Genomic DNA, 72,089 nt, shown 5'->3' with positions numbered 1-72,089 from the left:
GACAAATCAATGTCCAAGGGACCGGTAGGACTGAGGAAAGTGAAATTTTTGGCACATGCTAGCACAACCATCTCAACAACATGTAATGTCAAGACAGATGGTACAACATCTGGAAACAGACAAGAAATATCAGACTGAAATTGATACTGAATTAAAGATTTTAGAATGATAAATAACACAAAGAATTGTTAACCCAGTTAGATGCAACATCACCTACTACAGGGGCTACCAAACCATAAATGAAATCCACTATTAGAAATATCAATTCAAAACTGAACAGTTTCAGTTTACAACTTCTCACTTAGTCACTACACAGTGCCACTTCTATCTAGAAATCAACATCTAGATATGAGAAATCACCGTGTTACTTCTTAAATCACCCCAGTGATATCTAACAATCTCAATTCAAGTGACTGTATCAAGAACAACCTAATTTAGAATATTACACTTCAAATACAAAACTCAAACTCTTTTGCTTAAAAGCTTCAAGAGTGAGAATAATAACTTAAGAAACAGTCAAGTAATAATTAGTCTATCACATCGTATCAAAAGATACACGGGTGACTTACAAACTGCACGGAAGGGGAAAAGAGAGAGAGAAAGAGAGAGAGAGAAGAGGGCACAGAGAGAGAAAATTATGGATAGTAATGAAAAATAGGGTATGTTATGGAGGGAAAGAGGAAAAATGAAATTGGACCAATGAGAGACCAACAATTTGGGGCTTGGTTATTAAAAAACAAAAAAATTAGTATGTTATTTTGTTAGTTACGGAATTACCTTTTTTATGTATAAATAGTTTTTTAGCAAAGGTCAGATTGGTCAATCTCTTATTAAAAGTTTGTATAGTAGAAGTAGTGTAACACCCTTCTAAATACCCCGAAAAACATAGTACAAAATCAGAGTTAAACATGAATTCAAGGGCGTCACAATTTAAAACAATTATACATTCCAGGCGTAATCATGCTCTACTGAGAAAACAACATGTAATCAATTCAAACTCATGTTTTATCACAGCGGAAAATCAAAAATATTTGGATACTCCATGAAACATCATTCATAAGGATCTAAGCCTTTTATTCCAACAAAAGAGAATTATCCAAACCAAATAATAAAGAAATAAAAGAGTATGATAACTCTAAAAACATGTGTTCCCAGTGTTACAAGTATTCAGAGCATGACACCAACACCTAATTATTAGACTAAAAACGATAACTCCTTAAAAGCCATCCTCACCAAACATCTAAGCCACTTATCTTCCATCTGAAAAATAAGAGTAAGGGTGAGACTACATCATAAATTAAATAGCATTATAAATCGTCAAATATAGAATTCATAAGCAATTATCCACCATACTTAGCATATTCAGATTTATCAATTCATACCAATCACAATCATTAATCAACACACAATATTATAACATTGGAACACTTCCATTCATGTTATAATGATTCATACACCTAATGCAATGCAATTATATGCATGTGGTACCAATCATGGGTTTCACCCATCTCACCGATCCACCATCATCAAGGATACGACTACTTCCACTCACTAATTCCACACAATGGGAATTAGCGACCACTGATCCATCTACGTCGGGATTCAGCCACCATATGATTCATAAATGCATGCACAATCTATCACATGCTAATCACCACTTTAAATCATATGAACATCATCAACATAATTTAATTCACCACACAGTGCAAACAACAATAGCACCTCTCACAATCGTGTACTAAGTACAACAAATCAACCCAACAGCAACAAGGCATTTACATCATCATTCATCAAAACACATGATAACAACATTTACCATGAATAACATCCATCTGCATCATCATTCATCAAAACACATGATAACCATATTTACCACGAACAACATCCATTTGCATAACAAGCAGAAACAATCACATTATAACAACACACATCATTGCATATATTCAATTATGCAAACAAAAAATCGTTGCACCTCATCAATTATGCAATACAAGAATAAACCACATTTGGAGAAAACGATACTTTTCAAAATAAAATCAAGTTATTGTTGTTTTAATTATTTCATATGGTAGAGTATTCAATTTAAGGAACAACGTCCAAAATGACGTCTAAAACGGACTTACGGTTTGAAAGTTAGGAGCTTTTAAAGTTAAGTGAAATTTGAGAAAATCTGTGGAACCCGGTTCCTCCCCATCTGGGAACCGGTTCCTGCTGAACAAAATCACCTCGTTTCGGGTTTTTACTATGGGAACCCGGTTCCTCCCACATGGGAACCGGTTCCTGACGCTGCTGTAGCAGAAAACTCCAATTTTATGACTTTTCTTCATTCCTACTTTCACTATCAACACCAAATACGAACCCACACATTATAGTGACAAATTTTCATCAGTTTTAATGATTCTAACACAACAACAATGCAATATAACTATCATCCATCAATTATAACAAACCAATTGCATCATATTCATCAAATTGGGCATGTCAATGTCAGAATCTCATAAACCTTAACATCCTAAATAGAGGTTTAAACTCTTAATCTATTCTACCATCATTAAAACTATAATACTAGTTAATATAAAGAATAGTCACCCTTTACCTTAATTCACGGTTGGATTCTATTTCTCTTATCGTTCTCTCTACGTATTTCTCCATGTTCTTCGTGCCCTATCTCTCTCCCTTTGCCTCTTCACAAATCTTTGATCGTACAGAATGATTCCCTCTTTCCTCCTTTCTCTTTTTATCCCTAGGACCCCTAATATGGTCTTCCCATATTGCCCTCATTTACTCTTCACAAATGACCACTCTTACCCTTAATATCTCTAACACTGATATTATTTTATTTTACTAATTAAAATAATTCCACTTATTATTCTAATTATTCTAAAATACGCCAAAATTCATCGATACACAACGCAAACCACCACGACATCACATGAATCGCCAAGACATCACATAAGTCATCATAATCTCAAACATCACAGATCATCACAAACCATAATAAGGACTCAACATATTATCACATTTTCAATACTTCACAATGACTCATAGATTCACGCTAAAATAATTAAATAAATAATTAGTCTAGAATTTGGGGTGTTACAAGTAGTATGTTATTTTGTTAGTTACGGAATGAACAAAACTTAGGTACAATTCTTTAGTTGTGGTTCTTACTATTTTCTAATAAAAATATGACAAATATACTTAAATATGATTTAATGAGTGAAAATAGTAGAAATTTGCATCAGTGTAACAGGAAATTATACACTTGTCATATTTTTATTGGAAAATAGTAAGAACCACACCTATAGAATTGTACCTAAGTTTTGTCCTTAAGAAATTGCCTTTTTTTTTTACATATTGGTCAGGGCTAGGGGTGGCAAAACGGGCCGTGGCCCGCCGGCCCGGCCCGCGCACCCGCCAAAAAATGGCTGGTTGGGTTGGGATTTTAGACCCGCCGCTCGCCAAAGCCCGCCCCTCCAAAACCCGCCGTCCACCATAGCCCGCCCCGCCAAAGCCTTTTTTAGTTAATTATAGTAATTACAATTCTTGATGGTTTATTTTATATATTTATTTGTAAATATGTAATTTTTTTTAAGTAAAAATTGTTAAAAAGTTGCTTTTATAAAAAATTGTTTTAAAAAATAAGTGAAAAGTTTAATTAAAAGGTAAAATAAACATATTAATCTAAAAAAATATAAATAAAAATAGACGGGCAAGCCCGCCGCGGGGCGGACATGATTTTTATGTCCATTTCACTTGGCGGACATACCCGTCCCGCTCGTTTTTTAGCGGGTTTAAGGAAAGGCGGACAGCGGGCGGGGCGGCCCTAGTCAGGACATGTTTGTCAGATTGGTGAATCGCTTAGTAATTATTTGTATAGTAGGTAGTAGATTGTTTTATTAAAAAAACAGATAAAAACCCTACCCGGCATTGCCAAGTATCTGTCCATTTCTTTCACGTAGGGAGGCCAACGCCTACGGTTACAAACTTACTGATAACAGTAAAAGACCGAAAACCATTCCATCAGCATTTTCACACTGAATACAGAATATGGACGCGGACGGCGGCGAGGAAGATTCTCGCCACGGAGGTTCGGCAGCAACTCATCAAACCACCGATGAACTCATCGCCAGGTGCATAGCTCCCGTCAAGACCGAATTCCTCCGTCCTCCTCCCGACCGAACTTCCTCCCAAAACGACGATGTTTCAATCCCCAAAGACAAAGCCCCCGTTCTCGCCAAAGAGAAGAAATCCAAACGCCAACTCAAACGCGAACGTCGTCAGGTACTCCTTCCACCACTCGCATTTCCATTATATATAGCATGCAAAAAATCAACTGAAAATTCGACATGACGTTTACTTTCTACTCTGTAGGATCAAAAATCAACGAAAAATCTCTGTCCTGAAATTTCCAAGTCTGGTGATGTTAATTCGTGTCGTTATCAAGATAAGTGTCGTTTTAGCCATGATATAGAAGCTTTTAAGGAACAGGTAGATAGTGTTATCACTGTACTGAATTGTTTTATTAAACCCTAATTTTAATGTATGTAATTAAGAATAGTTTTTGGTTTGAATGAGTGCAGAAACCGGCTGATTTGGAGGGTGAATGTCCTTTTTTGAAATCTGAAGGGTCTTGTCCTTATGGGCTATCGTGTAGATTTTTAGGTACTCATGAAGAAGGTAAGCCTTTAGCTTCAAATGGATTGGAGAGACGGTCTGAAGTTAATGGTTTTAGCAAAGATGTTCAAAAGCTTTTGTGGAAAAATAAGATGACTTTCCCCAAGGCTGATGCAGTACTCAAAAGCCTTGGTCTCTTGGTATGTTCTTTATTTATTTGTTTGTTGTTGTTGTTGATGATAGTGGTGTTATGTTTGTTATTTTCCTTATAAAATGTCGTAAATGATTGTCATTATAGTGATTTTGTTACATAGGTGGTAGTTCATATAAAGACGCCGGTATGCATGTAATTATAGTTGCACTACACTATTGATGACATGTCTGGTGTCCAACGCGTGTCTGTGTCTGACAACAACACATGTGTTTGCTTTAAACTACTCTCATTTTCTTAAGTTGTTTCATAACTTGTAAATCTTCTTCAACATGCTCACAGTTTTTCTTCCTAATTAATTATTACTGTACTGAAATAATAGGTTTAAAATGCCTTTGTCAGTATTCCTTTGTGATTATTGCTCAAAAATTATATGTTGTTTTTTCCCCTTTAATACGGCCTTAATGTAATTGTAACTTTCTTTTAGCACTCAGTTTTGATCTTCTCCTTCCATTTTAATCAATCTTCAATCATTTTTCAGTCTAAGTCAAAAGGGAATGCCTTGGAAAACAAAGATGGTGGTGACAAATGTGTTCAGTCTGATGACATTGGTTCTTGTGTGGTTACATCTGAGTTGGAAAACAAAGATGGTGTCGACAAATGCCATCAGTCTGATGATGATGATTCTTTTGGGGTGATCGTTGACTCGGATTCTAAGTTAGAAGGCTCTGTAGAGGTTCTAAAAGATGCCGATGTCATCAATAGAGAAATTGAATCTGATGTACATTGTCCTCTGAAGAGAAGAAAAACTGCAGAAGATTGTGGTGTTGAGGAGACAAAAACTGAAGGTCATAAAATCATCTTTTACTTGATTGTATAGTTTTACTTGTTTAGTATTCTATTGCATTCAATTTAGTGGTACTTACTTAGCTTCATCTTGCTGAAACAGGTGTGAATGTTGCTGGTCAAAATATTGACGGAAGCTGCATAAGATCTGAACCAGAGGCAGGAACTGAAGCTATAACCCCAGAAACTGATATAAGCTTGAAATCTCACTCGCGTGAGAAGAAGCTTATTGATTTCAGGGATAAGTTGTATCTTGCCCCCTTGACCACTGTTGGAAATCTCCCTTTCCGGAGAGTTTGCAAAGTATTAGGAGCTGATGTAACATGTGGTGAAATGGCAATGTGCACAAATCTTTTGCAGGTACCTAAATGGATTTTCTGCTAGTTTCTCTCTTTAATCCCGTGTATAGTGGTGATCTAATCAACTTTGTTATATTGTGATATGAATTCCGGGCAGTTCCCATATAGTCTGGTGTCTATCTTTTTCCCGTGAAATTAATTTATGTAGAGAGTTATATTCTATCCCTCATAGTTAGGCAATGTTACATTATATTGCTGCTTTTGAATGTTGAAACCTGAATTTACTACTACTAATAAATTAGTAATAACCTTTTGTAAAACTCAGTTGTGAACTGATGATTTATCAAGAATGGAACATGATAATATTCCTTCTCCCATGCTCTATCCTCTTTGTTTTGTTCTGCGCAGCTCTAGCCCTGTCTTTTCTTTTGTATATTCTCTCAACATTTGAACCATTATTTCGATATTTCAAATGCCATTATTTTTCTTTTGTTATAGGGTCAAGCTTCAGAATGGGCATTGCTGAGACGCCATTCATCTGAAGATTTATTTGGTGTACAAATCTGTGGCGCATATCCAGATTCTGTGGCGCGAACAGTTGAACTAATAGAAAAGGAATGTTCAGTAGATTTCATTGATATAAATATGGGCTGCCCTATTGACATTGTTGTGAACAAGGGTGCTGGATCAGCTCTTCTTACAAAACCAATGCGCATGAAAAATGTTGTAGAAGTCGCTTCAGGCACAGTTGATATACCAATAACTATCAAGGTATCTTCCATGCTAAACACTAATTAAACACAGCAAAATTTCTGTCAAATTCCATTTAGCATCTTGATAGCTTCCTCTGTTCTGCTGCGGCTCTGAATTTTTCGTTGCACCAGGTTCGGACAGCTTATTTTGAAGGGAAGAACCGTATTGACTCAGTGATAGCTGACTTTAGCTCTTGGGGAACTAGTGCAGTGACAATACACGGTAGGTCACGGCAACAACGCTATAGCAAGCTTCCTGACTGGGATTACGTATATCAATGTACCAAGAAAGCTCCTAAAAATTTGCAAGTAGTGGGGAATGGAGATGTTTTTTCATTTGAAGACTGGAACAAGCACAAAACTGAATGCCCCGAGCTTGCTACATGCATGATTGCCCGTGGTGCACTGATTAAAGTTAGTATCATCACCTTGCCTCAATCTCATTTTATGGAGTTTGTTATTGAGTATTATTGTATCTCATGTATGTTGACTTCATCGGGAACAATATCGTTTAAACTCATGACTGTCGTGTGCAGCCTTGGATATTTACAGAGATCAAGGAACAGCGACATTGGGACATCAGTTCCGGCGAGCGGTTAAATATTTTCAAAGATTTTGTGCATTTTGGACTTCAACATTGGGGTTCCGATACCAAAGGTACGTTTTATTATTGCTGATGAAGTAGCTTTATTATATTCATATTTTAACCGTTCCTCTTATCCATCTAAGTAGGGTCGTTACATGTTCTTTTTATGTATTTTGTCCATGTTAGATATTCGACGACGGCCTAACACCACTCTCTCCATTTATTCGAGCTTGTTCCTTCCTCAAAGTAAACACAACACTTATTAGTTGTACTTGTCTTATCTTATGCCATGAATGAACGATCCTTATATAAAGGGGTCAGATTTGGTTCTTGTCTTTTTTTCTTCTTGCAAAGGATACAACTCATTGATGAGTGTATTAAGGGAGGGGCTTTTGCACTAGGAACATATAAATAATTTTGGGGAGTTTCTTGTAAGAGAGTTGAGTTTGCTCCTAAGAAAGTATACCTTTAATCCTTTACATCATTACACATAGTCTACAAACGATTTGATAGAAAAACAACATGAAATGAGCCCTTTCTTTTTTGTTATCTTACAATTGTGTACAATTCCTAATTATATGTTGTATTTCAGGAGTGGAGACAACCAGGCGGTTCTTGTTGGAATGGCTTAGCTACACCTGTAGGTACATACCTGTTGGTCTTATGGAAGTTGTTCCACAACGAATAAATTGGCGTCCACCATCTTACTACGGGCGTGATGACCTCGAGACACTGATGGCCTCAGACTCCGCAGCTGACTGGGTATGCAATTCCCTTTTGTTTCAAGTTTTCTTGAGTATATATTTAAACAGTTTTTTGATATGCAGCATTTCTATTCCAATTAATATTATCTGACTATTAATTTTCTCTAGAATGGAAGATATAAAACGATAGATTATCCTCAAGTTTTTTGTCCTTATCCTTATTCATTATAATTATTTTACTTTTCATTAAAATAAATGAAGATTCTACATTTTCTTCTCTGTGCAAAACTCTCCATTCAAAGACAATAAAAATAAAATATAGTTTTGTTCAACAGGATGTAGCTGGTAGGTAATGTGAAAGATGGAGATGAGACTATTATCACTTCATAATTATCTATATACGATTTCATTATAATCTAATACTATAATATTAACACTTCATAATCATCTATACATTTTCATTATAATCTAATACGATTTCGTTTCATTATAATCTAATACTATAATATTAACACTTCATAATCATCTATACATTTTCTTTATAATCTAATACGATTTCGTTATACACAGGTACGATTATCTGAGATGTTACTTGGCAAAGTTCCAGATGGCTTTACTTTTGCACCAAAGCATAAATCAAATGCTTACGACAGAGCAGAAAATGGCTAATTCTGGAGTTTGTCTTGCCTGCTGCTGCCCGGTTAGTTTGAACAAGCTGAGGAGACATTTGTAACCGTCTTGTCGCATTGTTCCCTTATTTGGAGGAGTTTTTCATACTTGAGCTTGATTTTCAACTCTCCCCTCCTCTACTAGGAATTAAAACATATTTTTAATAAACCTTGACATTTGAAATGTAACCAATAGTAATTTAGAGTCATGCCAACTTTTGCATGTTTGGGTCAATTTGAAATTTGTAATTGCTGAATTTATGTCGGAGTTCTTTCAATGGTTGATTGGGGAGGACTTGGGAAGTGACTCATGTCACATTTTATGTGCAAAACGTGGTTCAGATAAACACCCAACAAGTATCATAAATGTGATGAGATTTTGGTATTGCGTATTTTGAATCCCTTTCTTAATTTGACCCAGCATACTAATTTCATATGCCATTTAAAGAAAGTTGTCAAAGACGGTTCCATGTGTTTATACTGGAAGACTAAAGACAACGACTGCACATGAATTAAATAATGGCCTGTGTCTGTATTAGAAACTGCACTATTGTTTGCAATGACAAAACATTCAGTTAGGAATGCTCAACTTTTTTTTTTTTTTTTTATGTAAAACAGGGCGTCAAGTGATAATATGAGTATTAAAGTTTTTACATAAACAAATACATGTAAATAAATCAACAAAAAATGACTTATTCTTCAAACCGCGCATTTGAACCTGTAACATTTTATTTGGTCATAAAGCTACCATCACAATTGCCACTTTGTTCAATTATTAAAAAAAGAAGTTAACACATTTAGTAGAAAAGAACCAACTAAAATTAAGCCAGATATTTACAACTGTCTACATTTGAGGTCTCAAATAAAATCACAAGAAGTTGAATAATATTCGAAAGATTATAGTCTGTGTGCTGTATATTTAAGAAGAAATAACAACAAAAGGGCAAAACCTGAAATATATAGTTCTATATTGAAAAATAAACAAAAACAATGCAAAACCTATAGTTCCTAATAAAAAAACTATAAAATAAACCTCCTTAGTTTTTAATCATATATAAGATCAACCTAAATTAAAAATAAGAAAAATTTCAAAATATAACAATAGATAGTATTAAGAATTTCCAAATTAGCTAAAAGTAAAATAGTGTAGTCAGATGATACTCTCTTTAGACATTTATCTGTCCACTAATTGTACCTTGTATAATAATGTGGTGTATATATACTATACTCCAGAATCGCAAGTAGAACAATTGTACTCAAACTCCAACAATCTTCACCTCTTTCTGATTTGGGTTACCTTGAACAGATCCATTTAATCCACCATCCACAACCTTCTTGACTTTGAGTTCATTAGGCTCAACAGGATAATTCCCAGTAAAACAAGCATAACAGAAATTAGAAGAATCATCACCCAACAGCTTCTTCAAACTATCCATAGGCAAAAAAGCAAGTGAATCACAACCAATAAACTCCTTAATCTCATCCACACTCATCCTATTAGATATCAACTCATCAGGGCTAGGTGTATCCACACCATAATAACAAGACCCAATAATTGGTGGACATGCAATTCTCATATGAACTTCTTTAGCACCAGCTTCCTTTAACAGCCTCACAATTTTAGATGATGTTGTCCCCCTCACAATAGAATCATCCACAACCACAACCCTTTTACCTTCAAGAACAGCACGAACCGGCGAAAGCTTCAACTTCACACCAAAATCTCTAATCTTCTGCGACGGCTCAATGAAAGTTCTACCAACATAGTGTGACCTAATCAAACCCTGCTGAAAAGGAACACCAGCTTTCGCAGCATAGCCAAGCGCAGCAACAACACCAGAATCAGGAACAGCTATAACAACATCACAATCAACAGGATTCTCAGTAGCCAATATCTCACCAAACAATCTTCTCGATTCATAAACAGATTTCCCAAAAACAACCGAATTCGGCAATGAGAAATAAATATGCTCAAAAATACATTGTTTCGGCTCTGGATGAAAAACCAGAGAATAAGATTGAACACCAGTTTCATCCACAACCACAATTTCACCAGGATAAACCTCTCTTTCATAACTAGCTTCAATCAAATCAAGCGCACACGTTTCCGAAGCGAAAACAACAGAACCATTACTTCTTCTTCCCATGACCAAAGGCCGAAAACCGTAAGGATCTCTCACAGCAACAAGCTTATCCTCAGTAACAAACACAAGCGAATAAGCACCTTTCACCTTCTCACAAGCATCAATGACTCTAGTTATAAAACTCTTCTGATTCGAAGTCGCGATAAGATGAAGAATAACCTCAGTATCAGAACTCGTATTAAAAATCGAACCAGATTCTTCAAGCTTGTTTCTCAAGGAACGGTAGTTAACAAAATTACCGTTATGAGCAACACCAACGGAACCAAAACGGTAACCTGCAACAAAAGGTTGAACGTTTTTCAGCATAGATTGGCCTGCTGTAGAGTAACGAACATGACCGATGGCTAAAGTTCCCGGTAATTGCCGGAGTTTCGTATCGTTAAAAACTTCGGAGACTAGTCCAACGCCGGTGACGGTTATAAGGACGTTATTATTAACGGAGACAATTCCAGCACCTTCTTGACCACGATGTTGAAGAGCGTGGAGAGCTAGGTAGCATAAGCGAGAAGCTTCGGCGTCGCCGTAGATACCGACGACGCCGCATTCTTCGCGAGGCTTTTCGTTATCGTTGGCGGTTAGGTTATGGAAAGGGAATGTGTCTGTGGTGATAGGGTTGGTGTTGGTGGATGAGGAGGGTGGTTTGAGGTTGCGGGAATGGGAGAGTGTGGTTTTGAGGTTTGGTTTTGAGAAGAGAAGTTTGTTGTGGAAAAAAGAAGGGTTGAGAGAGGAAGAAGAAGAAGAAGAAAAAGAAGAGAAAGAGAGTTTGGGGTTGGAGAGAGCAGAGTTTGAAGCCATGCCGCGTAATAATAATAAAAACAGGGTAAAGGGAAAGAGGAGGCAATCAGTATATAACTACTAACTGAGCGGGGACTTAGGTTTTGTTAGAGCATCTTCAATGGTTGTGACTAATTTGACAACGAATCTTTTACTTTGTTTGTTTCAAATATTAAAAAAATAAATTATAATATCGTGAAATATATTTTAAAAATTATAATATTAAGATTCCTTTTTAAAAAAATAAGCATGATTCTATTTATTTTTTCCAAATTAATGTACGATGATGATTATCACTTATAAATACAAAATTTACGAAAATTTATGAAATCAGTTCTTTTAATTGTAAAATTTGCGGCATCCTACTATCCCATCAAAAATAAAAACTTATCAATTTTAATAATTTTATTTTTCAACTAAAAAATAACATACATGTTAAATAATCCTCTCCAATCTCTATTATTTAATAAATTGATTTTTTAAATTAAATTATTTTTTTAATAAATTTATGGAATAACTAATATAATAAAAATAAACATAAAGTACAAAAAATACTTATTTAAAAAAAGAATTAATTGTTTAGGGTTAATCACAATTATATATAGATAGTGTAAAATATCTTTACACTATCTATATATAGATAGTGTAAAATATATATAATTAAAATTTATGCATATGATTAAAATTTATGGAGTATATGATTAAAATTAACAAGGCCAATCACAATTATATATAGATAGTGTAAGAGTGCATGAGTAACATAAGATTGTTTACTACTTTTTTTAGAGAATACAAAATTGGAGTTTCAAAACAAGGATTTTGAGGGTTTTAAAAGTCATTGAAGACATTCATCCAAATTCATGTTATTTGTACTTGGTGGAATTGTTTAAGATTAATTGAATTTTTTCCTCGGGCCTTCTCTATAATAAAAAAAAAACATAGATCTAAATTTCAATATTAAATCACTATCAACAATAAAGTTAAATTCCATACAAACTAGAAAGCAATTAAAATTTAAGAATATGCAAATTTTATACAATTTAAAAAGAGAGTAGAGATAAAGATAATGTACACCAATATTTATAGTGATACTAAGCACCATCCTCAATTACACCTAGTTCAGTCTCCAATGAAAAGTCACCGAAAATTATTAAGTCTTCCACTAATAAAGAATTCACAAATGTTATTTGAAACAATGGATACTCACAAACAAACTGAAAATTTAAAGCAAACTATTAAGCATCACATATTAGAGGGTACACGCTTAAAATTTTAACCTATCCCATAAAAAATACAGATAAAACAGACATGTCGGTCGGCCGAACCAGTTTTGTCATTTCTATTTGAGACATTAATATTCATTTTTATTGTTTGATATTTTATTTTGCTTAAATTAGGGTTACTATTTCAATTAGTATAAATAATACTACATCTTCTACTTATTTAATGAGAGCGCCCGTTGTTCTCATTGACGAATCGATGAATTGAGGGCCTTGTGTTAGTGGTGTAAAAACAATTTTTTTGAGCGCCCGTTGTACATCTTCTATTTTATTTTCCGTTTTTCTTTGATTTTTTTTTTTAGCACTAGTCCATAAAGGAAGAAACATCAATATTGGGAATCTCGCTTTATGGTTTGATGTCTGACTTTGACTCCCAATTCTCAAAATTGAAAGGCGCTGTCCCTTTTGATTGGATTGAATTCTCTTTGGATTAAGTTTTTGCATCTAATAATCTAACCCATTCATTTCAAAATGGATTTCACCAATTTTATATTCTTTTCTTAATTTGTGTACACGTACACCTTCTTAGTACTCCACTGAAAAAAATCATATTCCATTTCCATCAACTAAGACTACAACACTTACTACTATTATTCTTATGCAAAAATCTTATATATTCTTCTCAACTCTTCAAAGTTAATGCATGTGGTATAATTTACGTGTGTACTAATAAAAAAAAGTCGTTGTCATTCATATGTGTGTGAGTTAATATATGGTTATATACTTGAAAGAGAAATTATTTATATGGATAAAGAGAGACTAACTTAGTATTATTAATTAATATATAAGAATGAGGTTCAAATGATAGTGGCCAAGAGAAATGGGTAGCAAATATAGGGACGATATCATAGGATAGACATTGATGACTCGATTGTTTTGTTTTCTTAGAAAAGCATATTGTAGGATAGACTTTGAAGACAATTTGACTAAGAAAGGACAAGGCATAAGCATACCACACTCTCCAACCCAGTCCCACCATTCATTGACTACTTTCCCTTTTTTCCTTTAATATAATATAATGGCCGTCAATAAATAACAATAGCAAATTAAAATAATAAACAATTAAAAACTCCAAAACTTTAAATATTTAAGAGTGACACTAATTCTGGTCATTTAAAAAAACGTAGAATTCAAAATTTTAAAAAAAAATCGATTTAATTTCTTATAAATTCACGAAACAAACTAGAAGTTATAAAATCAAGGGAATGTTCACCTATTCTTTTCTCTATGTTTCTCTGAATTCCAAACTACAAGCATATGTCGGCATTTCAACAACTCCTTTTTTTTCACTTTCTCTATTAGGGTATGGCATGAAAGTTGTTACTCCTTACACATCTGAAACTTTATTTGTCCATCTCATTCTAAAGCTTATGGTGTTCTTCTTCTCTAATTTACTTGATTTTTAGTATCAATTAATCGTAAAGGTTTCTATTGTGCTATTGTAAGATTATTGAAGAAACTGAAGGAATAAAAGTACCATTATCGCATTTGGAGTTGATTTCGAACATTTCTAATGCAAACCTTACATTAGAGGTTCATTTATTTTTTTTCTTTTAAATACCAAAGTGTTATTGCTCCTTGATGTTTTGCAATGATTTGGAACTCTTGAATATAAATTATTTTCCATTTGATAAATATTTAGGAAGTGCAAAATAATAATTTTTCTGATAAAAATGTGAACAACGAAACTGAAGATTAAAAGATGAATTATTAGGAGTTGATTTCAATGCTTATGTTATTGGTAATAGCGTCGAGGATATTTAGAAAATTGACTTGAAAAAATATGTGCATTAAAGATGTAATAAATATCATTTTCTAAATGTGTAGGTGACATTTATGTTCTATAATCGGTATATTAATTTACATGGTTTTGCAACAAGAAAAAGCAAGATATTGATGAATAAAATTGGGTGAAGAAACACAACAAACATTTTTGTGTTATAGACAAGGCTACAATGAAGACAAAGTTGGAAGTCATAAACCCAAGGCTCAGACGAGATATGGTTGTGAAGTAAATTGTCGAGTTCATATTGAGATAACTATTATAAGGTGGTACATTAGGTATTTGAATTATTTTTACAATCATACTTTGATGAATGAAAAGTATTTGAGAATGTTACCAGCTCACAGAAAGATAACGGATTATGACAAATTTCATATGGACACAATATGCAAATGAAATATTGTTTTTGAGACATAGTATCGATGATAATGCAAGATTGCAACATATATTTTAGTTTGATGAATGTGTCGTAAAGACTATAAAGTATAGACGATGTATTTGCATATGATGCAACATATAGAAAGAACATGTATTGTGTCCACTAATGTGTTTTTTGGAGTAAACCACCACAGTCAAAGTATTGTGTTTGCAAGTGCCATAGTTTGAAATGAAAAAGAAGAAACTTATCAATGGCTATTAGAAATGTTAGTTGAAGTAATTGGAGGTAAAATTTTGAAGTCAACTATAACTAGTGGAGATAAGACTATGAGAAATGCAATTAAAAAAGTTCTTTCAAATTCTTACCATGTGTTATATGCATTACACCTATTCCGCAATATGGCTACTAATATTTAGAGCTGTCAAAATAGACTACCCGACACTAAACGGGCCGACCCTGGATTTTTGAGGGCTGGGTCAAAAAGGCGTTGTGTAATGTGGATTCAAGAATTACTACTCGTGTAACACCCTTCTAAACCCCGCGGCAATTAAATAAATATTTCAGAGTACATGTAACAAGGGTGCCACAATTTAATTTAAAAACAAACATCATACGTCATTGTCATGCATTCACCAAGGAACAATTAATCAAACATCATAAAATAATCTCATGTCAACACAACGGAAATTCATCATTCGGATGAGTATAACATCTTTGATACTACATCCCACAATAAAACCAAAATCACAGGAATAGAGTTGTTAAAACATAATCTCTAGGCTAGCGTGCCCCAATGTTACAATTATCAGAGCATGACACCTGACGCTATACTAAACGCACAAGACTTATGAGCTAATCCTCACCAAATCGAAAGCCGCTATCCTCAATATGAAAATGACAACATGTAAGGGTGAGTCTCATCACAATTAACAAATATTATTGCATCGTAAATAATAACACATCATATATATTATTCACCCAATTGCATCATATTCGGACAATTCAACAACACACAACCAACACATCATCAATTCATAACACTGAAACACATTCAATCATGTTATGAAACTCATGCATATGAATGAACTAACACTATGCATGTGGTACCAAACATCATCAATGGGAATAACCCACCGACCGATTGTTGAAAGTATTTTGGGTAAATATTTTCTAATATCGTATCCACAGAGACTGAGTTAATATTGCTGCAGTTCTATAGTCGAATTATAATGAGTAGTGAAAAGTATTGGTTTTGATTGTTTAATCTCAAAGTGCAAATAACATAATAAGAATTAAATGGCTAAAAGCTTAAAGAACGAATAACAATGATGATGAATATGTTGAGTTCTAAGGTTCATCAACCTATTCCTATGCAATAATCAATTAATCCACAGGTGAACATCATCTAAGTTATTATCTTCATTCATCCTCAAAACTGATATTATGTCTAATGATCAATTTAGAAACACCTCCATCGATATGATATTCGATCTCTCAAAATAACTATAAAGATAAAGAGAATTAACCACGATGATTTATGAAAACTTCTTCAAAATCTCATCTATTAGTATTAATCAACAAGTCAATATAAGAACCTAGGGCACAAGTATAAACCCTATCTCTCGATTGATAGTTTAACAATGATATAAAATAAAAGCAAGGTTCTTTATTGATAATAAAACTTAAACAATTGTTCACAGGAATTAATCAAAGTAATTGCATCTTCATTATCTTAAATCTTGAACCCTAAACTGATTTGGTGTTAGAGTGCTAACCATGCAGGTACTCCCCTCAGATTCACCCTATCAAAGACAACAACATCGATTAATGACACCTCAATAACACCGATACCTCTGATTCAAGAAACACTGTGATCACAGCGTCTTATTCACTTTGTCATTTTAGCGTAGTGCATCAGAAGCACGGATCACGTAGTTAAAAAAGGGCGCTTTGATCCCTGTCCCCACTCAAAAAAATTTCTCTGGGAATGTTCAAAGTGTTACGATAACATAGGTATCTATCCGCCTCTTCTTATACTTAAAGGAAATCACTTCACCAGGACCAAACCCTTCTTCATATCTGAATACGTCAATGAAGAACGAAGCAAGTGGAAGAACGACAAAGGAGCAAGCTAATAATAAAAATGACTTATAAATTCACGAAACAAACTAGAAGTTATGAAATCAAGGGTATGTCCGCCTATTCTTTTCTCTATGTTTCTCTAAAATCCAAACTTCAAGCAAATGTCGACATCTCAACAATTTTTTTTCACTTTCTCCATTAGGCTTTGGCATGAAAATTGTTACTCCGCACACATCTGAAACTTTATTTGTCCATCTCATTCTAAAGCTTATAGTGTTCTTCTTCTCTATTTTACTTGATTTTTAGTATCAATTAATGGTAAAGGTTTCTATTGTGCTATTGTAAGATTATAGAAGAAACTGAAGGAATAAAAGTATCATTATCGCATTTGGAGCTGATTTTGAACATTTCTAATGCAAACTTTACATTAGAGGTTCATTTATTTTTTTCTTTTAAATACCAAAGTGTTATTGCTCGTTGATATTTTGCAACGATTTGGAACTCTTGAATTTAAATTATTTTCTATTTGATAAATATTTAGGAAGTGTAAAATAATAATTTTTCTGATAAACATGTGAACAACGAAATTGAAGATTAAGAGATGAATTATTAGGAGTTGATTTCAATGCTTATGTTATTGGTAATAGCGTCGAGGATATTTGGAAAGTCGACTTGAAAAAATATGTGCATTAAAGATGTAATAAATATCATTTTCTAAATGTATAGGTGACATTTATGTTCTATAATCGGTATATTAATTTACATGGTTTTGCAACAAGAAAAAGCAAGATATTGATGAATAAAATTGGGTGAAGCAACACAAAAAACATTTTTGTGTTATTAGGGATGGCAATTTGGCCCATCCCCAGTGGGTACGCACAAAAATATCCATAATGGGTAGGGTAAAAACCCCATAAATGGATACGGGCACGGGCTCGGGTAATTACCCACTTAAATAAGCGGGTATGGGCAACTTAGTACCCAGCCCGCCCCATATCCGCACAACATATATATTTATATATTTTGATTTATATTATTGTATTAAAATAAATGTCTATCAATTTTCGAAAATACATCGATGTTAAACCATTACATATGTAACATAAATGTTTGTTTATTTCATAATTTAACAATAAGTTTTTTGAAAATATTTAAATGATACTAAAAAGATAAAATTAAATGATATTTTATAGTTGATATATTTTTTTATTAGAAATGCGGGTAACGGGTACGGGTATGAGTACATACATACCCAGAGGGCACGAGTACGGGTGCTAAAGTTGTTACCCAAACGTGTATGGGCTCGGGTACGGGGATTTTTTCTAATTGCGGGTATGGGGATGGGTACTATAGTACCCTACCCATACCCTGCGCATTTCCATCCCTATGTGTTATAGACAAGGCTACAATGAAGACAAAGTTGGAAGTCGTAAACCCAAGGCTCAGACGAGATATGATTGTGAAGCAAATTGTCGAGTTCATATTGAGATAACTATTGTAAGGTGGTACATTAAGTATTTGAATTATTTTTACAATCATACTTTGATGGATGAAAAGTATTTGAGAATGTTACCAGCTCACAGAAAGACGACTGATTATGACAAATTTCATATGGACACAATACACGAATGAAATATTGTTTTGGAGACATAGTATCGACGATAATGCAAGATTGCAACATATATTTTAGTATGATGACTATGTCGTAAAGACTATAAAGTATATGACGATGTATTTGCATATGATGCAACATATAGAAAGAACATGTATTGTGTCCACTAATGTGTTTTTTGGAGTAAACCACCACAATCAAAGTATTGTGTTTGCAAGTGCCATAGTTTGAAATAAAAAAGAAGAAACTTATGAGTGGCTATTAGAAATGTTAGTTGAAGTAATTGGAGGTACAAATTTGAAGTCAACTATAACTAATGGAGATAAGTCTATGAGAAATGTAATTAAAAAAGTTCTTCCAAATTTTTACCATGTGTTATGTGCATTACGCCTATTCCGTAATATGGCTACTAATATTTGGAGCTGTCAAAATAGACTACCCGACACTAAACGGGCCGACCCTGGGTTTTTTAGGGCTGGGCCAAAAAGGCCCCGTGTAATGTGGACTCAAGAATTACTACTCGAGCTCGACTCTAGATAGGCTTCGGGCTACACAGCTCTAAACAGACTTTTTTATTTGAAAAAATTAAAATAAAAACTCCATAATATTATTATAACTAAAATTAAAAAATATATTATTTTAAACATAGTACATTTTAAAGTATTATATTATCTCTTAAAGATACTATAATGTGTTTCTAAATACAATATATATTTAAATAGTATAAAATAATACATGAAAATTTAACATAAGAGAAAACTAATATAATACGATGAAAGAAGGTTGATTATATTAATGTATAATATTTAAAAGAGAAAAATTAAATATAAGATAGATAAAATTTAGTGAGGTGAGAAAAATCAATGTGGTATCTTGGAGTAAGACAATATAAATATTAATATATATTTTTAAAAAGTTATAATTATGTGGGCCTAATGGATTACCCACGGCCATATGGGCTAGCCCTAATGGGTATCAGGTTTTTCAGGGCTGGGTTAAAAAAGCCCTGAAAAATATAGGCTCTAATTTTAAGACCCGAGCCCAATGATTTTTTGAATCTGATGAACCGACCCATATGGGCTAGCCCATTTTGACAGCTCTACTAGTATTAGGAACACTCAATTTATTTATAAGTTCCAATAGTGTATATTTAGAGATTATGATATTTATGAGTTTGATCAGAAGTGGGTAAACTTGACAGTGAAATTTGATTTTCAAGAAAGCATGAGAATTTTAAACATATATGTAAAACGCAATATGTGGGTCGGAACCCACATAATAAGAAAATTCTTTGCGGGATTTAATATGACCTCTCGATGTGAATTGGAAATATCTCTGGAGAAGTTAAGGTAGATTTTTCATCAGCACACAACGAACTTGTTTTCAAATACAATTACAAGATATGAAGAAACCCATTACAAATATCTACACAAGGGAGATTATCTTTTTTTATGACCTACGCTTCAAAGGACGTGCATTTGCATGGTCATACCTTATGCACAAATTACACATATATTATCGATAATCGTAGACAAGTTTCAGAATGGAAAGTCTCATTCTTTCCTTCAAGTTTGAAATTCAATTGTTCGTGTAAGAGGATAGAATCAATAGGTGTTCCTTGTGAGCATATTACACTGTTGAAATGTTTCCTTTTGAAATATGTGGTTGCTTAGAGTTAAAATTTCTATGACTGGGTTTCCTGAGTATGTCATGGGTCCAAAATGTTGGGGCAATTTGGGGGATCAACACGAGGAGTATCTTTTAACTTTGGGAAAATCTCTTAGGAGCAACACACCTTTGTGAGAGGCACACCACATACTCACCCAAAACTTTAAGGTGAAATATGTGTGGGTTCTCCCACTTATAAATGCTCAAGTCTCCACATTCATAACCAATGTGGAACTTCCCCACACTACTCGCACTTGTAATTCATTTTCAACACTCCCTCTCAAGTGTGTAATCCAGTCCCTTCACTCGAAACTCAAGGCTCATGATACCATTTATTGGAGAAACAGTCAGGGGGTCAACGAGGGAGCATTTTACACTTGAGGACTTTTCTTTTGAGCAACACACCTTTATGAGAGACACACCACATACTCACCCTAAACCTTAAGGTGATAGGTGTGTGATTTCTCCCACTTATAAATGCTCAAGTCTCCAAATTTCTAACCAATGTAGGACTTCCCCACACTACTCACACTTGTAATTCTTTTTCAACACAAAAGAGTATAATATTCTACTAGTTTTCTAATGAGGATGTCTTTTTAGTGGAAAAATTTAAGGAAATTAAATTTCAGTGACTTAAATTCTCTATCCTCGCCCAATCCAAAAACGCCCGTACCAATACGTTGAGGACTCGGAATATCTGCAACTATGAGACATTCACTCGATCCTCGCCCTCAAACGGTTGCATACCATTAGAGATAATCAAGCGGTCCGTTGTGTAAGGTGTCAACTCACACGAGACAGTTTTAATCGTTCACACTATATAAAGCACAACATACTCTATTTTAAATATTCTCTCATTCACACATTCAAACTATTTTCTCGCTCATTCTCGAACTTGCATGTTAGAGTGACTCCATTGCATCAAAACTCTATTTCATTCAATCTCCATCTTTTTTTAGAAACTCATTGTGTTTTACCTTCAAATAATGTGTTGCATTACCAAATCAATAAAATCATAAAGATCCTACAAAGACTACGATGTTTTTGAACATTGGCCTCATCTGCAGCTTTCGGTGCCAACCACAACTCTATTTGTACCTTATAAATTTTAGAATTAAATTGAAGAGAAGGAAAGAAAAGAAGGTAATAGTTGTAAATTTAAAAATTAAAAGTGTATTTGGATAAACTATTTTAATGAGAGAATGTAATATTTTAAAAGAATTCAAAATGATTTAAACTAGGGTGGAAAACGGATATGCCCTTCCCGTTTAGGTTCGCCCCGCAAGAAAACAGGGCGGAGCGAGGAGGTCATAGTTGAGGGTGCGGGTCTAAAACTTTGGCTCATCCCGCAAAAAAGTGAGGGCGGGGCGGGCTAAACCCGCGGGCACTACACTTTTTAAGTCTAAAAATATAAAATTTATGTTAATTCTCATGCCTGCAAAAGCCCACATAAAAAATGGGGCGGGACAGTCAAAGTGCGGGCAAAACGGACATGCCCAACGGGCTGTGCCCGTTTTGCCACCCCTAATTTAAACATAATTTATTGTCTGGGTAAATAAATATAAAAAACTATTAAAATGATGAAAATTTATGAAATAATTTATCCAAGTTAAATTTTACGATTTTTAAATGATTCCTAAAATAAAATAAATAAAATTCAAGTTCCTCTCATATTTCATAGAATTTGAATGTCAAATTGGTAAATATTACTATTTCAAAATTTACAAGTTAGTATCTATATTTTCCAAAATTTTAAAATTGACCTCACAATTTTCAAATAAATTACAAATTAGTCTTTAATAATTTTCAAATTTTATAAATTGGTTTCTTTAAATTTTAAAACTTGCAAATTAGTCCCTATTTTAAAATTTGACTCTAAAACTTATAATTTACAAAAATAATCCCAAAAATTTAACAATGATTTATCTTAATATTCTATCAAAAAATAATTTAAAATTTTATATTTTTTAAAAATTTCAAATTACCTCATCCAAACACACAAAAAAAATATATCTGTAAAACTGAAATGTAATTGTCATGGTAGATTATCCAAACACACTAAAAAAATATATAAGTTTGGAATGTAATGCCATGGTAGATTAACTCAACTGGTAAGGAGTTGACTCGCATATCAAAAATTCGTGAAAGGAGAATCTTAGTGAGTGATCTGTATGACTTCTATAAATATTATCAGAGCTTTGAAGTTTACCCTAATCTGATCAGCTCACATATCAAAAATTTGTGAAAAGAGAATCTCCTTAGTGAGTGATCTGTATGACCTCTATAAATATTATCAGAGCTTTGAAGTTTACTTTAATCTGATCAGCACATATCAAAATTTCGTGAAAAGAGAATCTCCTTAGTGAGTGATATGTATGACCTCTATAAATATTATAAGAGCTTTGAAGTTTACCCTAATCTAATCTAATCAATTCTCGCAGCCCAACTAAACTGGACTTTTCTTGACCAAAAAGAATCGAGAGGTAACTAAAATTTTATGGCGTGTAAGGTCTAATGCCTACTCTGACCCTGGTAACCTAAACTTTTCTTGACAAAAAAAATTGGGATGTAAGTGAAATTTTATGGGGTGTACCGTCAGAAGTGAGTCTCGTGTGATTCTTCTCTTCAAACAATCAATCTACAAAATATAAATTAGAACAACTCACCATAATTAGCATGTTTAATCTTCGGTAGGTGTTAAAATGTATCCTCAAAATTTAAATTTTTTAGGTCTATAAAGTCCACGATGGCACATACACTTTTTTTTCTCTTTAAATGAGTAATTCTAAAAATTGAAATTTGATAATTTTCTTCATAGAAAATCTTATTGCCAACTCTCCTGACACCATCTTTAGAGTCAGTTTGGATTAAAAATCTATTGTTTTTGCCCCAAATGCCGTTGAATTATTAAAAGCCTACCAATTTTTTTATATATACCTCGCAAAATATCTGAAAGTAGACTTTTAGACTCTAAAATTGTATCCTGAAGCATTTTTTTCAGGATCTGATATCAAATGTTCATAAATCGTAACTACTTAACTTGGTATCGTGGACTATGGTATAGTTTATATGACTAGCTTTCTCCACACAGGCAAACATTAAAATACAATTTACAGAGATCAAGTAAAGCAAGGTTGAAATATATACTCTCATCCTAGGTTACACCATTTTTGGAGATAAAGCCCTAACACTGGTTTACCTTAGTTGGGGAAAATCTGCTGACATGGCAGAGTTTTGTGTTCGGATAGTCTAGTCACTTAACTAATTAGCAAGGACAGCATTGGAATGAAGTGTTTCCCTGCACTGTATGTAATTTAATTAATTTAATAACTAAACAGTTACAAAAGTTTTTCTTAATATTCTAAAGCAAACCAAACTAAATATACAAAGTATAACTCAACTTATCTTCATGACATAAGTTCATCAAAACATACTTACCAACACTGAATGGTCTCTCCATCTCCATATCTAACAGGCACAATACTGATGCTCTGGGAGATAGCTATTCCACATAAATGATACCTTCTTCATCAGGGTCTTCATCATCCCAGTCATCGTCATCCTCATCTGCCGATGAATTCAACTGCTCAATTTCATCTTCGTTTGCCAATGAATCCAACTGTTCCACGCTTTGAGTTGTTCCACTATTCTCATTCTTAATTTCATCTAATATTGCAATGACCTGAAAATTTGAAGTGGTGGAGCCACCAGATCAAAAAAAGCCCAAAGCACATCAATAAAAAGTGACACACAAGTTGCTGAAATAGAGAAAAGAAAGGTGTGCATAAGTGAGCGCCAACATTGGCCATGAAAACATGCTGATTAGTATATATTTGAATCACCCCAGAATAACATCTATTACATCAAAGTTATTATAAAATTCTAGTAATAGATATATTTTAAAATTTAATACATGCACATATAATGTAAAAAAGGATTACACCGATCCAATCATCCAATTAAAATAATTAACAAAATAAAACACAGTAGAATAGTATATGATCCTGTCTTATGTCTCTCATTTTCTTGTTGGAGAATAATGTACAACGCACAATTCTATCATCATAAAAAAAGAATAAGATAAAAAGACTGAAAAGCAAGCAAAGAACCCACCCACCCTCTTCCTTCAAAAACACTACTTGAACGAGAGAAGTAGCAGCAGAAGTGTTCATACAAGTGGCAATAAAAGTCTATTTGCCATTTTATTCTCAGGCATCACACTTTTACATAACAACTAGTAGCAGTAACCTGTGTAGCAACAAGTGTCTATAAGGAGAATCTGGGAGAAATTACAGAATAAATTTGACCTATGGCAGCTCAAGGTCATTATTATAGATATAGTAGATAGAAGATAAATCCTATGTGTGTGATGAACTCACATCAACCCAATAATATAAGACATTATCTCTGCATATTATTTGGGAAAACAAGTAACCCAGCAGAAACTTGTGCTAGGAGCAAGTGCATTGCAGTATGAGAGAGTGTCACATTGGAGTAAAATACTATTTCCTAATTAGCAATTGTAATAAAAAGAGGATCAACAAACTGTGTCAAGCTCCATGACCACATCCATTAAGTATTCGATTATGACCCAGAATTAAGGAACATTAATAGAAGTCAGGTGGAAATGTGGTTCTCGATAGAGAAGAAACTGAGAGACGGTAAAGAAAAGAACAAAGCAGAAACTGAACAATACAAACTTGCAATTGTATACACACATACATATATTATATATAACCGTAAAAACAAGCACTAAACGTAGTAATTCTTACCCTGCTTCCTCTTTCAATAGATTCATCCTCAAAAAAGCGTATCTCAGGAGTTAACCGCAACTTCATTCGCTTCCCCAACTGACTCCGAACATATTTAGCCTTTGACTTCAACCCAGCCATAGCTACTTGCTTCCCTCTTTCATCTCCAAAAACCGATACATACACCTTAACTAACTACACTAAAGGTATTAAGTTAAAAAAATCACATAGCAATATACCATAGCTACAGCAATACATCACAGTCATGGTTCACAACACAGCAATGTGGCAACATAATCAATAAATTTGATTCAGCTTCTAACACTTAAATGCATGAATTTCACATAATTAGTATATAATAATTTCCCTAACCTAGTTCTAAATAGCGAAAAATAAAATCACAGTTGATATAACAGAGTTTTGTTCATGAATTTCGCGAAAATGCGAAAAAGATAAAGAAGCAATTAAAACATGAAACGGAGAAAAAGCGAAACCTGTAAATCGGCGGTGATTTCGACGTCGGTGATGGTGGTGACAGACGAGAGGTATCTATCGGCACCGAAGGAAGCTTCTGGAAGAATGGCAAACAGCAAGACATTATCGGAGATAAGCATTTCAGAAAGTTCTCTCCTAATTTGTTTAGCCACCATTTTAACTCTCTTTGGATTCGCCATACACTTTACTATTCTTGAACCAACAACCGCTTTCTTCGTGCTTGGGAGGATCCACCCATGCTTCAGCCCCAGTGCGGTGGCGGTTACGCGGATGTTGTTGCTACATCGGCAACAAGGTGTGAGCGACGGTGGCAGCGCCGTGTGAAACAGTTGCGTCGCGCTCATTGCTCTAATAATAATAATTTTTGAAATGAAATTGAAATTGTAATTGGAGCTCTCTCTAATCTATTCTATTCTATTCTATTCTATCCTATTCTTTTCTTCATCCTTTGGTCCCTTCGTTATCAGATTCAGTTGCGGTAACGGTACTGCACCAAATCAGTTGGACAAAATGTCAAAAGGCCCAAATCTAAAACAATAGTTGGGCTTTTTCTTAGGCCCGAATTATACCTTACTCGGCCCAAAACAAAGTTGCATTTGGAGGTTATTTTTGTCACCCTAAATGGTGCTCAAACACCCTTTTGAAAAATAAAAAAAATACTTATATAATTCAGAGATACATCTCCGGACGCACACCATCCAACTCTATTTTTATTTTTGCTAAAATTAGTACGAATAAGCATTTATGTAACAAAATACGAGAATATATTTTCGGACATGTTTTTAGTCTAATATGCGTCAGATGATCCCCCTTGCTCATTTCTAGCAAAGCATACCAAATGCTCAAGTTTCTGAAACTTCCCTGATACCCCTAAGTGCTTTAGTGTTTTTTCTACTTCATTCAATCCAAGTGATTTATCAATTGCTTCTCAGCATCCATTTAATCCAAGTGCTTCAACTTCGAACTACACATTTCCTAAGTTTTTTCATGTCCTTAATTTTTTTCTCTCTTCATGCATTACAAAACATGCATGTAGATTAGATTGTTTAAGAAACATTACTATATAGGTAGTGTCATCCACTGTTAGGTAGTTTATTGAGGCATGTGTTTTTTGTTTTTGTCGTTTTTCCTATTTTATATCATTTTCATGTTTTCTGTGTTTTAGGAAACTACGAAAGTGCACTTTCGTATTTTGTATGAATTTGATTTTCTAAAAATATGGAAGTTCACTTTCGTAATATGTTTGTTTGATTTTGATTTCTTTCAATTTGTTGGTGCACAATGAATAAAGATGATGACAAAGAGAATAATAGAATAACGGCGCAAAAGAGATGAGAGAATAAAATGTTGTATTCTACTATTAATGATAGCTATTACAAGGCTATTTATAAGAAAAGAAAATCTTGCCACATAAGCCCTAAAACAGTAAACTTAGTGAACAAGTCTAAGGTACAAACAGTACAGTACTACAAAATACTAAAGTACCCTTACTACTAAACAGCTAAGCTAATGGGACTCAGATAACATCTTCTGGTCAATACTATCTTCTGAGTAACCATCAGAAGATCAGCCCACATCAGAACTTCTGATGCTCATCTTCTGAATATTGAATTACTCTTCAATACCATCCCTTAATTCATATTCTTCACTCAAAGCTGACAACGCCAATTTCCATCCCTCAAGAGCAGAAATTGATCCGTCTTGATCGCCTTCGTCAGAACATCTGCCATCTGCTTCTGGGTGCTACAGTGCACAACTTCTAATGTTCCATTCTGGACTTGGCTTCTCAAGAAATGATACTTAGTCTCAATATGCTTGCTTCTTCCGTGTAACACCGGATTCTTGGCAAGATTGATTGCAGACTTGTTATCAATCATCAGCTTCAAAGGCTTCTTCACTTTAATCTCCAGATCTTCTAATAAGTTCAGAAGCCACATAGCTTGACATGCAGCTACAGCGCCTGCGATGTACTCAGCTTCACAGGTTGATAGAGCAACAACAGGTTGCTTCTTGGAACTCCAAGAAATAGGACCTCCCAGAAACATAAACAAATATCCAAAAATACTCCTTCTATCAACTCTGTCTCCACACCAATCAGAATCAGAATAACTCAATAACTCTGATTCTTCCTTTCTCCCAGAAGGAAACAATATGCCATACTTCAGAGTTCCCTTGACATATCTCAAGATTCTGACAGCAGCTTGGTAATGGGACCACTTAGGTTTACTCATGAACCTACTAACCAATCCAACTGCGTAGCATATATCAGGCCTGGTATTACACAAATACCTCAAAGAACCCACCAGCTGTTTGAAGATCGTAGCATCAACATCTTCACCTTCAGAATCAGAGTCCAACTTCTGATTCGTTTCTGACGGTGTAATAGCAGCTTTGCAATTCTCTAGCTTGAGTTTCTTCAGAAGTTCTAACTCATACTTCAGCTGATGCAGAATGATACCATCTTTTGAGTACACAATCTCCATCCCTAGAAAATATGACATTTTCCCAAGGTCTGTAATCTCAAACTCATTCATCAGCACCTTCTTGAACTTCATCAGATCTTCTGTACAACTCCCCGTAAGCAATATGTCATCAACATACAAACACAACAGAATCATATTGCTTCCAGAGTGTTGCACATAGACTCCATATTCCATCTCACACTTCTGAAACCCTTGCTTCTTGAAAAATGAATCAATCTTCAAATTCCAAGCTCTGGGCGCTTGCTTCAATCCATACAGAGCTTTGTGTAATTTGTACACCATCCCTTCCTTATTCTTTTTCACAAAGCCAGGGGGTTGTGACACATATACCTCCTCTTGTAATGGACCGTTCAGAAATGCAGACTTTACATCCAAATGCATCAAGGACCAACTTTTGTTCGCAGCTAACGCAATCACCAGTCTGATTGTTTCATGTCTAGCTACAGGAGCAAACACCTCAAAGTAATCTAGTCTAGGTTTCTGAAGAAAACCTCTCGCCACTAGCCTCGTTTTGTGTTTACCAACTGATCCATCTGGCTTCAGCTTTACCTTGAAAACCCATCTGACACTGATGGCTTTCTTCTTCTTTGGAAGTTTTGTCAACTTCCAAGTCTTGTTTCTTTCTATAGCCTCAAGTTCTTCTTTCATGGCATTCAGCCAGACCTTCTTCTTGAGCGCTTCTTCTATACTCACTGGTTCAGAATCTACTAACATGGCACACTGAATGACCTCTCCTTTTGAGTCAACTTCTGTGTCTTGCAACATGTCAAAATCTGCAAACCTTCTTGGTATAGTTCTGACTCTTTGTGGTTGTTGAGCTACTTTAGAGTCAACTACTCCAGAGTCACCACCTCCATGATCATCTCCAGAAGCTTTTCCTCCAGACCCTATGTCTTCAGAGTTTTCCCTTCCAGAATCATGACTACTACCAGACTCTGGATCATTATCAGAATCTGGATCAGAATCAGATTCTCCATCTGACTCATCTTCAGAAGATGCTTCATCTTCTGACTCGTCTTCAGAAGATTCTTCATCTTCTGACTCTAACTTTTCTTCAAAAGTTATCTCTACATCAGAAGTTGGTTGAGACTCTCTCCAATCCCAAACTTTTGATTCCTTCACAATGACGTCTCTGCTGGCTTCAACTTTGTTAGTTTCTGGACAGTAGAGCTTGTATGCACCTGTACTGTGGTACCCCACTAATAACATCACTTTGCTTCAATCATCCAGCTTCTTCCTTCTAGCTTCTGGAACGTGTTTGTAACATACAGAACCAAAAACCTTCAGATGACTAACACTCTGCTTCTCCTTAGTCCACTTCTCTAAAGGAACAATTTCCTTCAGCCTCTTCGTTGGACACCTGTTGAGTACATATGCTGCAGTAGCAACAGCTTCTCCCCATAGATTATGAGGAAGCTTCTTCTCTTTTAGCATACTTCTCGTCATATCAAGCAAAGTACGGTTTCTACGTTCAGCAAGACCATTGTGTTGAGGAGTATAAGGAGCAGTAACCTCATGCTCAATTCCATTATCATCACAGAACTTCTCGAATTCTGTAGAGTTATACTCACCTCCACCATCCGTTATGAGAATCTTTATCTTCTGACCACTCTGCTTCTCAACCTTCACCTTGAATTTCTAGAATTCTGTGAACACCACAGTCTTAAACTTGATAAGTGTTACCCACGTCATTCTTGTGAACTCATCCACAAAAGACACAAAATACCTATTTCCTCCAAGTGAAGGTTCTGGAAATGGTCCACACACATCAGAGTGCACTACTCCCAGAGCATGCTTTGCTCTTGGAGCAACTTCTGATACAAATGGCAATCTGGGTTGTTTGCCTTTCATGCATACCTCACATGACTTCTCAGGCTTCACAATCTTAGGAATGCCACGTACAAGCTTCTTAGAACTTAGATGCCCCAGGCTTCTATAGTTCAAGTGCCCCAACCTCTTGTGCCACAGCTTACTATCACCTTCTGAGCCTTCAGCACTCAGACACTCTATTTCAGTTGTTTCTACATTCACCTTGAATGTTCTGTTGCTTCCCTGTTCAGATTGCATAATCAACTTCTGATTGGAATCATACAACTTCAAGAGGTTGTTCTTCATAACAACTGAGAAACCTTTCTCAATGAGCTGACTCCCACTCATCAGATTGCTTCTGATTCCAGGAACATACCAAACGTCTTTGATCAGAACATTCTTCCCATTCTTCACTTTGACTTTGACATTTCCCATACCTTCTGCATAAAGATACTTATCATCAGCACATCTGATTTTTGTCCTCCTTTCAGAGTCAAAGTCTATCAGCCATTGTTTGTTTCCAGTCAAGTGATTTGAACACCCAGTGTCCATATACCACCATTCTGACGAACGTCTTTCGTCAGACTCTGAAGCCATCAATAGCACAAGTTCATCATCTGAACCTCCTCTGGCTATATTTGCTTCTTCTGATCTCCTTCCTTTGTTTGCCAAACAATCTCTAGCAAAATGGCCAAACTGTTTGCAACAGTAACATTGAACTTTCTTCTTATCCTTTCCCTTATGATATCTCTTCTCATCAGAAGTTGAGGCTTCCTTCTGGAATCTATCACCACGTCTATGCTTCTGGTCCTTCTTGACAAAAGAAGCCTTCAGAGCTTGCTCAACTTCTCTCTCAGAAGTTCTCTCAGTCAGACGCAACTCTTGTGCTTCTAAACTGCTTTGCAACTCTTCTGTTCTCATGGTTTCCAGATCTTTAGAATGTTCAATAGATACAACAATGTAATCAAATTGAGGAGTAAGTGACCTCAATATCTTCTCTATGATTACTTGTTCAAAAAGGGTTTCTCCACAAGCCTTCATCTCATTAGTGATCACAATCACTCTAGAGATATACTCAGAGACTTTCTCATTGTTCTTCATGTTGAGATTCTCATATTGCTTTCTCAGGGATTGAAGCTTCACCTTCTTTACTGATACGTCACCACCGTAACATCTGACCAGTATATCCCACGCCTCCTTTGACGTCATAGAATCAGCAATCTTCTCAAACACATTCACATCCACACACTGATGGATGAAGAACAACGCCTTTTGGTCTCTCTTCTTCGTCTCTCTCTGCGTTTCTCTTTGTTCTTCCGTTGCATCTGCTGCAACCGGAACATATCCTCCAGTAACAAGATCTAGAACATCTTGAGCACCAAATAATACGCGCATTTGAATCATCCATCTATTCCAGTTTTTACCATCAAGAACTGGAAGTTTGGTATTCAAGTTGCTTCCACTCATCTTTTAAACTTGTGCAGACAAAAAACAGATTTCACTCACACTCACACAGTGTTTCCCAACCCACAAACCACCAAGAAAAATGTGATTCAACACACCTTTGTTTCCCATAAACAAAATCAATCACACAGTCACACAAACTCACGTTCACTCGTGTTTCCCTGTGTTTGGAACTGGAGCTCTGATACCAATTTTTGGTGCACAATGAATAAAGATGATGACAAAGAGAATAATAGAATAACGGCGCAAAAGAGATGAGAGAATAAAATGTTGTATTCTACTATTAATGATAGCTATTACAAGGCTATTTATAAGAAAAGAAAATCTTGCCACATAAGCCCTAAAACAATAAACTTAGTGAACAAGTCTAAGGTACAAACAATACAGAACTACAAAATACTAAAGTACCCTTACTACTAAACAGCCAAGCTAATGGGACCCAGATAACATCTTCTGGTCAATACTATCTTCTGAGTAACCATCAGAAGATCAGTCCACATCAGAACTTCTGATGCTCATCTTCTAAATATTGAATTACTCTTCAATACAATTGAGTTTGATTTTTTTTATGCTTTGTCTGGTTAGATACAGAGAAAGAAGTGGGAAAGTGTTTTTCAAGTATAGTCTATCTAATTTTTGCTTTGTGTGTGAAAAATTAGGCCACCAATTGAAATATTGTAATGAACTGAGAGATGGGGGCAGAAGATTTTGAGGAGATATAACAGAATGTGATTTCTTTTAGACATTGAGTGAAAGCATATCCTCTCTCAAAAGTCCAAGAGGAAAACTAGCTGAAGTAAATGTAGTAGAAACATTTTTTTATTGTCTTAGACATAGTAAGCAAATGGTAGTCAACAAAAAAAATATGGTGGATTCTAAGATATATTAGTATGTCTTAAAAGGAAAAGAAATTGGATAATAAAAGGACAATTAAAGGTAAACAAGGGATTCAAATATATGAAAAAGCGTGAAAGAAATTGAAAGTGGAACAAAATATCTTGGTGCATTCACTATATCAAAAACAAAATTTAGTGTGACAAATAAACATAACACGAAAAAAAAATAGCTAAGTGGAAGTGACAAGAAAGATACCAGGAAGAAGAATGAAAGCAAAGCTAAGGAAAAGGACAAGGACAAAGGAGTTGTTGAAAAGTTACTTGAGTTAGTTACACAGAAATAGTATCTTTATGGGTTTTTTTTTTTGTTTTTTTTTTTGTTTGTGTTTTTCATTTTTGAGAAACCTATGATGATCTCTATCATTCTGTTTGGGGTCAAATGGAGAACTATGTTGTTGGTAGATAAAAGGGAGGCATGTTTGTTTGAGGTGAAATTGATAAGAGAGAAGTTGAAGAGATATTTCAAATTTCTCTTGCTTGGTTTGAAAAAAAATTGGAGAGAGAGATTAATTTTGTGTGGACCCCACTAATTTTCTATTTCTTCTCAAAACTGAAGAGAAATGAGAAAACAACACTTTACATTTTCTCAATTCCAATTTTACCCTTATTATTGTTCAATATTATTACAATTGCATTGCATATCAATGCACTGAGAATTTACAGCAACATTGCATTAGGTACAAAGTTTCAACTATTTCTAGTATGCAAAAAGGCTCACGCAACATTTTGTGTTTATTTTGATTTTCTTTAGCATCTATTTTAAATGAAAAACAATACTGTGATTACATAGAAGAAGCTTATTGTACCAAGTTTTTTTTTTTTTTAATTGTCTACTTAACATTATTTTTTTTACTACAACATTAATTAATAATTTTTAAATAAAAACAAATAGTAGAAAAAAGAATAACATAAAATAAATTAAATAATTATATTAATTTTTACTATATTGACATGAATATATTAATACTACTTAACTGTATTATATAATTAAAAAGTTAATGTAAATTTAAATTTAAATTTAACTGATTAAGTTTTTTAGTTTCTGTTTTTATATAATAAACTAAACAAAATTTAATTGATTAACTATATTTAGTTTAATAATGTTAAAGCTAAAATTTAAATAAGTTTTTATTCATATAAATATATAAGCTAAATAAAATAAGTTATTTTTAGATAAAGGGTATTTTTGTACTTCTCAAAATAAAACACACTTCTTTCTCTTCTATTTCTCTTCAATTTTAACTATACCAAACAATATATAAAATCTACTCTATTTCTCACATACTTCTCTCTTCTCACACTCTCTCTCTCACCTCTTTCTCTCTTCACACTTTCTTCCCTCCACCAAACACACCGTTAATGTTATGCAAATATGAGGCTGAAAATTTTCACTTACACGTCTCCTATGTAATTTTCATTCCTTTGATTTTTCCATTTGGTATTAATTATAATTTGTTATTGTGTGAAACTAATAAATTAATTTATAATTTAACACAAATTAAAAAGTCATCTTGATCATTAAAACTATTAAATTGATTATTTATACTGTAAATGTTAAAATAAATTACACTAATGATGTTTTAATGCTCTTTTGTAAAATAAGGGTAACACAAGAAATATTTTTAAAAAAAAAATTTATTTTAACAGAAGAAATAATTATTATGATATAATTTTAATGCTCTTTTATAAACAATAGTTGATTCCAAATAAATATTTTCTATAAATACGTAAATCTCATCCGTAGAATTAGACAATTGTTTTTTTTTTTATAATTAATGCAAGCGAAAAGGGAATAATTGTTTTTTTCCCATAATTTACGCAAGTAAAATTGAAAGAGTAAATTAATGATTTAAATATTTGTAATAAATTGTATATTTTTTAAACTAAACATGCTTTTTGATAATGTGAAAATTATATTAAACAAAAAAAAATGAAATAATTTATACAAAAATTATAAAATGCAAAATTATCGACTATATTTGAAAATATTCTAAAAAAATTAGTGGAGCTTTTAAAAAAATCAATCAATTTGATATATTTTATTTCCATTTAATTTTTTATCATAAAATATCATAATAGTCATCTTATTGATTATAGTAGTAAATTAATGGCGATTTATTTGCTATGTTTACTTTTGTTTGGAGAACATGTTATAATTTGACATTAGAATTATATCCTAATTTAAAAAATTCATAATTATTTTATGATCACCAAAGCAAATGCGCTTAACACTCAAATACTTGTACAAACGCACAACTATTTAGAACACTCAAGTACTCATACAAACGCACGGCTATTCAGAATAGAATTCATGCTAATTCAAGGATTATTATATTTTTTTGTATTATTAAAGAAAATATAAATAAATATATTTAAAATAATGTATGAATCCAAACACGAGATGAATGTGTTATTTTTTAATTATTTATGTTACTAATATTTTTATTTTGAAATTTGATACAATATTTATTAAGATGATATTTGGAAAATTGAACTATATATTATTGATATTATTGATGTAAAACAATTTTGATAAAATAATTTTGTTTTTATTTAAAATACATATCTTTCTTTTTACAAAAATAAACTACTTTAATAGAATAAATTTGTTTTTATTATTTATATTTTTTTTATATTTTAAAAACAAAAGCGTGTACCACACAAGTACTCGTGCGAACACATGAGTATCATGCTAGAAATACATTAAATTCTTTAAACCAAAATATTTTTACTAATATTTTTTAATTATTTATATTTATGATTCATATATAAATTAAAATATCTATTTCTTTTAAAAATAATTAACTCTTTTGGTAAAATAATTTTGTTTTGTTTTTTTACATTCTTACTATATTTTAAGAACAAATACGCGTAACACACTCATGTCCGGGTGTCCAATCAGAATTTGTGGGAACCCACGGGTTATGACTTTTTGGTACAATTAAAGAAAATAAAAATAAATATATTTGTAGAAATATGGAATATTTTATATATTTTGTAAAGAATACATAAGAGGTATTTATAGACTATAAATCTATCTAAATAAGGGAAGGGTAATTATTCTCCCTATAAATGCTAATTTAGTCATAATGACCTGTACAGGACAGCAGCTCATAATGAGCTGTATTATGAGCTGTATGATATTCAAAATATTCTAATAATAATAATACTGATATTACAACACTCCCCCTCAAGTTGGGGAATGGATATCTATCATCCCCAGCTTGCAAGTAAGATCTCGAAACCGCTCCAAGGGAAGTCCTTTGGTGAGCACATCAGCTATCTGAAGTCCTGATGGGACATACTGTGTAGAAATAAGACCACTATCCAATTTCTCTTTGATGAAGTGTCGGTCTATCTTTATATGCTTTGTTCTGTCGTGTTGGACTGGATTGTGAGCAATACTAATGGCAGACTTATTATCGAAGAAAAGTCTCATAGGAGCCTCATACTTTATTTTCAAGTCATCTAAAATGATCTTCATCCACAACAATTCACATACTCCTTGAGCCATGACTCTAAACTCTGCCTCTGCACTTGATCTGGCAACTACATTTTGTTTCTTGCTCCTCCATGTCACTAAATTTCCACCTAGAAACATACAATATCCAGTGGTGGATCTCCGGTCAACAATCGACCCTGCATAATCTGCATCAGTATAAAACTCCATAGACAACTGCTCACTTTTCTTGAACAATAGTCCTCTTCCTGGGCTCATCTTTAGATACTGCAAGATTCTATCCACTGCCTGTAAGTGTCTCTCCTGAGGGTCATGCATGAATTGACTGACAACACTAACTGGATAAGCTATGTCAGGCCTGGTGTGAGATAGATAAATGAGTTTTCCCACAAGTCTCTGGTATTGAGCTTTATCAACCCTTGGGCTTTCCTCATCACTCCCAATCTTGTGGTTTTGCTCTATAGGCACTCTGGTGGGTTTACAACCCAACTTGCCAGTCTCTTTGAGAAGGTCAAGGACATATTTTCTCTGACAAATGAAAATGCCTTGTAAAGAGAGTATGATCATTACCTGAACTGCTCACTTTTCTTTCATTTCGAATTGAGCTGCCAACTCCTTCCTCAAGTTCTTCTTCTCAAATTCATCATTACCTGCTATGATCATATCGTCTACGTAGACTAACAAAAGAGTGAGTTTACCATTTTTAGCATGCTTTATAAAGAGAGTATGATCACCTTGGCTTTGTTTATAACCCAATGACACCATTACATGAGTGACCCTTCCAAACCAAGCCCGAGGTGATTGCTTGAGCCCATATATGGCCTTCTTTAACCTGCAAACCTTATTACTTCCTGAAGTAGGGTCATATCCGGGTGGGATCTCCATATACACCTCTTCCTCCAAATCTCCATGCAAGAAAGCATTTTTCACATCAAACCGTTGCAACTCCCAATCAATGTGAGCTGCCAAGGAAAGAATGATTCTTACAGTGTTCATTTTTGCTACGGGAGCAAAGGTCTCTTCATAATCAATTCCATAGGTCTGGGTGTATCCCTTTACAACTAGCCTCGCCTTATATCTGTCGAGTGTGCCGTCGGATCGGTATTTTACCGTATATATCCACCTACAGCCTACTGGCCTCTTGTCATTTGGCTTCTCAATAATCTCCCAAGTCCCATTTTTCTCTAGTGCATGCATCTCTTCACTCATGGCTCGAATCCAGTTCTTATCCTTCAATGCTTCTTGTACTGATGCAGGAACTCTAATAGAGTCAATAGCTGAAATAAAACTCTGATGCTGCACAGAAAGCTTTTCAGTAAACACAAAATGAGATATAGGGTATTTGGTACAAGACCTTTTTTCTTTTCTCAAAGCAATAGGTAGGTCATCAAGGTTTGGCTCACAAGAATTACTAGGCTCAGGGTTAGGAACACTTACCTTAGGTTCAAACGATTGGACTTGTTGGGGCAGAACGGGTTTACCTTTCCACCTTTTTCGCTGGAACTGTAACTTGTATTTGTCAACATTATTTTGCACCGGTATTGGTACATCACCACCTTCCTCATTAGGCATCAAGGGCTCATGTATTATAGGAAGAACAAACAACTCAGGAGACGGCTCTGGGTCCTGCATTAGAGGAATAACTGGAAGGACAGACAACTCAGGAGACGGCTCTGGGTCCTGCATTAGAGGAATAACTAGAAGGGCAGACAACTCAGGAAACGGCTCTGGGTCCTGCATTAGAGGAATAATTGGAAGGACAAACAACTCTGAAGACTCGGCTTCTGGATTATTCTCCCCCTGAAGCTGAGGACTAGGATAAAAAGACTCAGATTCCTGAAAAGTAACATCCATGGATATATAGACACGACGACTAGGAGGATGATAACACTTGTACCCTTTCTTATCTGAAGCATATCCCATGAAGATACATTTAATAGCCCGAGGATCTAACTTACCCCGATGAGAACCATGAACATGGACAAAGGCAGAACAACCAAATACACGATTCTGAAGACTTGACATGATGGGCACGGACGGATAAAATCGAGTCAGGACCTGCACATGACTAACACCAGATAACACCCTGGAAGGTAACCTATTGATTAAATAAGCAGAGGTCAAGACAGCTTCCCCCCAATAAAATTTTGGAACATTCATTTGAAAGCGTAATGCTCGGGTGATTTCAAGAAGATGACGATTTTTCCTTTCAGCAACCCCATTTTGTTGTGGAGTGTCAACACAAGTCAACTCATGAACAACACCATTAGTTTTGAGAAAATTGTGAAGATTTTGGTTTACATACTCCTTACCATTATCTGACCGTAACCTTTTAATAGGTTTCCCAAACTGTGTTTTAACCATTTGAAAAAAGTTAACAAACAATTGACATACTTCAGACTTATCTTTCATAAGAAAAACCCATGTAACCCGAGTACAGTCATCAATAAAAGTAACATAACATTTTGCACCAGAAATATTGGAAATGGATGAAGGCCCCCATACATCAGAATGGACAAGATCAAAGGGTTCGACACTCCTAGTATCACTGGGGGAATAGGTTGCTCGATGGGATTTGGCAAACTGACACACATCACAATGAAAGGAATCAGCCGACACTTTGGTAAATAAGTGAGGGAATAAAGACCTGAGCATGCGGAAAGGAGGATGTCCAAGACGCCTGTGTTGGAGCCATATTTGAGTATTTGCCCATGACTCTGAACCAGCCTAATGACACTTGCTTTCCTTATGAGGTAGACAATATAAACCGTTCTGTTCCTCAGCAATTCCAATCGTATTCCCTGTGGCAAGGTCCTGAAAAACACAATGAGAATGAAAAAAGGTCACAACACAGTTCAAGTCTTTAGTGAGTTTATGGATGGACAAAAGATTGTTAGAAAGCTTAGGGACATGAAGCACATGATTTAAATGGAGAGATGGGCTTAGGCGAATGTTACCAGATCTGATAATCGGGGTTTGGGACCCATTTGCAACGGTAATATGGCGTTTATTAGGTAAAGGCGAATAAGAAGAGAGATATGACATATATGGAGTCATGTGATCGGTTGCACCAGAGTCAATAATCCAGATATCTTTAGAACAAGAGGCATTTAAAGCTAAGAAGCTAGAGTTCTTACCAGCCATGGTCAGAGAACTAGTGTTAAAGAACTTACTTAAGGAGTCCATAAAGAGAAACAAACTGTCTCGAGCCAGGAGAGGATTCAGATCAATTGTTAGGAGAGGATTGAAGGGCTGCCAACGAGAAACACCAACAAAGCTGACAACCAAACAATCAAAGGCTGCAAACAGCAAGAAACAGAGGTACAACAATGAAGGCTGTCTTGAAAAACAGAGGTACAGCAATGAAGGTTGTCCTGAAAAACAGCAATGAAGGTGAAACAGTTCGGATCTGCACCGGCGGTTGAGCGGTGCACGACGGCTACAAAGTCACCGAGATCACTAGGGTTCCAAGAGAAAGGGAACCTAAAAAAAAAAAGGACCGTAATAAGAACGGCTAGTGTTTTGAGCGCAGAAGCAGAGCCCCTAGAATCGGGTGCTCTGATGCTGCACAGAAAAAATGTTTTTAAATTATTTATGTTAATATTATTTTTATTTTGAAATTATTTTTAATTTAAGATTTAATATTTTTCAAAATAATATATGAAAAATTGAAATATTTATTATTAACATAAAACAATTTTTTTTATTTTAAAACAAAAAACGTGCGTACCACACGAGTACTCGTGCGGACGCACGGGTATCTCACTAGTGGTCATATCAAAAGGTAAACACACTGATTTTCTAAATGATGGAAAGAAGGGGAAATTAAATGTAGTTATGGAAGAGGTATTGAAGACCAAGAAACTAGAGGTGGTGTTGGATGACCAACATTGTCTAGCTCAATAAAAATAATTAGTTGGAACTTTAGGGCGTTAGGGAATCACCAACCGTTCGAGTCTTCTCAAGACTCACCAAAGTTGAAAATCTAATGGTTGTCTTCCTAATGGAGTCTAGGTTAAAGGAGCATGAGATGGAAGTGGTTAGGAAAATTTGTTGTTTCAATTCATGCCTCACAGTTGAGTGTGGTGGAATTAAGATAACTCTTATGTGGAAGGACCAAATAAACATAAAAGTTACTTTGTATTCTATAATCACATTGCGCCTTATTTTGATAAGGAGGAGGACAATGTTAAATGTTTCCTTTCTAATATTTATGGGCACCCTGAAGATCATAACAACAACAAAGCATATCATTCAATTAGGCTTTTGGCTCACACATATGAGATATGGTGTTGCTTTTGTGATATAAATGATATAATTTCATCAGTTGAAAAATTGAAGGGAAATCATGAAAGCTCATCTTAGATGGAGTATGGGAGAAAAACCTTAGACATTTGTAGGCTAATAGACTTGGAATTTGAGGGACAATCATTTATCTGGTCCAATGTTAGAAGGGGAGAAAATAACATTCAATGCATATTAGACAAGGGATGAGCCACAAAGAACTTCATCTCTAGATACTCACATATTACAGTGACTCACCTCTCAAAATTATAGTTGGACCATCTAGTAATATCCATAGGCTTAGAAGCTCATAATAGACAAGGAATGAGGAGAAGGGAGCACATCTTTATATTTGAAGAGGTGTGGACAAGAGATGAAAAATGTGAATATCTAATTAATGAAAAGTGGAGTCATGGACATCACTAGTACCCATTAAAAATCCAGTAACTCCAATCTCTTGGTCCCTGTTTTTAAGAGTATTGGTGGGTGTATCCTGAAAGAAATAAAGATATTTGAGGGACTCGTAAAGGAGGTAGATCTCTGGTCAACTACTAAGGAGGAAATTAAAAGAGAAAAGAAAATTCAAAGGGACCGGTATAAATTACTAAAGATAAATGAGAGAATTTAGACAAAAAAGTAAAGAAATTTGGTTAAAGGATGAAGATAAGAATACCAAGTTCTTCCATGGTAAAGAAAACCAAAGGATAACTATCAATATCATCACAATGATAAAGGATGGAAATGGGGTTTGGTAGTGAAAGGATGAGAACATAGAAATGGTGTTAATTGACAACTTTGGGGGGGGATATTCTCAATCGCTGGAGCTAGGGGAATTGAAGAGGCTTGTAACCATATCCAAGATATCTAAATTAAGAACATATTAGGGCATGTGCTAAGAGGTTTGAAGAGTTAGAGGTGGAGGAAGTTATCTCACAAATTCATACCACCAAAGAGCCAAGACTAGATGGTATCCTATCTATCTTTTTTCAAAAATAGTGGCACATTTTGGGAGCTGAAGTGAAGAACACAACTTTGAAGATATTTAACAATGGCTAGAGCCCATGGGATATAAATGAGACTTTCATTTTCCCTATAACTCCCAAATATTTTTGACCTATCAATTTATGCAAGGTGGTAATAAAAGTAGTTACAAAGACTATATTCGATTGATTTAAGCCTATTCTTTGTGGAACTGTGGATGAGGAATAAAGGGATTTTTTTAAAGGAAGACTAACCACAAACAATGTTGTCATCACACTGAAGTGTTTCCATTGGATTAAGAAGAAGAAGAAAAAAGTAAAGAAGGGCATGTTAGAACCAAAAATGTTTATGTCAAAGGCATATGATAGAGTTGAATGGAAGTTTATTGAAGGGGGTTGGAGATCTGCTTTCTTATAAGTTTTGTGAAAGTAATCACTAAGTGCATAACTATATTCTCCTACCAAATTGAGATAAATGGTCAGCCAATTGCTAGTTTTATCCCCTAAAAGAGGTTTTAGCCAAGGAGACCATTTGTCTCCTTATCTATTTATTTTGTGCTAACGTGATATCTGGACTGATTAAGAAGTAAGTTAATTCTAATAGCCTGCATGGAATAAAGGTGGATATAAAACACCTCATATCTACCATACTATGTTAATAGACAAAATTATAATGTATGCCTAAGCCAACAATTTTGAATCTGATTCAATCCAAAGAAACTTGGCTACTTATCTAGAAGCCTCGGGACATATGATAAACTTGGACAAATTTAAGGCATCCTTTAGTCAAAATTTAGAGGTTTTCTTTGGTTGCTAGGAGGTCAAAAGGAAGTTTTCTCTTTTATTGTTAATTGGGTTTGGAAGAAGCTCAAAGGTTGGAAGGATAAGTTCATGTCAAGAGCAGGGAAAAAGAACCCTTTATCGTCGCATTTATACAGGAAATTCAAAGCTACATCACGAGTTTCTATAATCTACCTAAGGGATGTTGCAATGACCTATAAGAACTGTTAGCCAAATTCTTATGGGGAGACAAATATAGAGATAAGATAATCCATTGAATGAGTTTGGAGAAGTTAACTGAAGATAAGTATAGAGTTTTCTTAGGATTCATAGGAATTAGTGACACCAACAAAGCCCTTCTAGGAAAACATGGTTGAAAACTTGTGAGATCGAAACATACACTAATGGAGGAGGATTTTAAAGGCTAGATATTATCCTAAAGGGCACTTCTTAAATAAAAAAAGGTTTATCTCCTAGATATGCCTGGAGTAGTACCCTAAATGCTAGAGAGGTTATTTCATAAGGATGTAGGTTGAGGACTAGGAATAAAGAAAGTGTCAGATTTGAAAACATAGATGAATGACAACTCAAGTAGGATCCAATGGTCAAAGTAGTGATACTAGTTTAGAAGAATTTATTATTATGGTTGACCTAATTGATCCTAACCTAAAACAATTGAGGGGATACCTCCTTTTCTCCCAATTCAATCATTTTGAAGCCCAAAAAATATTAAGTATTTCCCCATTTCTCATATTCACCAGGATGATAAAATTGATGTGGTCAGGAGAAAAAAATAGTGAGTACTCTATAAAGTTGGCTTACCATTTTATTGGCACTGAAGGGAATAGATAAAAAGTAAGGCTATCCACAACACCTTAGGAGAAATATTGGAAAGATATTTGGGAGGTTGACCTACATAATTATGTCAAGAAATTTCTCTGGCGGCTAGATTAGTCATTCTTTCCAACCTGGCACAATATGAGTAAAAAGGGCATGCCTATTGATGGTTCCTGCCCCCGTGCTACACTAAGTAAGAAACATATGAACACCTATTTATGAGGTAATACTGTTGATCTCACGATGTTAACTCAAACATGAGCTGTGATGAAAGCTTCAAACGTTAATATTAATAACTAATTAGAATTTACTCGTCAAGAACTCTACATATAAATAGGTCAATGAAATCTAATTCCAATCAAGTTTTCTCACTGTTAAACACTAAAAGTTAAAATTTATTCTCTTCTATTTAAGATTTCAGGTATTCACAAAACAATCAATCATTCGTTAAAGCAAGCTTAAAATATTAGAAACTATTGAACAGTTTTTGAAACACAACCAATTTTTGGGGATATGATGAAAATTGCACTTGCTATCTCTACTTGCAAAAATGTACTCCATGATGTGTACACATCAAAATATTTCACAAGTAGTTAGATTTGTTAGTATATCCATCAAGAATTCAGGAAATGCATATTTAAAAATGGTGGAATGGATTTTACGATACCTAAAGGGTACGATTGATAAAATTTGTGCTTTAATGGAGATACATATCAGTTTAATGAATTTATTTTATTCTAATTATGCTTGTGAGCTAGATAGACGACGATGTATTATTGGTTATATGTTTAAAATATATCAACTACAAAGGTCAAGTATATATCTATAACTAAAGGAGTGAAGGAAGAACTTTGGTTGTTGGGTCTTTTAAATGATTTTAGGACTATACAAGAATGTCTGATCCAAGTTGTGATAACCAAAGTTTGATTCACTCGGAAGAGAATAAGGTTCATGGTGCTCATACCAAGAATATGATTTTAGATATCCTTTTGTATGTGATATCATAGAGGAGATATCGTTTATCTAATAAAGGTGCAAACAAACGATAATATTGTACACATTTTAACCAATGTTGTGATAGATAGAAAGTTCAAAAATTGATTGAGCTTTCTAAGTAATTTTCAATGTTAAAATTGTTAGAAAAATAAATTTAAAACAAATGAAAATTAATTGCATCGAGGCTAGAATCGTGAGAGTTTCTACGCAGGAATACCCAGGATAATTAAGCCTTAATCAAGTTTGCACAAGACCGATAAAAACTTGAATGTAGCGAATAATTTGAAAAACTCAACCCTTAATATGTAATAGTTAACATTGTCACATAATGTTGCACAAATATTCAAATCAACGACTTGTTATTACCCATTGAATCTTATGTTAAATTTTTTTAACTTCAGACTGAGTTTTTATTGTATCCGGAACCCTTATTCAAGGAGTTTTAACTCATACCTCTCGAGGTAGTCTATACTAAACCTTTGGCCAGTGGTATAGTAAAAGGATAAGCCAAATTATAGATCGATCGCATATACGTGAGTGGAATGATTACATCCTTAATCAATTTTCTCATGAGAGAATGTCTAAGTCTTATGTGCCTAGACTTTCCATTTTATACTTATGTGAATTCTCTGGCTAAATTGGCTTGACTATTACATTGTGCTAACACCTTTGAAACATTGTCTTTTGTCAATGGAGCTTCCAATAGAAGGCCCCCTCAACCATTTAGCTTCTTGACCCACGGAAACGAGAGCCACAAACTCAGATTCCATGGTCAAAAGAGTAATGAATGTTAGTTTCTTTCTCTTCCAAGAAATTGTACCTCCAGTTAGTGTAAATATCCACTAAGTTATAAAGTCACGTTTTTTTGAATACTCGATATCCAACTCACATTGATATATCCTTCTAATATGCCAGGAAAATACCATAATGGATGTCATGGTTTTTGGTTTTCAAAAAGAATCCAAAACCCTTGTAATGGCCTTTCAAATTGTTGCACTGTTTCGTCTACAACAACAATTTTAAAGCATTTTATATTCTAACTGCATTTTGCAACGCTTCACAAAGTGTTGTTTATTTCTGTTTCAAAATACAAATAACATACTGCAACGCTTCACAAATTATTGCCTATTTTCAAATTCAAAATACAAACTTCACATACATATTTTTTTTTGTCATTTTAGAATACAAACATAGTGATTAATTATTATTTAATATTAATAATTTACAACAAAAATGATTACATGAATAAAGAAATTATAGAACTACTATTAATAAGATATATGTCAGATAATATGCAAGCAATCATTGTCACAATAATACAACTGAATCACACAATTTCTTGGTCCAATATCTAAATATTTCAAATTGTATGAGGTGGAGAATTTTAGAAATATAAAAAAATAATGTTGTGGTTGGTACTCGTAGTTTAGAAAAATTATTAATAGAATCCCAATAAAATAGGGGAAAAACAGGGACACCTATACTACAACAAAGTTGCAAAAATACACAAGAACACAATCAAGAGAAGTCGAAGCCACTCAAACCACTAGTAGTTCAAAAATAGGATAGATTCTCAAGGTATATAGATGGCACAAGAGTTTCCCACACACCTACCAAATACCATTTCTAAGTCAAAACGATATTCGTGTCTTTCTCGTCTTGGTATCACCGGAATATCAGAAAAAACTAAATCATTTAGAATTTTTAAATCAACCAGACGACAACATGCCAGATTATCCTAACCCGCAATTAAACTTACATATATTAGAAAATTCACAATATATTAACTCTAATCCACTATTCACCTAAAAAAATTCATTTGCAATCTTTAGTCATGTTTCATTTTTTAACTCATCAATAATTTTTTTCTCTTATGTAAATCACAATTGAGAATAATAAACTTCAATATATACTATTCATATTACAATTACAAACTTTCAATTATAGATAATTTATATGTATAATTAATTGTAAAAATGTAAAATGCAGAAGACAGAAATACCTCAATCAAACTTACATATATTAGAAAATTAAATTATGGACAAAAAATATTCTTTCTCATAATTCTTCATAAAAGAAACATTAACCACTGCAAAAACTACCATTACACTTTAACAACTCCATTCTCACACGCTCTTTCTTATCTTTTATTTTCATCATCATCTTTATAGTTTCATCTTCTTCCTAACATGACTTCCTCTAATAAATAGTTTAGTGATAATGAGTAATGCTTTAACAAAAAAATAAATTTAAATAGAATTAAAAAAGAATGAATAAAATGATTAATTTATAATACTTTAAATGTTTAATTTAATATTCAATATATATTTATGTAATTAAATTTCTCTTCAACCACAAGGCGCATGGTCTATCTTAAGTTAACATTTTATTTATTTATATTATAAGAGTATTTAATATTGGGTGTATGTGTATTGTAATGACATTTTCCAATAAAATTAATTTAAATTATACTACTTTATGTGATTATTTAAAATATTATTACTACTTAAGAAAAATTAAAAAAGAAAAAATATAAATAAATAATTTAAATAAATCTTTTTAGTTTAGTTAAAGTTTTAATCACTTATTTTATTTAATTCACGAAATTAGTATCATTATTTTAAATTCAAAAAATTTTGGTTTTCATGTCAATTTTTGAACTTATAATATTTATCTATAATATTCTACAAAAATTTACTATATGATTATTTATCCTGCATTACAAATAATTCATCATTTCAAAAAACACATTGTCAATATTAACTGCAAAAATGTGAGAAAATATTGATACTGTCAGAATATAAAATAAAAAAATTATCTCGATAAATCAAGTAAAATAATATGATCAAAATTATAATTAAATAGAAAATAGAAAAGTATTATACCAAACTTTAATATTAACCTAGAATACAATTGCTTTGAAGCCATTAAGCCAGAATAAAATGAGTAATATTAATAAATATTAATAGATATTCATATTAAATTATGTGATTAAACTTCTCTAAAGTGAACAACTTGTGTTAAAGAGTGAAATATAATATGTATTGATAAATAAATTATGAATGAGTAAGTTTATTGTTGATTTAATCACTTACCTAGCTATTCACTTTAAACTAGATAAACTTATTTCATTAACATCATGAATATTTAATTATTACTATTATTTATGCCATACATAGTATTCGTGATGCAAAATATGATATCTTCATGAAGTGCATTATTGTGAGGTTAAAACATCTGACTTTTTTTTTTTATATGAGAAGAAAGAAAGAAATGATTAAGTTATAACAGAGTGTACTACAACTTTAGGAAGGTTCCAATAAAATTTTTTTAAAAAATCTTTGGATGATGAATCGTGTTTGAATTAATAACTTTACTTATTTAACATGTAATTAAAATAGATTATGAAGTAATTAATTGATTTTAGTAAAAATGTGATGACATGTAGATTATTATTATTGAGAAAACAAAATTATGCTCTTTTCAAAGTTTATATGCAAAGTCTTTTAAAAAATTTAAAATCTAAGTTAAGATTTTAAGAGTTGAAGAAGAGCTCCACAATATCAATAATTTAAAGAAAAGAAATTCAACAAAAGGTTTTTTTAGAACTTATCTTATCAACTATATTAATTATTGCTTAAATATTTGTTAAACTTGTAAATCTAAATTCATATTATTACCAAAAAAAAATCATATTAATTCTCATATTTATAAATAATTAAATATAATTATATCATTAATATTTAAAACATGTTAATTTATTAAGTAAAAAAATATGTTCACTTATTAAATCTTATAATTATATTTATCAAAAGTATAATTTTTTTCAGTTATATAATTTTTAAAAAAATATATATTCTACTTAAACTCGTCCAACACAAAAGTAATATGTCTAATAAAAATTCAGACTTACAATTATTTTATATGTTTAATGCGTATAACAATCTCTTTTACATGACATAAAATCATACTTAATATATGAAGAATGATGAAATAGACTCATATTTAGCATATCAAGAATGAGAAAAATGTGTATTCTTTATCATATTTATTGAGGGTATCATGTAGATATTTATTGAGGGTATCATGTAGAGCTATCCAAATGGGTTTAGTCCATATCAACTGGTCCGTTAAATCCAAAAAATTATAGGACTTACGCCTTAAAATTATAGTCTATATTTTTATAACTTTTTTAATATAACTATGAAAAGTTATCCATTAAGGTTATCTTATATGAACCGTGGATAGTTCATTAGGCTTGCTTAGTTATAATATATATATATATATATATATATATATATATATATATATATATATATATATATATATATATATATATATATATATATATATATATATATATATATATATATATATATATATATATATATATATATATATATATATATATAGGGGACGACTCAAGTGAGAACACTTGGTTATTATGAGAAATGAGAACAATGAATCACGACCATTAGATTTGATTTTAATGGACTGGATTGATAATATATATATATATATATATATATATATATATATATATATATATATATATATATATATATATATATATATATATATATATATATATTAATATTTAGGAAATTTCTCTTTCCACCTGGCGTTGGTGAAAATCACCTATGTAAACCCCAAAATATCCTTCGGAGATGCATATCCGAACGCACCACAAAAGAAGTGTTTTCGGAGATGCATCTCCCAAGCGTCCTTTATGCGTTTGAAAGGTGTTTCGGAGATGCATCTCCAAAAGAACCCTTTTAGAAAATTATCAAAGTTAAGTTATGATACGGATAATAAAAACGCGAAAGGAATAGAAATCTTAAACAATAATAACCACAAACGATAATAAGCAATATCAAATGATAATAAACGATAATTGTTATCAAACTTGTTATCACCATCGTACTTAGCCTTTACTAGGGGTGTTCAAAACCAAACCGGCCCAAACCGAAACCGCAAAAGTGAACTGAACCAAACCGCAAAAAAACGCATTTGGTTCAGATGTGTTTGAGCCATTTTTTAACAAAATTGCGCGGTTCGGTTCGGTTTGCGGTTTGTAATTTACAAACTGAACTAAACCACATTATGTTACAACCAACATTCACTTAACCCACATCCAACCCAAACTCAAACCTATTATGCCTTAGCTTACGATTACGAATGATTTTCCCTTACTCACACTAAAGGTTTTAGTTTAAGTCTTCTCAAATCTCACATAGCAGTATCACGCCTTTTTCTCATCTTCTTTTCTATGTACATATCACCTCTTCTTCTCTAGTCTCTCATCTCTTAAGTTCTTTCTTTTTTATCTTATTATTTTTATTCTATTGTTCTGTCTTCTAATTATGTTTTTAATGCTCCTCTTATTCTTTAATCTCTCATCTCTTTTGCTCATTATTTTTCATCTTCTCTAATCTTTCACTCCAATTTTTCTATTTCATTATAATATTTTTGATATAGTTTTATGCCACTATTTTATGTTCTTAATTCCACTTTTATCTAATCTTATTTTTGTATATTAAATGAAAAGTTATTGTCCAAATATGATGAGTTTTGTTGTTATTTGATAACGCATAAATGATTAAATACAAAGTTATGCTATCATCTATATATGTATGTATATCTATTTTTTTTTTAAAAATTCGAACCAACTGAACCAGCTCGAACCACATTGGTTTGATTCGATTTTATTTCTAAAATTAAACCGAACCAAACAGAACCTCACACTTTTTTCTCTTGCAGTTCGGATGATTTTTTTACGTAAAAACCATCCAAACCGCACCGCGAACACCCCTAGCCTTTACTATTGTTGTATTACTTGTATTATTTTGACTAAGACTTGTTATCACCAACGTACTTTTATTATCACACAGTTGTTGCAACAAACATCTCTTAAAATATTAAAACATTAAAACTAGGGGTGTTCATGGGTGCGGGTCAACCCACGAACCCGCTAACCCAAACCGAACCAACTCATAAATTACCCGAACCTGTTTATTTACGGGTATATTCAATCCAACTTGCAACAACCCATATAGTTTTGGGTCGGGTATGAGGTTTGAGTTTTGCAACCCGCAGATCCAACCCATTGATGTTACATTAGTAATTTCTTATTATTTTATTATTATTTTGATTAGAAATATAAAATTATTATCTCAGTACTAACCATAATTTTTTCAAAAAAGTATTATTTTCCACCAATAATACTACTAAATCAACGAGTTTACATCATTCTAAGACTAAATGTTATTTCTTATTTTCTTTTGTATCATTTCCAACTTACGTATTTTATAAAAATAACGTGTCTTGTGGAATTTTATACTATTATCTAGTGTTATGTCATGTTGAATGTCATGTTGATGAATATTATTAGATATTATTTGATACCCTTCATCCATTTTTTGTATTAGAAATGAGTATAAATATATTGAATTGTGTTACAATATTTTTAAATTGAAAAAAATTATTATTTTTTAATTTGAAACACAACCCACAAACCCAACCCAACCCATAAATGAACGGGTCGGTTCAGATTGGTTTTGATAATAAAATTGCGCATTGGACGGCGAACCCAACCCATTGAAGTTTGAACGGGTTGGGTAACGAGTAAGGATAAACCCGACCCAACCCAACCCATATACACCCCTAATTAAAACTTAGACTCTAGTAGATGATTCTGGACGTTCAAGCATCTTCATGACGTCGTCGACATATCTTGTGAGATTCACTTCCAACTCGATCGACCCCTTAGTTATCTTACAACAATATGATTTCCACATGGCCTGCATATCGGCATCACACTTTAACTCAACAACGTCGTAACTTACCATTCCATTAACATCCATGCTCTAGTCATCATAGTGCGAGATCTTACTCACCACCTTGTTATTAGTTTCGGGCAATTTTTCATTCAACCAGGATGTCAATGCTTCAAGGTTCCAGCATCCATCTGAAATGGGAAACTTCACGGGATCTTTCTTTCCAGTGAAGTACACTACTGCGTCCACCAAAAAATTATAAAGAGACATTTTGAAAATCTGATTTTTTTTCTCAACAACATATGACCCTTATTTATAGTGCTGAGGATTCATTATGGGCCACATAAAAGTGTCGGTGCAATCACACTCGTTCAAATGGTCCTGCATCAAAAGCAGGAACTGGAACCTCTCTACGCGCATCACGTGGGGGATACACCAACCGAGGATGTGACACACGATAATACCACTCCAGATATCTATCAACAGTCTCAAATGAAAATCTGGCTGGTGCTGTCTGTCTAATCACCTCGTGGATGCATCTCTGAAAAGTCAAAAATTAAAAAAATAGGTTTGTTCGGAGATGCATATCCGAAAGACCCCATATTTTTAAAAAATAAGTGAATTCAGAGATGCATCTCCGAAAACACCTCTGAAAAAACAAAATATGGTGCGTTCGGAGATGCATCTCCGAATTCAGGAGGTAAAAAAGGAATTGCGCCTGGGACCCCTGAGAAGGTATATGGGTGGAAAGAGAAATTCCCTAATATTTATATTATCTTACTCCAAAATAACACATTGATTTTTCTCACCTCACTAAATTTTATCTCTATTTTATTCAATCTTTCTCTTTTAAATATTATACATTAATATGATCAACATTCTTTCATCGTATTATATTAGTTTTTCTCTTATGTTAAATATTCAAGTATTATTTTATACAATTTAGACATATATTATATTTAGAAGCACATTATAGTATTTATAAGAGATAATATAGTACTTAAAAATATATTATATTTATAATAAAATAATTTTTAATTTTATTTATAATAAATATTATGGAGTTTTTATTTTAATTTTTTAAAATAAAAACCTGTTTAGGATCGGATTGCCCGAATCTTGTGAAGGGAGGGCTCAGATAATAATTCTCGAGCCCATATTACACAAGGCCTTTTTAGCGCAGCCTTAAAAAATCTAGGATCCACCAGGGTCGGTCCGTTTAAGGCCGAATAGCCTATTTTGATAGCTCTAGTCTCATGCATGCGAATGATGGCATTCTTTGTGATATACATGACTTAAAGAATTATACTTAATATATGAGAATGGTAAGAAATCAATTGTGTGTGATTTATCAATTATTCTAAATTGATTTTACAATTTAATTTAATAATGTATTAACTGTATTTTTATTTATCCAAAAACACTTAAATAAGATGGTAAGAAATCTCTTCCTATTTAACTAGAAGTTTTCAAACTCATTCCTAAACACCTCAAATTTGTTGTTAAAGTTTCACCAATGCGCATAGATAAAAAATTACGATAATTTAATTATATGGATGTATCATATTTTAGCTGACCCAAAGTAATAAAAATCTTAGAGTTTGTCTTCCAAAAGTTCAACATAAAATTTATGGAAATTTCTCATTGCATCCTTATATGTTCTCTCAAGCCCTTAACAAAATGTCAAAAGTGTCTCTATTTTTGGAGATACATCTCCGGACGCACCAAATCCCATTTTTTGTTAAAATTTAGTTCGAAAATACATCTCCAATTTTTTTTAGGTTAATTCCGAGATCTATATCCGAAAAATACACCTGAAAAAGCAGCACAATATTGACTCCTTCATATATGCAGGCAGAAACATAAACTGCAAATAACTCAGGTAGACCACTGCTAGTAAGATGACCATGACCGCCACATAGTTTACGACATTCTTCAATTCCATATTACAAACTGACAACAACTAAAACATACTAATCATTTAAAGGTATAGAAGATTACTCATTTAGTCAGTTATCTCGCAAACATATAGATAACATGAACAAAAAATTAATAGCAAACTAAATATAATGACATGTAGATAAATTAATAGCAAACTAAATATAATGACATGAACAAAAAATTATCTCGCAAACTAAATATAACGACAAATAACCTTTTCGAGATGAAAATCCAGACTATTTTCAAAGTAGATAAATCAAACATGCTATAATTAGTAGAGTTAATTTTTTATTCAATTTTCAAACTGATAACAAGGAGAATATGGAATTATATGCACAGTAAAACCAAACAATGTCTTCAAAACATATATGTTTCAAATAACAAAATGAATTGTATATGATGGTAATATAGGAATGAGAAAAACTCAGAGATACATCTCCAATAATTTTTTAGGTTAATTTGGAGATGTATCTCCAAACTAAATTTTAACAAAAAATAAGATTTAGTGCGTTCGGAGATGTATATCCAAATAAACCTAAAGATTTTAAACTTTTCAATTCCCCATTATATAAAGGTGTAAAGAGAATTTACCAAATTTATTTTTTTAAATAAAAGTTTGGATATCTTAACTTCTCATTAATATATATATAATTAAATATTTTATAAAATAAAAATAGAGACATAGTTTCAATTCTATAAAACTTTCTACTTTAATAAGTTTCTATGTATACATATAAGGGCCCTAAATTTAGTTTGACCACTACTTTGTGGATGATAGTCATACGGGCCCTAAATTTAGTGAAAATGTTTTTATTAATAATTTGGTCACTACGTTGACATCATTAGTTGGGATTGCCATGTCTCTATCTACATGAACACATAATCAATAATCACGATTTTATATTTATAGATTGCCAAAAGACTGAGGAAATTGTCTCGTTAAATCCTACAATTCAGTATAAATAATGGATAAAATGAAAATTTAGAATCTTTATAAACACTAGCTATGACCAAGCCTTTATCAAATGCATGCTAAAAAAAATTAGAATGATAAAAGGATCACAAATCAAATATGCTGAATAGCAGAGGGCTCGTTGGGAAAGTTTATCGGGTCGTTATGCGAAGTTAGGAAATTACTTCATCAAGAAAAAAATTATCCGTTTGGAGAACTTTTCACATAGTTGTATTTGCTCAGTATGCAAAACCTTTACAGAACTCTGTTTTCTTTAAATGATTCTATAAACGGGCCACAAATTCAGTTTCATGATCCTCAATCCTAGGAGCACATGGTGTTTACTCAGGAGAATTTTGTTTCCATATCCAATAGCCTGAGCTTTTTTTCTAAGTGGAAGTGGTGATGTTAGAGTGAAGAAGATGAAGACAAAAGTCCACCAAAACATGTAAGCTTTATTCTATTTATTACTTTCAACCATTTTATTTTAATTATGCCTTTTAATATTTAAGTGTTTGTTCTATTTTGTAAAATGAACTTGAAGTTCAAGTTCAAATACACAAGCATTTTTATTGGATAAAATTGAAATCGATGATTTTTCTAAAAAGACATGTGTTAGTAGATGAGGAAATACAAACAAGACTCAAATAGTTAAAGATTAAATAATTAAGTTCAAATGATTCGAAAATTCGGGTTTGTGATGAATCAGATTCAATTGCTTGATGAAAGGTTATTTTATTAAATATGCTTCATTCAAAGTTAAAATTTGTGATGATCTATAAATGATAGCATGAAAATAAAATTATTGCTTGATCGACGTTATGTTTCACTCATTCTTTGAAAACATGTTACTTAAATCAGAGTCATTATATACCTAGTTGGTGAGTTGTGTGTACATATATTGAGCGTAGACGTGTATATGATAACTCTGTTGATTTTACATAAATCTTGCTATTTTTTAATATGTATGAATTAACGTTAATGATCAATGTCATGTTTCTTTTTAATTAGTGGCAACTATTTGGCCAAATTAAACTTACATGTTGATATAATGATCTTTTGACAACTTCTTTTAGCCGAAAGTTGATTTTTTTTGAAATGTTATAACCCTTAGCCAATAAAATAAAAACTATTTTTGATCTGAAGTTGTCTTGAAATAATACTTTGAGTAAGCAATGTTTTCATTTTCATACTTTAATTTATGGATAATTGTGAAGTTGTTTTTGACTATGCATGGTTGAACTTATTATATAGAACCATTTGATTTTTGTATGACTTTTGTTTGAGGGAAAACAAAATGTTAAGTTGGCGAAAGTTGATAAGTGCTCATATTACATATTTTTACATATACATTTAAGAACACTTATTAACTTACCTAACATTTAAGCTTATGAAAACTCCCAAATTGAGTATAAATAATGGACAAATTGGAAATTTAGCATCTTTGTGAACACTATGATTATGTCACTATCAAAATGCAGGTTAAACAAACTTAAAATGATAAAAGGATCACAAATCAGAGATGCTGAATAACAAAGGGCTTGTTGGGCAAGTTTATTGGGTCCTAGGCAAAATTAGGAAATTACTTCTTTATGAAGAAATAAATTGCATATTGGGCGAGCTTACAAGGTCGTTAGGCGAAAGAAGGCGGTTCATAAACACAACTTGGGTAAGTCACTTCATGGTGAAGCAGTCACATTCTCGTTGGGCAAAAATGCAGGCCTGTTGGGCAAAATTCAGGCGGTTCAAAGTCCACTTGGCCAAGTTACTTCATGGTGAAGCAAACATATTCTCATGGGGTGAAGATGCATACTCTCTATGCCAAATTCAGGAGGTTCATAACACATTTGAATGAGCTGGAAAAAAATTCTTGGTGAAGTAAGATATGTTGGCTGACAAAAATGCCTTAAAAGACCCATATAAATAAAGGTCACAACATCTCACTTAGGGATGTCAATTGCATCTGTTAATGGGGATCCCTGTGGGGAATATCTGTGCGGAGATCCGAAGTTGGGGATTTTTTTCCCCGTGGGGATGGGGATGGAGGGAAAAGTTCCCCCGATAACACTTTGGGGCGGGGATTGGGAAAGTATCCTCCGTCCCCGTGGATTCTCCGACTCCGAAGATATATGTTAATTTATATATTTTATATATTATATAATTATATAATTTTACAATGTATTAGAAAATGAAGAGTCATTAGAAGTTATAGATTTGTCACACATAATCAACCACTTGCGCTGGACGACATCGGTATTGTGGTAGTAAATTAGTGGAAGCACGGTAGCAAGAAGTTATGTTACTATTTATTTATTTTTACATAAAAAATATTAGCAACATCAAGTTCTTTTGCTTTTTTTATTTATTATTGATGCAAGATGTATTTTGATTTTTTTAATAAAATAAATATGCAAATATATGCGTTTTAAAAAATACGGAAAAAAAACAAAATACTAGTGTCATAGTTTTGATCAAAAAGTGTAAAAATTTTCTTAAAATTCGATCTCCGTGGATATCCGTGGGTATCTGTGGGGATGGGGATGGAGGGAAATATTCCCCCGTGGCGGGGATTGGGGATGGGGATGGGGACTAAATTTAGGGGCGGGGAGTGGAGAAGCATCCTCCGAACAATATCTGCCCCGTTGACATCCCTAATCTCACTAATTCTATTCATTCCACACTTAATATAGTTGAAAACATAGATAATAGGGAGAGATAAATCTCATAGGAGCAATTAAAGATTGAAGGTGGAGACTTAATTCGATCAGAGAGATTGATCACTAATTAATGCTTTTTCATCTCTTTGTTTATCATTTGTGTAAAGTTATTATTAGTAAGAGTAGATAAATTCTCTTTTGTTGGGATAAGATGTATTTATTCTAAACTTGTGTGTCCTTTTTATCATAGCATTATATATGTTTTAGTTATTTATTATAATATTGTCGGTTATCCTCGTTTTTAATGTCTATTGTAAACTAGCTAATTATAACTTGATATATGGTTTTAAAATGCTACTGAGAATTATTTTTCATAACTAGATACATGATTTTCCTCTGTTAAACATAAACTCAATAAATAGTCTTAGTTTAAAATTGACATATACTATTGACACTTAATGTTATCATATTAGTTAACCGACTAAGAGATCACTTAATGTTAAACAATATTATTGGTATCATGTTGTTTAGACTTAAGTAACATACGCAAAACGATAAATGATAATATTAAATTCTAACTAAAATATATGTAATTGATCACGATAGTACATTAGAAATGTAGAATAGGATAACAAAACCTAACCCCAACAATCTCATCTTATCAGTTAAACTTATTTTTATTTACTATCATTCTACTTTATTTCTATAAACCAACCTCTTTCAAGTCACTTTCCTTAAAATCACAAAGTCACATTAATCTCTACGAAACAATAGATAAAAAATACTTACTTTTATGCTTTAAATCTTTAAATAAATTCTCTCTCAACTATTGCAGTTTATCCAATACCATATCGAACCACAATTTAGGGATGTCAACTTGCCCCCGTTAGCGGGGATCTCTGTGGGGATTTCCCGTTTGGGGCCCCAAAGACGGGAAATTTTCCCCCGTAGGGACGGGGGTGGGGAAGAAAGTCTCCCCGATGACACTTCGGGGGGTGGCGTAAATACCCTCCCGCCCCGCCTCAATTAGCATAATGTCCTTAATTTATATATAGTTTTAAATTATTATGCAAGTTTATTTGTCATTTCATATAATTTTATCTTATATAAATTTAAAATATATATATATATATATATATATATATATTGTTAGCAAAATGATGAGATCTAAATGATTATTTAAAAAAAAAATTAGTTTGAAATTTTAGTGGTCATAACACTCAATATTATAGATTAAATATTGTTAAAACAATATATTTATCATAAAGGAATAATTTCTAAATTTCTTGTGGTTAGTTTTTGAAACTTTTACTATTAATTTGGTTCAAAATAATAAATAAATAAAATCATGTTTATGAATCTCTGCATGAACCTTGGGGATCCGTGGAGACCCGCGGGGATCCGCGGAGACGGGGATGGGGGACAAAATCCCCCCGTAGCGGGGTTCCGAAGCGGGGATGGGAAATAGATTTGAGGGCGGAGATTGTGATGGGAATATATCCCCGCCCCCGCCCCGCCCCATTGACATCCCTAAACCACATTTAATAATATCAAATTTTTTTTATAACTAGTCACACAAATATTAACCGTAGAAGATCCAAATAGTGAAATAACAAACTAAAAATTTGCAACCTAAAGTTTTCAAGTGTTTTTTTTTCTTCTTTTTCCACCACAATTAGATCTTTGACAAATGATAATCAAACATGATCTACTTTTCATCATTTAACAAAAAATTATGATCTACTAATATTATTTTTCTTCTCTTCCCTAATATAGCATTCTTAGGATTAATGTTTTTAAGATATTCTTTCTTCAATTTTAAAAAGCATATATATGATCCGTACACTTAAGTACAAACACATTTGTCAGAAAAGTCATGCATGTTATGTTTTGCTCTCTTTATTTTAATCAATTTTTTAATATCAATTTGCATCCTATTATTGAATTTATTATTAAAAGATTCATCTTACATTGCCAGTTTCTGTCTCAGCATAAAATCTTAATTTCACATGGCAGGTGGGGTGTAGAAACACATCAGAGAGGCGCAAATAGCAAAAAACTTGCAGATTTCAAATTATAAGGAAAATAAATCTGAAACTTTTTATACAAAATTTTCCTCAAGAAATGCTCCTGGTAACAAACGTTACAATCACATTGTTCACCAAAAATACTAATAATGATTTTCGATTCGATCTCGATCAAAAACTAACATAACCAAGAACTTACTAACATTAAAAAAAAACTAGATTGCGAATCTACGCAAACTAATTCAATGACTACATTGAAGAAAGATGCTAAAAAAAAGAGAAGCAAAAGCTAGATGCAGCTTCATCTTTGATCATCTTTTCTTCTAGTAGAAGCAATGTAATGAAACGAGGTTGGCTTATGTTTATGATCTGAGCATGATTGATGTTAACGAGCGAAAAACAACTTCGTGGCAAGGAATTGTGAGGCCGGTGTGATGATCGAAGCCGAACTCTTCTTCGGCTTGTCGAAGGAGGGACTGAAACTGAGGGTGAGTTAGGACTGTGATTGGTACAATGTATCTGCTTCTGTTTTCTCCGACGTAAACTGCGAAGTGGCCTTTTGGTACATCAAGAGGAAGATCTTGGACGTCATCTTCGTCTTGATCGTAGCCGTTTTTCTTGGTTAGGCTTGAACATCTTTTTAGGATTTGCTTGAGGACTGTTTTTTGAGAGAGTTTGGTTGGTTTTGTTGTTCTAATGGCCATTTTCAGAGAGAGTGAGTGAAAGTAGAGAGGTAGTAGTGGTGGTGGTGGTGATGGTGATGGTGGAAGTGATGATAGGAGTGACGGTTGGTATTTATGAAGAGAGAAACAGAGAGAGAGAGAGAAGTTAGTTGTATTTGTTGATCATGTGGAGTGTGTGTGTGGGGGCAAAGGAGAGCCCACGGGTGTTTTGGGGTGTGTGTAAGGAGTAAGGACATGTGTGGTGGTGGGAACAAACCCCACTTGCATCTCTTCTCTATGTTGGTCCTCTCTATGGCACCAATAACATGGATGGATCTAATATTACCTTGTTCTAAACTATTTTCACCCATCCCTCATAATCATATTTTCTACTATGTTTTAAATACTATACTACTATGATAGTGTAAAATATTTTTACATTGTTAATCAATCACCACCATATATCTAATTAAAACATTCTTTTATTTAAAAAAAAATTAATTACATGACAGATTGGTGACTCTCTATTGAATGATAATGTAAAATTATTTTACCCTCGCACAAACCTTTTAACTCTAAAATATATATATATATATATATATATATATATATATATATATATATATATATATATATATATATATATATATATATATATATATATATATATATATATATATATATATATATATATATATATATATATATATATATCTACATCAACCAATGTATTTATACTCCCATAGTTATAAAATGTGGGCCGTTTTAATAAACAAAATTTATTTTGAAATGAATATTATTTTCACTTCAAAATGATTGTTATTGTTTAAATTATGATACTTGATTAGTAGTCTATAATGTCATTTGATAATATATATGATTGCATTCATTAATTTATGTGAAAAAATTTAAACGATACATATTTTAAAAAATTAGACTTGCTTACTAAATTCATTTGTTTTGAACTGAATCAAGATCCAATCTAGAGTGGACTTGATTGCAGAGGTATACACACAAAAAATCCTTTATTGCCAACACATTGGAGCTTAACCCTTTAACCATTTAGGATATGTTTGGTTGAGAGAAGAAGTTGAAAAGAGAAAAAGATGAGAGAAAGAGTATGAATAGAGAGAAAAGGAAGAGAAATAGAGTAGAGTTGATGTATTGTTTGGTATAAAAGAAAGAAGAGAGAAATAGAAGAGAAAGAAGTGTTTTATTTTATGGCAAAGACATAAATGTCCTTGGTTGAATTAAATTAATTAATTTATTAATTTTTAACTTATAATTCTGCTAAATAAAATACTTTGTTTTATTTTTGCTTTTTAATATTATTTTAATATGACTTACTTAAATTTTTATTAATTTTATTATTAAGAAATTTGTATAAGTTTATATAAATAGATTTTGTAAATATTTTTTAATTATGTTACATGATGATAATTAGTTTGCCACGTTTGTTTTATATAAAAACTATTTTATTTAACAGTTCATTGTTTTACATCCACGTACTAGTATTATTATATATTATTATATTATTATTAATTTTATTATTATTATTATTATTATTATTATTATGCAAGTTTGTTGAACTCTGCAATTCATACATATATATGTGATATTTATTATAGTTAATTTGTGTACAAAGAGAATATACGTGGGACCCACTTTATTTAGTTCTCTCGCTCCTATTTCACTTACCACCAAATACAAGAAAAAGTGCATTTCTCTTCAACTTCTCTCTTTCCTAACTCTCTCTTTACAACTTCTCTCAAACCAAACATAGCCCAAATGATGAAGATCATAAAGCGTTTCCTCATCACAATGCAAGTTTCTAGATGACTTAACAATATTTTCATCAATTTCTTTTGAACCCCTACATATAAAAGGGCCAAAGAGAAAGATACACAATGTATCAAGTTAGATCTTTCAGTTACCTCACTCAAAATCTAAGTTGGGGCAATGTAGTTTTACTGATACAAAACTATTATCGACGAGCTCCACGCTTTATAAACCTAGGCTATCACTTTTGGTATGGTTAGAGCATCCACATCTATAATATCCATTTGAGTTTTTTAAATGGGTCTCACTTAATATTTTATATTATTTCACACTTCTCCATTATTTAAACATTTATGTGAAATAATATAATATATTAAGTGAGACCCATTTACATTTACATTTCTCAAATATCCAAATAACTCTTCAAAAGTTTTAAAATAGATCCTACTAAACCCCACAATATACCACTCATTAGTATTAATTTGGATATTTTTAATAAAAAATTTAAAGAAAAAAAAAAGCAAACAGTTGTAGAACCATGGTTTACTGCAATAACGTTTGCAAACTCAACAACGGCTTTCACATTCAATTATCCATTAAACTCTGACAAAATTGTCTAAAAACTTGTGTAGGAACCTCGAAAGATAACCGATAATTATGTTCTGAGTATTATTTATTAAGAAAAGTAAATGTGGCAATAAATTTACATATTTCAATTGTAATATTATAGCGAAAAATAGACGGTTTATTCATTGTCCACTATGAAAGATAATAAAATGTTCATGTCCATCAAAATTGACTTACAGAAACCTTATAAGCACCTCAAGTGAAATTTCATCGAAAAGTACTTAGAAGAGTGCAAGTTTCCCTCCTAAACTAATATAGACCATCCATCATTGTAACATGTCTCCATCTTATAAAATCGTGTGCAAAATAGGGACAAAACATATTCATTTACTCCTTAGACAGGAATCAGGCAAAGGGATCCTTTCTTCCCTTATCTTTTTTGTCATTTGCATGGAGAGATTATCTCATATTATTGTTGATCAGGTGGAAGAAAATTTCTAGAAACCAATGAACAGTGAAAAATATGGCCCAAAGACTTCTCATCTTCTTTTTGTAAAGGCTTTTGTGGAGAAAACTCATTATGTCATTAGTTGTTTTTGTACTTATTTCAAAGCATAATGACAAAGGATTAATATCCAAAAATATACAAATATATTTCTCCAAAAATGTTTATCAACGATTGTGTTATGTCATTGTACAATGTATTGGTTTCACCTATGTTAATAGACTTTGAAGGTATCTCAGGGCTAATATATCTTGCAGTATTATAATTATGAAGGTCCCACCTAGGGCGAAGTATTTAGACTGCCCCAGAAGAGGCGACAATGGAATGTCGCCCAGAGGGAGGTGCTGCTTCGCCCTCGAACCTTTCTTTCACCCAATCGTGGGAAACGTGGGATAACATGTTTTTTGGGTAGAGATAAGTCAAGGTCAATAACTGAACCACATATCCCTTTAAAATATAAATTCAATGGTCCATCATTGATTGGGTGAGCGATAATCCTTTCTATGAAAACACTAGACCGTAGAGGCCTACATAAATACTCTTACTTCTAAGGGAAGAGAAAAGATTATTTCACCCTAACGCGCAACACTTAACAAGGTCTTAATGCATACTGATTGTACCTCATATGGTTATACTTACGCTCACCGGTCACCTTCAGAGCCTTTCACTTCACCTGATCATGACTACTAAAACCACCATAAAACACCACCATATAAAGCTTCTCGCCGCAGTAGGCAATCTCTAATAACCATACATCGTTATAAACCTACTACAGTCTATGATTCTCCCTCCCTTGTAGTGGGGACACGCACACCTGTACTTTTTGACCAGTACAATGACGCCCATTGTAGGGCTCCAATAAAACTAACTTGGGCCATATCTTCACTCTAATCCTTTCCATTTTCCCTCTAAATATGTTCGACAAGACTCTATGTTACTACACAAACATCATCAACCGAGGGTTCACCGAGAGAGGCATCTCCAGAGTAGCCTGAAGGAAATACGCTAGTCACGTGTTTGCACCAAATATAATATCCCTTAGATTTATGAGAAGCACCCTAGGGAAAACAGGGGCTTGCATCTTTTTGTCTGAGGAGAACGCCATCAGCATTAACCCTCACGATGATGATACTCTATTTATCACGGTGCCACATGGCAAATGGGATATCAAGTGCATCATGATAGACCATTATAGCTCCCCCTCATGTTATGTTCCGGGATGTCTTCTAAAAACTACAGCTTGACCCTAACAATATAAAGATGTTTAGTGGTTCGTTAACAAGTTTTCAAGCAAACATGTACGAATAATGGACTATGTAACCCTTAAGACCACATGTGGTGAGGGAGGAGACGACAAAGTGATCAACATCAACTACCTTATTGTGGACCCCCTATCACCATTTAATATCATCCTCTAGGGATCTGCCATCAATGCCAAAGCAATCAACATGAACTGCTTTTTTTTCCATAAAGATTGAAGCTTATGGCGCTTGTAACACCCTTCTAAACCCCCGCGGAAAATATAATATATTCAGAGTAATAACACATCAAGGATGCTACAATTATTAAATAAATAAAAACATCAAGTCGATTGTCATGCTTTATTAAGATTAAACCAAACTTCAAACTCTTGTGTTCATCACAGCGGAAACTTATTTTTAACAATGTAAGGAACATATCCAAACAGTTCAACAATACATAATCCATAATCAAAATAGCAACAAAGTATCTCATGTAACGCTAAGACTAAACGATCCCAGTGTTACAATCAGAGCATGACTCGACACGAACTACGGGCTAGCCTACAAGCTATCTTCACCCGGTCAAGACGCCGCTACATCCTTAATCTGAAATCATCAAAGTAAGGGTGAGTTTCATTCGAATTAATAACCATTATACAATCATAAGCAATAAAATATCATAGCAATTATCATCCATTCATCATACATAAAATCGGAATTTGTTATAACAACCAAACATCAGTACATAAGCATATTCTATCACTCCACACAATCATTCAGTCATATCATAATGTAATGCAATGAATGAACTGACACTAATGCATGTGGTACCATCCATGGGATAAACCCATCCAACCGATCTTTTTCATCACCAAGATACAGTTTTAACCAGCACAAATTCCACACAATGGGAATTATGCCCACCATTTTGATCCACTTTCATCACTGGGATCCATCACCAAAAATGTATGCCAATGAATGCAACATATAACATGCTTACAACATCACCAATCCGATGTAACACATCGTTTCATTATCATCACCAATAAGCATGTATATATATTCTTAGCATTCATACAAACATATCACACGCATACACGAAAGTCATCACCCAATAAATAACATAATCACAAATGAACAACTTGGACTTTACGTCCATACCACCTATTCATCGTATAGGCCATTAACTCAGCTTCGCAATGCTCAAAACGGCGCATAAATCGGATACTCAGGTCAAAAGTTATGGGATTTTAAAGATAAAACATTTTTAGAAAAAATGCTGCAGAACCCGGGTTGTCCCTACATGGGAACCGGTTCCTGGCAGCTTCCCAAAACACGCCTCTGATTTTTACTATGGGGAACCGGGTTGTCCCTACATGGGAACCGGTTCCCAGCTACCCAGAATCCACACGCTTTGTTTTTTATAAGGGGGAACCGGTTCGTCCCACATGGGAACCGGTTCCTACGTACCTGCACAGCAAAAATCACCATTTTGACAGCATTTACCATATCCCATTTTCCCAATTTCAGGTACATACGAACATACACACAATTATCATTGATTTTCACACAATTACACATTTCAAACAAGTTATTGACATGTATTAACATCATATATCACAAGTATCAACAGAATCATGTCAATTCATACAAGATTATCAAAACCTAACAAAATTCCCAACCCGACACGTACGATTGAACTAAACGTAATCCTAATCAATCCTACTACCTACAATCGCATAAGGATCACTAACCCGAAGAATCCCCCCTTACCTCAGAGTCGAATCTTCGAAGTTCTCCTTCCCTTTAGGCTCTTCTCACTTTCACGTGTTCTTCAGTTCCAAAATCTGCTTCTTCTGCTTCTGCTTCTCTTTCCCCAATTCCTTTATTTTATGAAAAATAAAATAAAATATTCTTAATGGGCTTGCTTAGTTAACACCCCCCCTTCTACTAACTATCACACTCAGCCCAACACCATATTTTATCATTTTTTTCCAAATAATTCCCACAAATTATTAATTCTAATAATTTAATTAATAAAATAATTAAATTAATACACCAGAATTAACGGGGTGTTACAACTCTCCCCCACTAAAAGAGTTTTCGTCCTCGAAAACATACCTCAAACGAAGAGTTCGGGATAAGAGTCTTTCATCTGACTTTCTAGCTCCCACGTAACATTTCCACCTGCAGCTCCTCCCCAAGCTACTCGGACTAAAGCTATTTCTTTACCACGTAGTTGCTTTATCTTCCGATCTTCAATCCTCATAGGCAACGCCTCAACTGTCATATTATCTCTCACTTGCACATCATCTGCCTGGATTACATGAGATAGATCCGCAATATATTTCCTCAATTGAGATATATGGAATACGTCATGTAGGTTTGCAAGTGTTGTCGGTAAAGCAATACGATAAGCCACCTCTCCTACTCTTTCCGTGATCTGAAACGGACCAATAAAACGCGGCGTCAACTTCTTTGACTTCAGTGCTCGACCAACACCCGTCGTAGGAGTTACTCTCAGAAACACATGATCTCCCTCTTGAAATTCAAGTGTTCTTCTCCTCTTGTCATGATAGCTCTTCTGACGACTTTGAGAAGCCTTCATCTTCTCTTGAATCATCTTAATCTTTTCCGTCGTCTCTTGGACAATTTCTGGTCCAATCACTGCACTTTCACCAGATTCATACCAACACAGTGGTGTCCTACACCTCCTACCATACAAAGCTTCAAATGGAGCCATACCAATACTCGAATGGTAGCTGTTGTTGTAAGTAAATTCAATCAACGGCAAGTAACTATCCCACGTACCACCTTTTTCCAATACACAAGCACGCAATAGATCTTCCAATGATTGAATCGTCCTTTCAGTCTGACCATCAGTCTGTGGATGATAAGCAGAACTCAACCTTAATTTAGTACCCAAGGCCTTCTGTAACCCTTCCCAAAATCTGGATGTAAATCTTGGATATCTATCTGATATGATACTCGAAGGAATACCATGCAAACTTACTATTTTCTCAATGTAAAACTGTGCCAACCTTTCCATCGAATAATCCATCCTCATCGGTATGAAGTGAGCAGACTTCGTCAGTTTATCCACAATAACCCAAATGGCTTCATAGTTCTTAGCTGTTCTTGGCAATCCAGATACAAAGTCCATGGATATGCTATCCCACTTCCATTCAGGAATAAATAAAGGCTGCATAGTCCCATACGACTTCTGATGTTCGATCTTTGACTTCTGACAAGTCAAACAAGAATAAACAAATTCAGCTATTTCCTTTTTCATTCCAGGCCACCAGAATAACTTCTTCAAATCATGGTACATCTTAGTAGCACCAGGGTGAATACTCAATCCACTACGATGTCCTTCTTCCAAGATACTCTTCTTCAGTTCGGTAACATCAGGAACACAAACACGGTCGCCAAACCTCATTATTCCATTCTCATCAATTATGAACTCACCTCCTTTTCCTTGGTTAATCAAAGTCAATCTGTCAACTAGTCCCACATCTTCCTTCTGCCTTTCTCTGATTTCATCAAGAATTCCACTTGTCAGCTTTAACATACCTAACTTGATACTATTCGAAGTGCCTTCACATACCAAACCTAAATCCCGGAATTGCTCAATCAAATCTAGTTCTCGCACCATCAACATTGACATATGCAAGGACTTCCTACTCAAAGCATCAGCAACAACATTCGCCTTACCAGGATGGTAATTCAGCTCAAAATCATAATCTTTAAGGAACTCTAACCACCTCCTCTGTCTCATATTAAGCTCTTTCTGATCAAATAAGTACTTCAAACTCTTATGATCACTAAACACCTCGAATCGTGAACCATAAAGATAATGTTTCCATAATTTCAACACAAACACCACTGCTGCCAACTCTAAGTCATGAGTCGGGTAATTCTTCTCATGTACTTTAAGTTGTCTCGACGCATAAGCAACTACCTGCTGGTTCTGCATTAGTACACCTCCAAGTCCCATCAATGAAGCATCACAATACACAACAAAAGATTCTGCCGGATTCGGCAAAATTAAAATAGGGGCACTAGTCAGCCTCTTCTTTAATTCTTGGAATCCTTCTTCGCATTTCGAGTCCCAAACTAATGCTTGACCCTTCCTAGTCAACTTCGTCAACGGTAGAGCTAACTTTGAAAATCCTTCTATAAACTTCCGATAGTAACCTGCAAGACCCAGAAAGCTACGAATTTCAGTCACGGACTTCGGAGCTTCCCACTGAGACACAACTTCTACCTTTGCTGGATCTACGGCAATACCGTTCTTGGAAATTACATGACCCAGGAAACTCACTTCACTTAACCAGAAATCACATTTCGACAGTTTGGCATAAAGCTTCTTCTCTTTCAACACTCCCAGCACAATTCTGAGATGCTCTACATGTTCTTCTTCGCTTTTGGAATATATCAGAATGTCATCAATGAACACCACAACGAACTTATCAAGATAAGGGTGAAAAATCCTATTCATGTATTCCATGAAAACACCAGGTGCGTTAGTAACTCCAAACGGCATCACAGTGTATTCATAATGACCATACCTCGTTCTGAACGCAGTCTTCTGAATATCGTCCGCCTTCACACGAATCTGATGATACCCAGACCTCAAATCAATTTTGCTGAATATACTAGCTCCGACCAATTGATCCATCAAGTCATCAATCCTCGGCAATGGATACCGATTCTTGATAGTAACTTTATTCAGTTGTCTGTAGTCTACACACAACCTCATAGATCCTTCCTTCTTCTTTACCAATAACACCGGTGCACCCCACGGTGACACACTTGGACGGATGAACTCCTTCTCCAACAATTCTTCTAATTGACTCTTCAATTCGGTCAATTCAGATGTTGACATTCTATAAGGTGCCATCGATATAGGACTGGTTCCAGGAACTAACTCAATGGCAAACTCTACTTCCCTTTCAGGTGGTAGCTCTCTAACATCTTCTGGAAAAACTTCTGGAAATTCTCGTACCACTGGTAATTCATTACTCACTACCCTTCCTTTCACTTCCATTGACGCAAAAAGCATAAACACGGCTGCCCCGTCTTGAATTGCTTCACTCACCTGTCTTGCAGTCATCGCTAACTCCTCGACACTAACCTCTTCAGGAAAGATGACCGTCTTCGTAAAACAATTGATATGAACTCGGTTAAATTGCAACCAGTTCATTCCCAGAATAATGTCAAGTTGTTCGAGTGGAAGGCACACTAAGTCCATTCCAAACTTCCTACCAAATATATCAATAGGGCAGTTCAAACATGCAGATGAAGTGGTCACTGAACCCGACGCAGGAGTGTCAATAACCATACTTCCATTAATCTTTGTTATCTCTAAATTCAGCCTCTTAGCACAATCCAATGAAATAAATGAGTGAGTTGCACCAGTATCAATAATCGCAATTAAAGGTGTGTTATGTATGAAACATGTACCTTTAATCAGTCTATCCTCTGGAGTGGTTTCTGATCCAGACAAAGCAAAGACTTTCCCTCCAGACTGGTTCTTCTTCGGCTTGGTGCACTGTGTACTGATATGACCTTCTTCTCCACAGTTATAGCAAGTCACAGTTCTCATTTTACAGTCAGGAGCAACATGGCCTACTCTGCCACACTTAAAGCACTTCTTCTCTTCTTTCTTGCACTCATTCCTCTTATGTCCTGGTTCACCACAGTTGAAGCACCTAAAGGGAGCACCAGAATCCCCCCCACTAGGCCTTTTCCAGTTACCAGCTCTTGAGTTTCCCCTACCATATGGTGTACCTCTGTCCATAGGCTTCTTACCCTTCTTATCAACTAACTCACGAGAGTGAGATGATTTCAGCTTAAGACTGTCTTCCTCAAAGATTCTGCTACAGTCCACTAAATCAGCAAACCGGCGAATTCTTTGATACCTGATACCCTGTTTGATCTCATCACGAAGACCATTCTCAAACTTGATACACTTAGAGAATTCTCCAGCTGCATCGTTGGTGTAGTGTATGTAGTACTTGGCCAACTCCACAAATTTGGAAGCATATTCCGGCACTGTCATACTACCCTGTTTCAGTTCCAAAAACTCAATCTCCTTCCTTCCCCGCACATCTTCAGGAAAGTACTTCCTCAGAAATTCTCTCTTGAATATGGCCCAAGTAATCGCAATCCCATCTGAATCCAACTCAGTCCTAGTAGTAACCCACCAGTCATCAGCTTCTTCTGATAGCATGTGAGTACCGTACCTCACCTTCAGATTTTCTGCACAATCGATCACTCGGAAGATCCTCTCGATCTCTTTCAACCATTTCTGAGCACCATCAGGGTCATGGGTGCCTTTGAACAGTGGAGGGTTGTTCCTATGAAAGCTGTTCAACTGTCTGTCAGCACCAATCGCAGCTCCATTAGCATTCCCTCCCAGTACACCAGCAATCATGCCTAGAGCCTCTGCGATAGCGTCATCAATCCTTCCACCTCTTCCAGCCATTGTTCTGCTAAATCACAAAACAATCTCATCAGAATAGAAGTATCGATAGTGTTTACCTTACACTAGTCGCATACAAGGGAACACTGACACTAAGACTCTGACTCTAACGACCGACTATGCTCTGATACCACTATTGTAACACCCTTCTAAACCCCCGCGGAAAATATAATATATTCAGAGTAATAACACATCAAGGATGCTACAATTATTAAATAAATAAAAACATCAAGTCGATTGTCATGCTTTATTAAGATTAAACCAAACTTCAAACTCTTGTGTTCATCACAGCGGAAACTTATTTTTAACAATGTAAGGAACATATCCAAACACTTCAACAATATATAATCCATAATCAAAATAGCAACAAAGTATCTCATGTAACGCTAAGACTAAACGATCCCAGTGTTACAATCAGAGCATGACTCGACACGAACTACGGGCTAGCCTACAAGCTATCTTCACCCGGTCAAGACACCGCTACATCCTTAATCTGAAATCATCAAAGTAAGGGTGAGTTTCATTCGAATTAATAACCATTATACAATCATAAGCAATAAAATATCATAGCAATTATCATCCATTCATCATACATAAAATCGGAATTTGTTATAACAACCAAACATCAGTACATAAGCATATTCTATCACTCCACACAATCATTCAGTCATATCATAATGTAATGCAATGAATGAACTGACACTAATGCATGTGGTAGCATCCATGGGATAAACCCATCCAACCGATCTTTTTCATCACCAAGATACAGTTTTAACCAGCACAAATTCCACACAATGGGAATTATGCCCACCATTTTGATCCACTTTCATCACCGGGATCCATCACCAAAAATGTATGCCAATGAATGCAACATATAACATGCTTACAACATCACCAATCCGATGTAACACATCGTTTCATTATCATCACCAAAATCATCACCAATAAGCATGTATATATATTCTTAGCATTCATACAAACATATCACACGCATACACGAAAGTCATCACCCAATAAATAACATAATCACAAATGAACAACTTGGACTTTACGTCCATACCACCTATTCATCGTATAGGCCATTAACTTAGCTTCGCAATGCTCAAAACGGCGCATAAATCGGATACTCAGGTCAAAAGTTATGGGATTTTAAAGATAAAACATTTTTAGAAAAAATGCTGCAGAACCCGGGTTGTCCCTACATGGGAACCGGTTCCTGGCAGCTTCCCAAAACACGCCTCTGATTTTTACTATGGGGAACCGGGTTGTCCCTACATGGGAACCGGTTCCCAGCTACCCAGAATCCACACGCTCTGTTTTTTATAAGGGGGAACCGGTTCGTCCCACATGGGAACCGGTTCCTACGTACCTGCACAGCAAAAATCACCATTTTGACAGCATTTACCATATCCCATTTCCCCAATTTCAGGTACATACGAACATACACACAATTATCATTGATTTTCACACAATTACACATTTCAAACAAGTTATTGACATGTATTAACATCATATATCACAAGTATCAACAGAATCATGTCAATTCATACAAGATTATCAAAACCTAACAAAATTCCCAACTCGACACGTACGATTGAACTAAACGATAATCCTAATCAATCCTACTACCTACAATCGCATAAGGATCACTAACCCGAAGAATCCCCCCTTACCTCAGAGTCGAATCTTCGAAGTTCTCCTTCCCTTTAGGGTGTGTTTGGTTCGAGGTAAACGGAGGGGAGGGGAGGGGAGGGGAGGGAATGTTTATAATAAAATGTGTTTGGTTCAATTTTTAGGAGGGGAGAGGAGGGGAGGGGAGGGGAGCAAAATCCCTCCAAATCACACATTTTGCGTTCCCCCGAATCGGGGGGATTCGGAGGGGAGGGGAGGGAATGTGACTGTTGATATTTAATAAATTAATATATTTACTAAAATACCCTCAATTTTATTTTATTATTTCAAAAAATTATTATTTTCTTTCGTCTGCTTTTTTTTCTTTCTCTATTGCTTATATCAATTTATTATAATTATTTTTTACTTTTAAATTATTATTTTTATGTAATGAAATTTATAATAACTAAAATTTTTAATTTTTTATTATAATTTTTATTTTTATGTTTATTTATAATAATTTTTTTCTAATTTCGTTATATACTCTATTATATATATATATATATATATATATATATATATATATATATATATATATATATATATATTATAATATTTTAAACTATTCAATTATTTTGTTTATTTTATATTATATATATAAAATAAACAAAATAATTGAATAGTTTAAAATATTATAATATATATATATATATATATATATATATATATATATATATATCGATAAATTATTTTTATGTATTCAAAAGTTGTTATCAACCTATAGATAATTTTGCGCCGAAAGTTATAATACATATCAAATGTATTCAATTTTTTTAATATTATGTGGTAAGTTATAAATTTTTAATCATTAAATATTACGAATATTATTTTCAAAAAAATTATTTATGAAATTTTCAACTTTGAATATCTTATCAGTTATATAAAATCATAAGGATAAAAACGTAAATTATTAATAAAACCCCTCCCCTCCCCTCGTGAACCAAACGTATTTTTAACCAAATTCCCTCCCCTCCCCTCCCCTTGTTTGAACCAAACATATATATAATTAATAAAATTCCCTCCCCTTCCCTCCCCTCCCCTTCCCTTCATTAAAATCCCTCCCCTCCCCTCCCCCTCATTTGAACCAAAACAGACCCTTAGGCTCTTCTCACTTTCACGTGTTCTTCAGTTCCAAAATCTGCTTCTTCTGCTTCTGCTTCTCTTTCCCCAATTCCTTTATTTTATGAAAAATAAAATAAAATATTCTTAATGGGCTTGCTTAGTTAACACCCCCCTTCTACTAA

General features: G+C 33.7%; 4 protein-coding genes across 5 annotated transcripts; 1 reads left to right on the top strand and 3 right to left on the bottom strand.

Annotated features, from left to right (window-relative positions):
• Nucleotides 1-3,940: 3,940 nt before the first annotated feature.
• On the top strand, nt 3,941-9,015 carry LOC131659984 (tRNA-dihydrouridine(47) synthase [NAD(P)(+)]-like). Its single transcript, XM_058929090.1, has 10 exons — nt 3,941-4,284; nt 4,375-4,491; nt 4,584-4,817; nt 5,310-5,616; nt 5,718-5,974; nt 6,412-6,684; nt 6,798-7,079; nt 7,202-7,322; nt 7,844-8,013; nt 8,526-9,015. The coding sequence occupies exons 1-10, from the start codon at nt 4,051-4,053 to the stop codon at nt 8,622-8,624; spliced, it is 2,094 nt and encodes a 697-aa protein (XP_058785073.1). The 5' UTR covers nt 3,941-4,050; the 3' UTR covers nt 8,625-9,015.
• Nucleotides 9,016-9,143: 128 nt separating this feature from the next.
• On the bottom strand, nt 9,144-11,653 carry LOC131659985 (amidophosphoribosyltransferase, chloroplastic-like). The gene has a single exon (XM_058929091.1). It carries the CDS (start codon nt 11,560-11,562, stop codon nt 9,880-9,882), a length of 1,683 nt encoding a protein of 560 aa, XP_058785074.1. The 5' UTR covers nt 11,563-11,653; the 3' UTR covers nt 9,144-9,879.
• Nucleotides 11,654-23,385: 11,732 nt separating this feature from the next.
• LOC131654709 (probable ribosome-binding factor A, chloroplastic) lies at nt 23,386-26,018 on the bottom strand. 2 transcript variants are annotated; one of them, XM_058924657.1, is made up of 4 exons: nt 25,591-26,018; nt 25,118-25,291; nt 23,784-24,027; nt 23,386-23,643 (listed from the first exon to the last, which is right to left on the bottom strand). In XM_058924657.1, the coding sequence occupies exons 1-3, from the start codon at nt 25,933-25,935 to the stop codon at nt 23,848-23,850; spliced, it is 699 nt and encodes a 232-aa protein (XP_058780640.1). In that variant the 5' UTR covers nt 25,936-26,018; the 3' UTR covers nt 23,386-23,643; nt 23,784-23,847. The 2 variants fall into 2 exon arrangements, with proteins under 2 accessions (XP_058780640.1, XP_058780639.1); XM_058924656.1 differs by having other exon boundaries at nt 23,386-23,648; nt 25,591-26,017.
• Nucleotides 26,019-58,038: 32,020 nt separating this feature from the next.
• Nucleotides 58,039-58,709, bottom strand: LOC131654708 (auxin-responsive protein SAUR50-like). Its single transcript, XM_058924655.1, has one exon. The coding sequence runs from the start codon at nt 58,635-58,637 to the stop codon at nt 58,296-58,298; it is 342 nt and encodes a 113-aa protein (XP_058780638.1). The 5' UTR covers nt 58,638-58,709; the 3' UTR covers nt 58,039-58,295.
• Between the last annotated feature and the right edge of the window lie 13,380 nt (nt 58,710-72,089).

Source organism: Vicia villosa, linkage group LG3, assembly GCF_029867415.1.
Source record: "Vicia villosa cultivar HV-30 ecotype Madison, WI linkage group LG3, Vvil1.0, whole genome shotgun sequence".
Taxonomy (NCBI): Eukaryota; Viridiplantae; Streptophyta; class Magnoliopsida; order Fabales; family Fabaceae; genus Vicia; species Vicia villosa.
Note: the sequence above shows the minus strand (reverse complement) of the source record. Positions and strands in the feature narration are given on the sequence as shown.

Bases quoted from the DNA above. Each gene is read 5' to 3' on its own strand.
- LOC131659984 (XM_058929090.1), top strand. From the start codon at position 4,051: ATGGACGCGGACGGCGGCGAGGAAGATTCTCGCCACGGAGGTTCGGCA. The intron at 7,080-7,201 runs GTTAGTATCATC...TGTCGTGTGCAG, and splicing joins CCCGTGGTGCACTGATTAAA to CCTTGGATATTTACAGAGAT. The intron at 8,014-8,525 runs GTATGCAATTCC...CGTTATACACAG, and splicing joins CAGACTCCGCAGCTGACTGG to GTACGATTATCTGAGATGTT.
- LOC131659985 (XM_058929091.1), bottom strand. From the start codon at position 11,562: ATGGCTTCAAACTCTGCTCTCTCCAACCCCAAACTCTCTTTCTCTTCT.
- LOC131654709 (XM_058924657.1), bottom strand. From the start codon at position 25,935: ATGAGCGCGACGCAACTGTTTCACACGGCGCTGCCACCGTCGCTCACA. The intron at 25,292-25,590 runs GTTTCGCTTTTT...CCTTTAGTGTAG, and splicing joins AAATCACCGCCGATTTACAG to TTAGTTAAGGTGTATGTATC. The intron at 24,028-25,117 runs GTAAGAATTACT...TCAAATTTTCAG, and splicing joins CTATTGAAAGAGGAAGCAGG to GTCATTGCAATATTAGATGA.
- LOC131654708 (XM_058924655.1), bottom strand. From the start codon at position 58,637: ATGGCCATTAGAACAACAAAACCAACCAAACTCTCTCAAAAAACAGTC.